Below are 72089 nucleotides of genomic sequence, written 5' to 3'. Positions count from 1 at the left end.
CCCCAAATAGTGCTGCTGGCAGCGGGCAGGCAACTGCCTGTCGGGCAGCCGCTGCCCATTGTGGCGCCACCGGCCACCCGCTGGTTTCCCAACTGGGACATGGTGGTTTTCCCCGTTTGATGTTTTCCTGGGCACCGTGGTGTCCCATCAAACCCCGTTTGTCGTGCCTGAGTCTAGTTTGATGTTTCAGGTACTGTTCGAAGGATAAAAGAGTCTTGTGTATTGCATGCTAGTTGAAATGGTAACCCGTTGGCCTAGGTGAACGATGTATGAACCCCTTAGGCTTATTCCTAGTATGTGGTTGACCATGCATAAGTTCTATTTATACATTTTCCCCCTCTCTATATGCTAATGTGGGTTGCATGTGCTTGCTATGAGTTATGTGTAACACCCCGCAATTTTTAAACATTTAAAACTTATATAATAAAGTTGAATTCTCATTAAATCCCAAAATCAAACATAAGAGTGCGGGGTGCTATGCCACATCTGAGTTGGAGAACTCAGATGCACAGGCTAACTAACTAAAATCCTCAATACAAATGTCAATGCATAATAATGGCACGCAGGCCGAAAGGAAACTAACTAATCTATGCTTCAGGTCTCTAGCGCGCTCCGGGTCTACTCATCGGTGCCTGAAAGCCAAATATATCTGTTTAGCGAATGATGCTGGTAACCCACTCCAACGCGTTGAAATACAGTATAGACAGATATATATAGATATATGAAAACCATTTTGAAGCAGGAAGGTATATACTTAAGAGACTCTAGCTTTAAAACCAGGAATAGACTCAGCAATTAGGGGCAAGCATAATAATCAATGATAACAGTTAAGTAGAGACAACCATTGTAAAGAATATGCATCTAAGGTCACAGATCACTTTCAAATCAATCATATCATCATCCAATCATTATTTGTATCATACAATCACACTTTGGTGGCGCCACGGGACCAATCGCATGCCCCGAACATGAGGGTTAGTGCGTATAGCACTAACACGGCCCCGCAGCACCCTACCTCATACTGCAGCATGAAGGGAGTTAATCGCAACCAACCCTATAGACCGCTGACGAACTCAGCGGCGGACCCCAGTCCTACACACCGCTGACGCGCTTAATCGGTGGACTGTGATCCTCTTTACAAGGGGGGACTACGATCCTACACACCGTTGACGGGCACCGTCGGTGGATCGTAGCGGATCAAGCCCTACACACCGCTATGGGACTCAGTCGGTGGGCGATGATCCTCGGAGACTATGATCCTAAACACCGCTGGCCCATCACTCGGTGGATCGCAGCCAGCCGTAGCCCTACACACCACCTGATTGCTCATTCGGTGGACTACAGCCTTCCTCGGGCTTATTGGCCCTACACCCCGCCTGGCGCGTCCAGGTCGGTGGGTCATAGCACACGAGGCCCATGTGGACCGCAGCCCAAGAAGTGAATCACTGACCGCTGCCAGAAGAATGAACCGTAGTCATAAGTACCCAAACAGTGGACCGCAGCCCTATATAATATTTATATACTTGAGCGATCGTAACCGGCCTGGTTAACAGTTGGGATGATTCTCAACCCATCCAACTGCCCGTATAGCCAATTTGATCGCAACCAAATTGGGGAATCATGCATCACATAACACATAATAACACATTGGGAAGGGGGAGGCACATAAATAAGCTTACGTGTGATCATTCACATACTAATAATAGTCCTAAGGGGTTCATACGACTTCCACCTAGGTCAACGGGTTACCGATTCAACTAGCATGCAATTCCTAAGACTCTTTTATCCTACGAACGGTACCCGAAACATCAAACTAGACTCAAGTACGACAAACGGGGTCCGTTGGGACACCACGGGGAATGGGGGACATAAAACGGGGAAGCCAAAGACCCGGGGTGGGTGACAAACCAGTGGGTAGCCGGTGGGTGGGGGCCTCCCGCCGGCGAATTCCCACCCAATACATCCCAGACAGCTGCCTGCCGTCTGCCCGCTGCCTGGCAGTCACACTTTCGGCAGCGGGTAGGAGGCGGGTACCCCTACCCCCACCTACTCCCCACTGACTCTTTTATCAAATACACGTCCCGGGATCCTTTGTGGAACCCGAAACCATGCTTAGACACTTTTAAACGCAATTAAGGACACCACATAGGCATTTAATGGATCGAAAGCAAGATTCATATTGAACCTATCCTAACATGACTTCTAGACACGAACAACGCCCAAACATGCAAATTCCCACCCAAATGTAAATCAAGGACATCACAATACCAATTCCCAATCCAACCTAGGGCTCTAATCCCACCCAAATAATCAAAATTATATTTTATTTTCATTATCAAGAACCATCAAGATTTATCAAGAATCATCACCTAAATGTCAAGAACCTCTTTTAACATCAAGATCATCAATATCCCTCATAAAATCATCACATCAATCAATCAAGATTATATCACAAATATCATAAGGAAATTCATCGAGACACAGGTATAGAGAAGGAGCCGAAGAAGAAGATCATAGCAAGGAAAATAGGTTTTGTTGAGACATGGGTTACCTCTTAGCCTTAATTAATTTCCTTGGCTATGAAGGGTCTTTCTTTAAGATTTCTTCTTTCTTGATTTCTCCTACGGGAATTCTTGGGAATTCTTGTGTGGTGAAAGTTATTGTGGTTTGAGTTCTAGGTGCCTCCTATGTCCCTATTTATATATCTAGGAGTCCCAATTAGGGTCTAAGTGGTATCGATTTGCTAATTCTATTTCCTATAGGAGTAAGGGATTGGCTTTAGTGATAAGGGACCATGGACTATGGTGGACCCCCTTTTAGCTAATTAATGGATTTTAACCCCCTTTTTGAGCTAAGTAATTAATTAATTAATTTGGGTTTAGGGGTCGTAACACGGGGTGTTTCACTCTCCCCCCCCCCTTGCAAGAGGCATCGTCGCCGAAGCCGGTGCGTGGATCCATTCTTTCACCCCTGGACGTCGCGTATTTGGCCTCCTGATTAGGAAATGTGGCCCCGCGCATTGTCTCTGGTGGGGTAGATTGGATTTCTGGTGAAGTGGTGATTGGAAAGTTCGGGTCTACCTTGGTTCCCTGCTCCTGAGCTAGATGCCCCGCGAGTGCCCAGTATGGTCTCGATTGCTGCTGTAACACCCCGAAATTTTTAAACTTCTAACCAAGCATATACAGTTTGCTAGCATATATCATATAGTCACATTCTCAAAACCCTCATAACATCAATCCATCCACATCTCATCACATAAGCACACTTCGATGGCGCCACAGGACCAATCGCATGCCCATACATGAGGGTCAGCGCATATAGCTCTGACACGGCCCCGCAGCACCCTGCCCCGTATCGCAACACGGAGGGGTCGATCGCGACCGACCGATGAACCGCAGCTCATCATAATGTTTGATCGCAACCAAACTGTGGACCGCAGGCCAAGACTAGTCATCTGACTGCAGCCAGGAAATATGAACCGCAGCTCATGAAGAAACGTTTGATTGCAACCAAACGGTGGACCGCAGCCCAAGAGTGTAAATCTGACCGCAGCCAGCTTCTGAACCGCAGCTCAGGAATAACCAATCCGATCGCAACCGAATTGGGGTATCATGCAAACATAACACATAGCAAGCACATGCAACCCACATTAACACATTGGGAAGGGGGAGAAAACGTATAACAAAACCTATGCGTGATCCTTCACATACTAAGAATAATCTTAAGGGGTTCATACTTCTTTCACCTAGGTCAACGGGATACCAATTCAACTAGCATGCAATATATAAGACTCATACAACCTACGAACGGTACCCGAAATATCAAACTAGACGTAGGCACGATAGACGGAGTCCGTTGGGACGCCACGGGGATCGGGGGAACATCAAACGGGGAAGCCGGAATCCCGAATTGGGATATTTTCCAGCGGGTAGCCGGTGGGTGAGGGGTCACCCGCCGGCGACGTGATTCCGGGCAGCGGGTGCCCGGCGGGCAGTCTGCCGGCGACGCCAAAGCTGGCCGCGGGTAGGTGGCGGGTCCCCTACCCCCACCTACCCCACTGACTCTTTCATCACAAAAACGCCCTGGGAACCTTTGTGGAACCCGAAACCATGCTTAGACACTTTTTAACACAATCGATAACAACACGTAGAGAATTAACGGATCAAAAGCAAGAAATATATGGCACATATCCTATCATGCTTTTCTAAACATAATTAACACCCAAACATGCGAATTCCCACCCAATACATCAAGAATAACTCCATACGAGTTTCGCGATACAACCTAGGGCTCTAGACATAATCAATTTAACAAGAACGTAATTCATCTTTTAACATCAAGAACAATCAAGAATAACACATAATCATCAAGAATCTATGTTTCATCCAGAATCACACAATCATCAAGAATCTCTTTTCATTATCAAGATTATCAAGTTCACCCATGAAATCATAACACCAATCATCCAGATCAATATAACGAATCATCACTACACAAGAATATGGGGAAAGCCTAAGGGGGGAATCATAGCTATGAAAATAGGTTTTGTTGAGACATGGGTTACCTCTTAGCCTTAATTAATTCCTTGGCTATGAAGGGTCTTTCTTTAAGCTTTCTTCTTTCTTGATTTCTCTTAAGGGAATTCTTGGAACTTCTTGTGTGGTGAGAGATTATTGTGGTGAAAGATCTAGGTGCCTCCTATATCCCTATTTATATATTTAAGACTCCTAATTAGGGCCTGAATGGTATGAGTTTACTAATCCTATTCCTTATAGGACTAAGGGCTTGTTTTAGGGATAAGGGTCCATGGTCCATAGTGGACCATATTAATTAATTAAAGAGAATCCTAATCGTAGTCTAAATAGTAAAAGGCCTACTCCCTTTATTCCTAATAGATAACTAGGTCTAGGATTCCTAATTAGAATCTGAATAGTAAAAGGTTTACTTTCTTTCTTCCTAATAGGCTTAAGACTCTAATTTAGGCAAGGGTCCACGGTTCATGGTGGACCTTATTAATTAATTAAAGGGAAACCTAACCGAATTAAATCATATTTAATTATTATTACCGGGATTAATTAAATAGTTAATCCGGGTTTGAAGGCCGTAACACGGGGTGTTACAGCTGCCACCCTCTGATCTAAAGCGCGTGTTGCGTGGATTAGGGACGAGATCCCTTCGTCCATGATTTGGTTTTGCCGGGTGAGCTGTGCGAGGATGCGCTCGTTGACGGATTCTTCATTTTGGCCCCTTGGGTTTCCTCCTGTTCGTGCGGGTGCCGGTGGGTTAGGCTCGCTATCCTCTTCTTGTTCCTCATTTCCCTCTAGTCCCCCACAATCTTGCATCGCCCCTTTAAGCTTTTTGTTGGAGATGTCCAATCGATCAACCAATTCTCTTCGCTCCTCCTCGGGTTTAAGGCAAATCTCCTCGAGGGTGATGTACTGTCCCCCTTCGTTGTAGTAGATATCACTGCGACAGAGGTTCTGGGCATTGAAAACCATGCCGCTTGCGGGCTTGACCTCTGTGTGGCTCAGGTCCACTCCCTTCTTCTCCATGATCCAACTCAGGATCATCCCGTAAGGTAGACTAAGCCGGTTGCTAGTCTTGTAGAACTCCATGTGCTTCAACATAAGGGCCGGTAAATTGAACTTGATTCTGTGCTTTAGTAGGTAAGCAAAAGTACACTCCAAACTTCCTACATCCTTGCTCTTGTTATTTGTAGGCAACAGGCTATCAGTTACAATCATGACTAGTATCTTTTGTTCCGCGGTTAGCCATTTCCGGTTTGGCCAAGTGGCCGAGGTGAAGCCTTCTTCCTTTCCAAGTAGGTACCCGAGGTAGTCCTTGTACCCCGTGTGTTGGGTACCAATCCACCCCTTCCGGTCGTAGTCTGACACACCCGTGGTGGTCAGTGTTAAGAACTTGGCCAACCGGCCTTCGGAAAGTATGATTTCCTTGCCTCGGACCTTAGCGGTGATTTCCAGTTTATCACCTCGCTTGACGGCCACCAAATGATGATAGAACTCTTTCACCAATTCGGGGTATGTATCCCCTTTAATGGTGAGATACGTATCCAAGAGCCCTTGGAAGTTAAGCACATCGACCAACTCTGGAGAGAATTGGTCGGGTTCGAGGGCTTTACCTCCTATTACGGTGTAGTCGGCGTTGCTCCATTCCGGGGTGCGGATTCCGATGGGCTTTTTCGGAATTTTTAGTTTTCTTGTAGGTGGCATTTTCCGGCGGATTTCCGGCGAGCTCTGGCGAGATTCCGGCGGGGGTTCTGGCGGTGCAGGTTCTTCGACGACCACGGTTTCTGGTGGGCTTGGCTTTGGCGAGGTGGCGGTGGACCAAGGTGGGGCTCGGGTTGTGTGGCAGTGGCGGCGTGTGGCAACGGGAGGTGTTCGGGTGGCCGACGGGCGGCGGTGGCGCTGCGGGCTGCCTCCGAGGCGGCGACGGTGGGCACTGCCTGGCGGACGCTGGTGGCTCGGCTGGTGACGGCGGCTGGCGGGGTGGCTTGTCGTGGTGATGGGGTGGTGTTGTGTGGCGGTGGGGTTAGTGGGAGAGGAAGACAGAGAGAGAGAGTGTGGAAGAAGATTAAGGAGAAGGGTTTTTGATTTGGGGATTTTGGGGGGTTTTAGGTATTTGTAGGGGTTTAAGAAGGGAGTGTTCCCTTGAGGTGTCAAGAAACACTCCTAGCCTAGTGTTTAAGGTTTTAACTTGTAAGTGGGAGGTCCAAGGTTCCATTCCTGTTGATAGCATTGGTTTTCCTTGTTGTGTAATCCTTGTCTTTTTTGTTCTTTTGTCTTCTAGTGGTAGAAGAGTTGGTTGGTCCTTCTTGATGTGGATAGTCTAGTTTCTTTCCCTTATGCTAAGATTATTTTGATTTAGCTCTTTATTTATAATAATTCCAAAGTAATTAGCCTAAACAAGCAATTCTACTATGAGGGTGGTTACAATGGTTTGTCAGTTATCCTAAACAGAACTCATCTTCTTGGTTTTCTTCTGGCGGGTTTGCGTGATCTTCGTCTCCTGGGACCGTGTTTTCTTCGTCGAGGTTGCCCTCGCCATCAAGTTCAGCTTGCGTGCGGCTCATGACGAACACTTTTCCGGAGGCACCGTAATTTCCTTAATTGTTCGTGCCTCCGCGTTAGCCCATGGCCATAGGGCGTGAGCTCGAGGGTTGAGTGCAGTGTAAGGACTTGTGCCCTTCCTTTCCACAGTTGAAGCATCGTAAGGGGTTTCCCATGCAGTCCTTGCCTCTATGGTTTTTGTTGCATTTTGGGCAAGGGAAGCTCCATGTATTAGCTTCGTTGTTTCCTGGGGGTGGCCTCTGTCCAGCGGGATTGCTCGGCCTTACGTTAGCATCGTTTCTTGTTCTTTTCATAGGTGGCACCCACCTCCTGTGTTCCTTTTTCGAATCTGTTCCTGAACCCCACGCTGTAGTAGTTGGATTCGATAGAGATTGACGGCACTGGAGTAGGCCTCGTTGAGGGTCTGGGGTCCGCTTACTACTAGTGCTTTTCGGGCTTCGAAGTTGAGGCCTGATACAAATCTCTCTATTTTGGTTGTCTCTGTGGGGACTAGTTCTGGCGCGAAGCGCGCTAGTTCGAGAAATCGTTTACAGTATTCCATGACGGTAGTCGTTCCTTATTTTAGGTGAAGGAACTCTTTGTGTGTAGATACTCTTACGTGGGCTGGGTAGAATTGTTCTCGCAGTCGTGTTTTCAGGTTTTCCCAGTTGACCCTGGTTCTTGCTTGTAAGTGGGTCCCTCGTGGATCCACCAAAGGTCTGCCTCGTGTCCGAAGTAAAATGAGGCTACCTCTACACGACATTTTTCTGGGCATTCTACCAACCCCAGAATCTTGTCGAAGGTCCGAATCCATTCTTCAAGGATGGCGGGATCTTCTTCTCCCGAGAAGGTGGGTGGTCGATGATTTGAAACTTGTCGGGCGACTTCTGAGTTTGTGTTTGGTGGAGGTGGTGGTGGTTGGTTGTTGCGGAGAGCTACGTCGCTTAGTGCTTGGGCGACTTGGGTTAGTTGCTGTAGGGTTTGAGCCAGGGGGTTGTGTGTAGCGGGTTCTGGAGTCCTTGATTGTCTTCTGGTTGGTGCCATGATGCTGATCTATAGAGCCAATGTTTATAGTAATATTGGGTTAGAGTGTTGTACCCTTACCTTGATGTGATAAGCGAAGGGGAGTTCTTTAAATTAATGAGGGATAAAGTGAGGGGAGGTTATGTGATGATAGGTAGGCTCACAATCTCGCCGCGCGTCCTAAGATTCCTAATTCCTATGTTCTTAAATACCTAGAGTTCAAGCCTAAAGTCCTAGAGTCTGGTCTTAAGAGTCTTATCCTAGGGTCAAACTTAGGCTCTGATACCAACTGTAACACCCCAAAATTTTTAAACTTTTAAAACTTATATAATAAAGTTGAATTCTCATTAAATCCCAAAATCAAACATAAGAGTGCGGGGTGCTATGCCACATCTGAGCTGGAGAACTTAGATGCACAGGCTAACTAACTAAAATCCTCAATACAAATGTCAATGCATAATCATGGCACGCATGCCGAAAGGAAACTAACTAATCTATGCTTCGGATCTCTAGCGCGCTCTGGGTCTACTCATCGGTGCCTGAAAGCCAAATATATCTGTTCAGCGAATGATGCTGGTAACCCACTCCAACGCGTTGAAATCCAGTATAGATAGATAGATATATGAAAATCATTTTGAAGCAGGAAGATATATACTTAAGAGACTCTAGCTTTAAAACCAGGAATAGACTCAGCAATTAGGGGCAAGCATAATAATCAATGATAACAGTTAAGTAGAGACAACCATTGTAAAGAATATGCAACTAAGGTCACAGATCACTTTCAAATCAATCATATCGTCATCCAATCATTATTCCTATCATACAATCACACTTTGGTGGCGCCACAGGACCAATCGCATGCCCTGAACATGAGGGTTAGTGCATATAGCACTAACACGGCCCCGCAGCACCCTACCTCATACCGCAGCATGAAGGGAGTTGATCGCAACCAACCCTATAGAACGCTGACGAACTCAGCGGCGAACCCCAGTCCTACACACCGCTGACGCGCTCAGTCGGTGGACTGTCATCCTCTTTACAAGGGGGGACTACGATCCTACACACCGTTGACGGGCACAGTCGGTGGATCGTAGCGGATCAAGCCCTACACACCGCTGAGGGACTCAGTTGGTGGGCGATGATCCTCGGAGACTATAACCCTACACACCGCTGGCCCATCACTCGGTGGATCGTAGCCAACCGTAGCCCTACACACCGCCAAATTGCTAATTCGGTGGACTACAGCCTTCCTCGGGATTATTGGCCCTACATACCGCCTGGCGCGTCCAGGTCGGTGGGTCATAGCACTCGAGGCCCATGTGGACCGCAGCCCAAGAAGTGAATCACTAACAGCAGCCAGGAGATTTAACCTCAGCTCATAAGTTCCCAAACAGTGGACCGCAGCCCTATATAATATTTTATACCTGACCGATCGCAACCGTCCTGGTTAACAGTTGGGATGGTTCTCAACCCATCCAACTGCCCATATAGCCAATTTGATCGCAACCAAATTGGGGAATCATGCATCACATAACACATAATAGCACATTGGGAAGGGGGAGGCACAAAAATAAGCTTTCGTGTGATCATTCAAATACTAAGAATAGTCCTAAGGGGTTCATACGACTTCCACCTAGGTCAACGGGTTACCGATTCAACTAGCATGCAATTCCTAAGACTCTTTTATCCTACGAACGGTACCTGAAACATCAAACTAGACTCAAGTACGACAAACGGGGTCCGTTGGGACACCACAGGGAATGGGGAACATCAAACGGGGAAGCCAAAGACCCGGGGTGGGTGACAAACCAGCGGGAAGCCGGTTGGTGGAGGGTCACCCGTCGGCTGCCCGCCGGCGACAACTTCTGGGCAGCGGGTGACCGGCGGGCAGACGGCTGCCCGCTGCCTGGCGGTATCACCTTGGGCAGCGGGTAGGTGGCGGGTACCCCTACCCCCACCTACCCCCCACTGATTGTTTTATCAAATACGCGTCCCGGGATCCTTTGTGGAACCCGAAACCATGCTTAGACACTTTTAAACGCAATTAACGACACCACATAGGCATTTAATGGATCGAAAGCAAGAATCATATTGAACATATCCTAACATGACTTCTAGACACGAACAACGCACGAACATGCAAATTACCACCCAAATGTAAATCAAGGACATCACAATACCAATTCACAATCCAACTTAGGGCTCTAATCCCACCCAAATCATCAAAATTATATTTTCTTTTCATTATCAAGAACCATCAAGATTTGTCAAGAATCATCACCTAAATGTCAAGAACATCTTTTAACATCAAGATCATCAAGATCCCTATTAAAATCATCACATCAATCAATCAAGATTATATCACAAATATCATAAGGAAATTCATCAAGACACAAGTATAGAGAAGGAGCCGAAGAAGAAGATCATAGCAAGGAAAATAGGTTTTGCTGAGACATGGGTTACCTCTTAGCCTTAATTAATTTCCTTGGCTATGAAGGGTCTTTCTTTAAGATTTCTTCTTTCTTGATTTCTCCTACGGGAATTCTTGGGAATTCTTGTGTGGTGAAAGTTATTGTGGTGTGAGTGTTAGGTGCCTCCTATGTCCCTATTTATATATCTAGGAGTCGCAATTAGGGACTATGTGGTATGGATTTGCTAATTCTATTTCCTATAGGACTAAGGGATTGGCTTTAGGGATAAGGGCCCATGGACTATGGTGGACCCCCTTTTAGATAATTAATGGATTTTAACCCCCTTTTTGGGCTGAGTAATTAATTAATTAATTTGGGTTTAAGGGTCGTAACACGGGGTGTTACATTATGTGTGCATGATACCCCAATTGGTTGCGATCAATTGGCTATACGGGCAGTTGGATGGGTTGAGAACCATCGGCTGTTAACCAGGCCGGTTGTGATCGGTCAGGTATACAAATATATATAGGGCTGCGGTCCACTGTTTGGTTGCGATCAAACATTATAAATGAGATGCGGTTCATAATCTGGTTGCGATAAAAAATACACACTCTTTGGGCTGCGGTCCACCGTTTGGTTGCGATTAAACGTTATGATCAGCGGCGGTTCATCGGTTGGTTGCGATCAACCCCTTCGTGTTGCGGTACGAGGCATGGTGCTTCGGGGCCGTGTTAGCGCTATATGCGCTGACCTTCATGTATGGGCATGCGATTGGTCCTGCGGCACCACCAAAGTGTGCTTATGTGTTAAGATAATGATTGAATACTGATATGTTGATGTGCGACCTTAGGGTGTATGCTAGTATCTTTATATGCGTGATTATAACTAATAAATGTGCTTGTCATTACTTGTTGAGTCTATTCTCGGTTTTAAACTAATAAATGTGCTGAATAGATATATTTGGCTTTCAGGCACAAATGAGTAGCTCCGGATCGCGCTAGAGGACCGAGGCTTAGTTAGCTAGCTTCCCTTTTGGCTTGCGTGCCATGATAATGTATTGACCTTGTTTTGAGGATGTTTAGATAGTATATGTAACACCCCTGATTTTCAAGACATTTAAAACTTAATAATAAAGGTAGCATCTCATTAAATCCCTAAACGTAACATAAGTGTACGGGGTGCTATGCCACACCTGGGCTAGAGAACCCAGGTGCACAGGCTGTCTAACTACTATCCTCTGAAATATAAATGCATAATATGGCATGTAGGCCGAGAGGGAAACTATACTACTTCTACGCTCCAGTTCAAGCGCGCTCCAGTGCTCTAATCCTCTGTGCCTGAAAGCCAAATATATCTGTTCAGCGAGAGATGCTGGTAACCCACTCCAACGCGTTGAAATACAATACATATAGAGATATATATAGATATACGAAAACCATTTTGAGCATGAAGATATATCCTACGAACTCTAGCTTTAAAACCGGGAATGACTCGACAGATAAGGCCCGACACAAGCAACAGTTATAACGAGCATATACAGTTCACAACAGATAAGGCAGATAAGGCAAAGCATAACAATAATCACAACCCAACATAAACAATCCCCAACATAAATCCCACAGTCACATTCCCCCAAGGCACTCATAATCACAACTCATCCATATCACAACACATAGCACACTTTGTTGGCGCCACAGGACCAATCGCATGCCCATACATGAGGGTCAGCGCATATAGCTCTGACACGGCCCCGCAGCACCCTGCCCCGTATCGCAACACGGAGGGGTCGATCGCAACCGACCGATGAACCGCAGCTCATCATAATGTTTGATCGCAACCAAACAGTGGACCGCAACCCAAGAGAGTGTGTTATCTGACTGTAGCCAGGAATTCCCATCTGACTACAGCCAGCCTCTGAACCGCAGCTCAGGAAAGATGTCACCTGATTGCAGCCAGGAATTCCCATCTGACTACAACCAGCTTCTGGACCGCAGCCCAGGATACCGTCATCCGACTACAGCCAGGAATTCCCATCTGACTATAGCCGGCTTCTGAACCGCAGCTCAGGATCACCAATCCGATCGCAACCGAATTGGGGTAACACGCACACATAACACATAGCAAGCACATGCAACCCACATTACACATTGGGAAGGGGGATAAAGCGTATGATAACCTTATGCGTGATCCATCACGTACTAAGAATAGTCCTAAGGGGGTCATACTTCTTCCACCTAGGTCAACGGGATACCGATTCAACTAGCATGCAATATAATAGACTCATAAACCTACGAACGGTACCCGGAATATCAAACTAGACATAGGCATGACAAACGGGGTCCGTTGGGACACCACGGGGATCGGGGAAACATCAAACGGGGAAGCCTGGGTCCCGAGGGGGGGGGAGGTTCCAGCGGGTAGCCGGTGGGTGGGGGTCCACCCGCCGGCTGCCCGCCGGTTGTCACTGTTCCGGGCAGCGGGTCGCCGGCGGGCAGCTGCCCGCCCGCCTGCTGCCCGCTGCCGGAACAGTGTTCTCGGCCGTGGGTAGGTGGCGGGTCCCCTACCCCCCACTGACTCTTTCATCAAGTTTTCGTCCCGGTAACCGTTGTGGAACCCGAAACCATGCTTAGACACTTTTCAACGTAATTAACGACAACACATAGACAATTAACGGATCAATACGATAAACGAACGGCACATAACCTATCATGCTTTTCTAATCATAATCCACACCCAAACATGTGATTTCCCCACCCGATAACCCAAGAATAATAACATACGATACAACCTAGGGTTCTAATTATTTTTATATCAATCAAGAATGCGATTCATCTTCTAATTGCAAGATTCGGTAAGAATAACACATAAACATCGAGGATGCCAATTAATCACCAAGAACATCATAATCATCAAGAACAACACATAATCATCAAAATCCCAATTAATCATCAAGAACATCATAATTATCAAGAAACTCCCAATATCAAGATTATCAAGATTCCCCATGGAATCATCAAATCAACATCAATAATAATTACCATAATTTCGCCATTCACAATAATATGGGGGAAACCCTAAGGGGAAATCATAGCTATGAAAATAGGTTTTGTTGAGACATGGGTTACCTCTTAGCCTTAATTAATTCCTTGGCTATGAAGGATCTTTCTTTAAGCTTTCTTGCTTTCTTGATTTCTTCTAAGGGGATTCTTGGAGCTCTCCTAGGGTGATGGGCGTTTATGCGTGTGGGGGTTCTGGGTGTTTGCTAAGTTCTTTATTTGTATATTTAAGACTCCTAATTAGGGCCTGAATGGTATGGGTTTACTAATCCTATTCCTTATAGGATTCAGGGACTCTCTTTAGGGATAAGGGTCCATATTAATTAGAGCGGATCCTAATCACAATCTGAATAGTAAAAGGTTTACTATCTTTATTCCTAATAGACTTAAGCCTCTAATTTAGGCAAGGGTCTACGGTTCATGGTGGACCCCATTAATTAATTAAAGGGGAACTTAACTTAATTAATCATATTTAATTATTATTAGCGGGATTAATTGAATAATTAATCCAAGATTAAAGGTCGTAACACGGGGTGTTACACTCTCCCCCCCTTACAAGGGGCTTCGTCCCCGAAGCCCGGTGTCATAGTCCACCCTTTCACCCTTAGACATCTCGTAGTTCGGCCTCCTGGGTAGGAGTGTGGCCCTACGTTTGTCTTAGTTTGGGGTAGGATGTACTTTTGGTGGCGTTGTGATAGAGAAGTTATGGGTGTACCTCGGTTTCCTGCGCTGGAACTGGGCGCCCCACGAGTGCCCAAGGCCGCCTCGATCGCTGCCACCCTCTGATCGAGTGCGCGTGTGGTGCGAATCAAGGATGAGAACCCCTCTTCCATGATTTGATTTTGCCGGTTGAGCTGTGCGAGAATGCGCTCATTGACCGAGCTCTCATTTTGATCCCTCGGATCCCTTCCGGATCGTGGTTGCACTGTCGGGTCAGGCTCGTCATCCTCCTCCTGTTCCTCATTTTCTTCCGTGCCTCCGCAATCTTGCATGGCCCGCTTGAGCTTTTTGTTGGAGATGTCCAACCGATCAACCAATTCTCTACGTTCCACCTCGGGTTTTTGGCAAATTTCTTCGAGGGTGAGATAGTGTCCTCCCTCGGTGTAGTAGATGTCGTTGCGGCGAAGGTTTTGGGCATTGAAAACCATACCATTGGGGGTCTTGACCTCGGTGTGGCTTAGATCCACCCCCTTTTTCTCCATAATCCAACTTAGGATCATCCCGTAGGGTAGGCTAAGCCGGTTGTTCGTTTTACAGAATTCCATGTGCTTGAGCATGAGGGCCGGCAAGTTGAACTTGATTTTGTGTTTTAGGAGGTATGCAAAGGCACACTCCAAGCTCCCCACATCCTTGCTCTTATTATTGGTGGGCAAGAGGCTATCGGTTACAATCATAACCAATATCTTTTGCTCCGCCGATAGCCATTTCCGGTGTGGTCGGGTGGCCGAGGTGAACCCATCCTCTTTCCCGAGTAAGTACCCGAGATAGTCCTTGTATCCCGTAGTTTGGGTGTCAATCCACCCTTTCCGGTCATAGTCGGACACACCCGTGAGGGTCAATTTCAAGAGCTTAGCCAAACGGCCTTCGGAAAGCACAATTTCCTTGCCGCGGACTTTGGTTGTGATTTCTACCTTGTCACCCCGTTTGGTGGCTAGAAGGTGTTGATAGAATTCCTTTACCAATTCGGGGTATGTGTCCCCTTTGATGGCGAGATAAGTATCTAAAAGGCCTTGGTATTTAAGCATATCAACCAATTCCGGAGAAAATTGGCCGGGTTCCAGTGCTTTACCTCCGATCACGGTGTAATCGGCACTGTTCCACTCCGGGGTGCGGATTCCGAGAGGCTTCTTTGGCATCGCGATAGGTGGTACTTTTCCGGTGAATTTTCCGGTGAGGTTTCCGGCGAGATTTTCGGCGAGGTGGGCAGCTCCGGTGCGTTTTTCCCGCGGGTGATGAGGCGGCGTCTTCCGATTGTGGGGGAGGCGGCGGCGAGGCGGGGTTCACGACGAGGGGAAGGTGGCGTGGGAGTGGTGTTCGGGTGGAGGCGGCAGCGGGTCTCGGCTGGGCGAACCCCGGGCGGTTGGCGGGCGGTCTCCGGCGGCTCGGTCTGGACGGCGGCGAGGCGAGCGGCGAGTCCGGGGTGCGTCCGGGTGGTGGCGGCGTCGGTGGGAGATGGTGGCTGTGGTGGGGCAGTGGGGTACGCGAGAGGGAAGGGGTGTGGGGGAAGAGAGAGAGTGAGAGAAGAAGAAGAAGAAGAAGAAGAAGGTAGAAGAAGGGTTTTTGATTTGGGGATTTTGTGGGTTTAAGGGTTTTGGAGGGGTTTATTAAGAGGGTGTTCCCTTGTGGTTTCAAGAAACATTCATGGCTTAGTGGTTAAAGCTTTAACTTGTAGTTGAGAGGTCTAAGGTTCCATCCCTAATGGTAACATTAGTCATTCCTTGATGAGATGATTGTCCTTTTCCTTGTTTCGTCTTTTAGTGGGGAAGGGTTGGGTGGATGACGTAGCTTGTGTCTTACTCGCGTAGCGGGATTGGAATTTGAACCAAAAATGAATCTTTATTCATAACACTCTCTAAGTAGCTAAGCTAAGTAGACATGATGCTCCCGAAGTAATTAAACTAAATAAGTCGTCTATACGATATAGGGAAAGATTACACGGGGTGATGGTTCATCCTAGACAGAATTCGCTTCCGGGATTTTCTTCGGCGGGGTCCGTATGGTCCTCGCCTTCGGGGTTTGGGTTTTCCCCTTCTAGGTCTTCCTCATTTCCGAGGTCGGCTTGCGTTTGGCTCATGACGAATACCTTCCCGGGGGCGCCGTAACTCCTTTGATGGCTGGTGCCCCCGTGTTGACCCACGGTGGTGGGGCATGGTCTTTGGGGTTGAGTGCACTGGAAGGCCTTGTGCCCTTCCTCTCCGCAATTGAAGCATCGCCAGGGGTTGCCCGCGCAATCCTTGCCCCTGTGGCTTTTGTTGCATCTCGGGCAAGGGAAGCCTCTTGGATTAGCTTCGTTGTTTCCCAGGGGCGGTCTTTGGTTGGTCGGGTTGTTCGACCTTGTGCCGGTGTCGTTTCTCGTTCTTTTCACCGGTGGTGCCCCACTACCAGTGTTTCTCCTTCGCATTTGTTCCTGAACTCCGCGTTGGAGTAATTGGATTCGATAGAGATTCGCGGCACTGGAGTAAGCCTCGTTGAGGGTTCGAGGTCTGCTTACCACTAGCGCCTTTCGAGCTTCGAAGTTGAGGCCTGACACGAATCTCTCTATCTTGGTCACCTCGGTGGGGACTAGCTCTGGCGCGAAGCGTGCCAGCTCGAGGAATCGTTTATGGTATTCTATGACGGTGGCCGTTCCTTGTTTTAGATGAAGGAACTCCTCATACATGGATGCTTTTACGTGGGTTGGATAGAATCTCTCTCGTAGTCGTGTCTTGAGGTTCTCCCAATTGAATCCTGGTTCTTGTTGATAAGTGGGTCCCTCGTGGATCCACCAGAGATCGGCCTCGTGTCCGAAGTAGAACGAGGCTATCTCTACGCGGTGTTCCTCCGGGCATTCTACTACCCCAAAAATCTTATCAAGGGTTCGGATCCATTCTTCCAGGACTGCGGGATCCTCTTCTCCTGAAAACGTGGGTGGTCGGTGATTTGAAACTTGTCGGGCGACGTCTGAGTTTGCGTTTGATGGAGGTGGCGGGGGCCTGGTGTTGCGAAGGGCCGCGTCGCTTAATGCCTGCGCGACTTGTGTTTGTTGCTGTAGGGTTTGGGTCAAGGGGTCGCTGGTGGCGGGTTCCGGAGTCCTTGATTGTCTCCTGTTCGGCGCCATGCTATCGTCTTCCTGGTCGGTGTTTATAAGAGTGTGAAGTTGGAGTTCGACGCACTTCTTATGAAGTGATAAATGGGGGAGGGTTTTAGAATGAGCAAAGGCAACGTGTAGGGAAGTTATGTGTGGGTCTCACAATCTCAGTGCGCGTCCTAAGGTTCCTGAGTCCTATGTTCCTAGGTGCTTAGAGTTCAAGCCTAACGTCCTAAAGTCCGGTCTTAAGAGTCTTTCCTAGGGTCAAACTTAGGCTCTGATACCAACTGTAACACCCCTGATTTTCAAGACATTTAAAACTTAATAATAAAGGTAGCATCTCATTAAATCCCTAAACGTAACATAAGTGTACGGGGTGCTATGCCACACCTGGGCTAGAGAACCCAGGTGCACAGGCTGTCTAACTACTATCCTCTGAAATATAAATGCATAATATGGCACGCAGGCCGAGAGGGAAACTATACTACTTCTACGCTCCAGTTCTAGCGCGCTCCAGTGCTCTAATCATCTGTGCCTGAAAGCCAAATATATCTGTTCAGCGAGAGATGCTGGTAACCCACTCCAACGCGTTGAAATACAATACATATAGAGATATATATAGATATACGAAAACCATTTTGAGCATGAAGATATATCCTACGAACTCTAGCTTTTAAAACCGGGAATGACTCGACAGATAAGGCCAGACACAAGCAACAGTTATAACAGTCATATGCAGTTCGCAATAGATAAGGCAGATAATGCAAGGCATAAACAATGATCACCACCCATCATAATCAATCCCCAACATAAATCCCACAGTCACATTTCTCCAAGACACTCATAATCACAGCTCATCCATATCACAACACATAGCACACTTTGTTGGCGCCACAGGACCAATCGCATGCCCATACATGAGGGTCAGCGCATATAGCTCTGACACGGCCCCGCAGCACCCTGCCCCGTATCGCAACACGGAGGGGTCGATCGCAACCGACCGATGAACCGCAGCTCATCATAATGTTTGATCGCAACCAAACAGTGGACCGCAGCCCAAGAGAGTGTGTTATCTGACTATAGCCAGGAATTCCCATCTGACTACAGCCAGCCTCTGAACCGCAGCTCAGGAAAGATGTCACCTGATTGCAGCCAGGAATTCCCATCTGACTACAACCAGCTTCTGGACCGCAGCCCAGGATACCGTCATCCGACTACAGCCAGGAATTCCCATCTGACTATAGCCGGCTTCTGAACCGCAGCTCAGGATCACCAATCCGATCGCAACCGAATTGGGGTAACACGCACACATAACACATAGCAAGCACATGCAACCCACATTACACATTGGGAAGGGGGATAAAGCGTATGATAACCTTATGCGTGATCCATCACGTACTAAGAATAGTCCTAAGGGGGTCATACTTCTTCCACCTAGGTCAACGGGATACCGATTCAACTAGCATGCAATATAATAGACTCATAAACCTACGAACGGTACCCGGAATATCAAACTAGACATAGGCACGACAAACGGGGTCCGTTGGGACACCACGGGGATCGGGGAAACATCAAACGGGGAAGCCGGGGTCCCGAGGGGGGGGAGGTTCCAGCGGGTAGCCGGTGGGTGGGGGTCCACCCGCCGGCTGCCCGCCGGCTATCACTGTTCCGGGCAGCGGGTCGCCGGCGGGCAGCTGCCCGCCCGCCTGCTGCCCGCTGCCGGAACAGTGTTCTCGGCCGTGGGTAGGTGGCGGGTCCCCTACCCCCCACTGACTCTTTCATCAAGTTTTCGTCCCAGGAACCGTTGTGGAACCCAAAACCATGCTTAGACACTTTTCAACGTAATTAACGACAACACATAGACAATTAACGGATCAATACGATAAACGAACGACACATAACCTATCATGCTTTTCTAATCATAATCCACACCCAAACATGTGATTTCCCCACCCGATAACCCAAGAATAAAATCATACGATACAACCTAGGGTTCTAATTATTTTTATATCAATCAAGAATGCGATTCATCTTTTAATTGCAAGATTCGGTAAGAATAACACATAAACATCAAGGATGCCAATTAATCACCAAGAACATCATAATCATCAAGAACAACACATAATCATCAAAATCTCAATTAATCATCAAGAACATCATAATTATCAAGAAACTCCCAATATCAAGATTATCAAGATTCCCCATGGAATCATCAAATCAACATCAATAATAATTACCATAATTTCGCCCTTCACAATAATATGGGGGAAACCCTAAGGGGAAATCATAGCTATGAAAATAGGTTTTGTTGAGACATGGGTTACCTCTTAGCCTTAATTAATTCCTTGGCTATGAAGGATCTTTCTTTAAGCTTTCTTGCTTTCTTGATTTCTTCTAAGGGGATTCTTGGAGCTCTCCTGGGGTGATGGGCGTTTATGCGTGTGGGGGTTCTGGGTGTCTCCTAAGTTCTTTATTTATGTATTTAAGACTCCTAATTAGGGCCTGAATGGTATGGGTTTACTAATCCTATTCCTTATAGGATTCAGGGACTCGCTTTAGGGATAAGGGTCCATATTAATTAGAGCGGATCCTAATCACAATCTGAATAGTAAAAGGTTTACTATCTTTATTCCTAATAGACTTAAGCCTCTAATTTAGGCAAGGGTCTACGGTTCATGGTGGACCCCATTAATTAATTAAAGGGGAACTTAACTTAATTAATCATATTTAATTATTATTAGCGGGATTAATTGAATAATTAATCCAAGATTAAAGGTCGTAACACGGGGTGTTACAGTATAGCCTGTGCATCTGAGTTCTCCATCTCAGATGTGGCATAGCACCCCAAACTCCAATGTTTAGTATGCTCTGTTTTGGGATATAATGATAGTATTACCTTTATTTCATAAGTATTCAAAGATTTAAATTTTAGGGGTGGTACATCTTTGCCCTTACTAAAGTTGGAAGAATAAGGAGACAAGGGAACAACTCATAAGGCATAGGGTACAACTCTTTGACTTGGATTGTCTAGTCCAGTTTATAGTCCTCCGCTATTTAATTTTCAGGATTTTAGGAATAAATTGTCAAATCAGTTTGGATTAATTATCTAATTAATCCTTAAATAATGTTTGGATTTACGGGGTGTCAGAAGCCCCTTCTTCCTCAGGGGCAGCTGTTCCTTTGAGTCCAGCCCCGCTAACAATGGTGGCGGCTCTTCCCTGCAGTGTTCAACGACCTAAGGGTAGCTTTGAGTCCGTGGACCCTCCGACGCCTACTCCGTCATTGATGACGGAGGTAGATTTCGAGATGGCTCGCTTTCTACTGGGCCCATCGGCCGACGTTCTTCCTCCGGGGAACCGCTACATTTTTTACTCGCCGGAGGGTTATGTGGGCATTTATCTGCACTCGGTGGACTTTGGCTTCCGAGTGCCACCCCATCATTTTCTCTCCTTATTCTTCCTCTATTATAACCTGCTCCCTAGTTAGCTGGTCCCCAACTCCCACCTCTTTTTGGTCTGTTTCATAGTCCTTTGTCGATGGTGGCTCTATGAGCCTTGTATAGAATTATTTCGGTGTCTGTACACCGTGAACAAGGTCGGCCCCCACTCTCGGGGCTTTGTGCAAATATCCCATCGTCTGGGGTGCGTACTATTCGGGGGTCTTCCAGATTCTGTGAAGGACTGGAAACCCTTCTTCTTCTTCGTTCGCCCTTCTTTTCCTCTACCTCCTTTTACATTTCCGACCATATGGCTGGCCACCCTCTTTAAATCCTGCCGCCAGCGAGCTATCTTCACCAAAGAGGCGACCCGGGGTGCCAAGTGTCTGAAGAGGATGGGGTCTTGCTGTGCCCAACGATGGCCGCGTCTTCGAGCTATGACGAAGTGGGGTCTTTTACCTGCTGGGGCGGCCACCACAGGTAGTCTTTTATCAGACCCCTTCCCCTGCCTTTTCTTTGGGTAGACCACTGACCCTTTGATTCTTGGTTTGTGCACAGGACTTGACGACTCTGCGTCCGACTCTTCCGCGGAGATCGACATCTAAGCTGAACCCATGGGCGACCGTGCTGAAAAGATGAAGCGCCGGATGGCTCAACGCTCAACCGACACCCCTTCTGCGTCGACCGCGCTTCCTCCTCTGGCGCCACGCAATACTCCATCGGGAACTGTGGTCGATCTATCGACCTCGCCCATGGCTTCCCCGTCTCGTCTTTCGTTGGCTTCGACGGAGAGCCCAAACTCGAAACGACCTTGGGATCCGTCCGAAGTTCCTCCACCCAAGAAGATCCGAGTGGGCCTGGAGCTGAATGCCGACACCCAGATATGGCAGGGTGACTTCTCAGTTCAAACCTGCGCAGAAAACGTGATCCTTCCCAAGGATTTTGAATCGGCTGCCAAGCTGAAAGACGAGTTCATACTGGAGGCTTCTCTGCTTCAGTCTTACCAGGTGAGTATTCGAACTTTCCTCTCACTCGCACTTTACACTAGTTCATTTTCCTTATTTCCTTTGAGTTATGGCTAACGCTATTCTTTCCTATTTAGAACCTTGCTTTCTAGCTGCAGCTGAGGAAACGGATGCGAGCTATGAAGGCTGGGACTAGAAGCCTCAACTCTCGCCTGCTTCAATCACACGAGGCCCACAAAGAAGAGCAGGCGGCCTTTGCCAAGGAGAGGGAGGTTCTTCTGGCCGAGCTCCTCAGGGTGACCCGTCTGTGGGAAGAGGAGCAGAAGAAAGTGGCGACCGCTGTTGCTAGCTACAAGGGGTCGGCTGCATTTGAAGCGGACGTGACGGCGGCGATGGAAGGCCGACTGGAGGAGCTGGCAAAGAAATAGCTGGCCACCCCCGAGGGAGACGACTACCTACTCGATTAAGGTGAGCGCGACTTCCGCCTCGGCTACTGGCCGGGAAGCGCAACGTGAGGTATATGCCGACTTGCTAGCCCGCGATCCCTCATTTACTCCCGAAGGTTGGGATCTGAAGCCAATTGTGGCACCGCTTCCAGCACCAGAGGATGCTGTCGTTTTCTCCTCAAGCTCCACCAAGTTTGCCGACTGCGACTGATACGGCTTTGCCAGCCGACGTTCTTCTAGGTCCGATGGTTTCTCCGGTCGGGGACGCGCTTCCTCAGCCAGAAGAGTCTTTGTTGTAACACCCCAGATTTTCAAGATATTTAAAACTTATGTAACAAGGATAACATCTCATTAAATCCCAAAGTATAACATAAGCGTACAGGGTGCTATGCCACACCTGGGCTAGAGAACCCAGGTGCACAGGCTATCTAATTAATATCCTCTGAAATATAAATGCATAACATGGCACGCAGGCCGAAAGGGAAACTACTCTACTTCTACGTTCCAGTCTAGCGCGCTCCAGTGCTCTAATCCTCTGTGCCTGAAAGCCAAATATATCTGTTCAGCGAGAAATGCTGGTAACCCACTCCAACGCGTTGAAATACAATACATATAGATATATATATATATATATATATATATATATATATATATATGTATATATATATAGATATACGATAACCATTTTGAACATGAAGATATATCCTACGAACTCCAGCTTTTGAAACCGGGAATGACTCGACAGATAAGGCTAGACACAAACAACAGTTATAACAAGCGTATACAATCCACAACAGGCAAGACAGATAAAGCTGAGCACAATTAATAGTCATAACCCAACATAAACAATCCCCAGCATAAATCCCATAGTCACATCCCCCAAGATACTCATAATCACAACTCATCCATATCTCATCACATAGCACACTTTGTTGGCGCCACAGGACCAATCGCATGCCCATACATGAGGGTCAGCGCATATAGCTCTGACACGGCCCCGCAGCACCTAGCCCCGTATCGCAACACGGAGGGGTCGATCGCAACCGACCGATGAACCGCAGCACATCATAGTTTGATCGCAACCAAACAGTGGACCGGAGCCCAAGAGTATGTCATCTGACCGCAGCCAGGAAAGTGTGAACCGCAGCTCATGTAGAAACGTTTGATCGCAACCGAACGGTGGACCGCAGCCCGGGAGTGTAAATCTGACCGCAGCCAGCTTCTGAACCGCAGCTCAGGAATAACCAATCCGATCGCAACCGAATTGGGGTATCATGCACACATAACACATAGCAAGCACATGCAACCCACATTAACACATTGGGAAGGGGGAGAAAGCGTATAACGAAACCAATGCGTGATCCATCACATACTAAGAATGGTCCTAAGAGGTTCATACTTCTTCCACCTAGGTCAACGGGATACCAATTCAACTAACATGCAATGTATAAGACTCATTAACCTACGAACGGTACCCGAAACGTCAAACTTGACACGGCACGATGAACGGAGTCCGTTGGGACACCACGGGGATCGGGGAAACATCAAACGGGGAAGCCGGGGTCCCGAATGGGGGAGATTTCCAGCGGGTAGCCGGTGGGTGGGGGGGCCACCCGCCTGTAAACACTATTCCGGGCAGCGGGTAGCTGCCCGCCCGCCGGCTGCCCGCTGCCGGAGATGCCCCTTCCGGCTGCGGGTAAGTGGCGGGTCCCCTACCCCCCACTGACTCTTTATACACAAAATGCCCCGGGAACCATTGTGGAACCCGAAACCATGCTTAGACACTTTACAACGCAATTAACGATCAACACGTAGACAATTAACGGATCCAATACGAGAAACGTACGGCACATAACCTATCATGCTTTTCTAAACATAATTGACACCCAAACATGCGATTTCCCCACCCGATACAACAAGAATAATATTATACGATACAACCTAGGGTTCTAATCACTTTTATACCAACAAGAATACGATTCGTCTTCTAATTACAAGATTCGGTACAAATAACACATAAGCATCAAGAACGCCATACAATTATCAAGAACAACATATAATCATCAAGAACTCCACGTAATCGTTAAGAACACCATAATTATCAAGAATCTCCCGATATCAAGATCACCCATGGAATTATCTCATCAATCATCAATAATAACATCACAAATCATCAATACACAATAATATGGGGAAATCCTACGGGGGAAATCATAGCTATGAAAATAGGTTTTGTTGAGACATGGGTTACCTCTTAGCTTTATTTAATTCCTTGGCTATGAAGGGTCTTTCTTTAAGCTTTCTTGCTTTCTTGATTTCGTCTAAGGGGATTCTTGGAGCTCTTTTGGGGTGGTGGGGCATTATTCTTGTGGGAGTTCTAGGTGCCTTCTAGGTTCCCTATTTATATATCTAGGGGTCTTATTTAGGGTCTAATCCTTTTAGGACTAGGGGTTGGGTTTAGGGATGAGGTCCCATGGATTATGGTGGGCCTTTTTCCCTAATTAATTATTATAATTTATTCTTTCTCTTGGGCTATGGGTTAATTAATTAATTGGTTTTAGGGGCCGTTACACGGGGTGTTACACTCTCCCCCCCCCCCCCACTTACGAGGGGCTTCGTCCCCGAAGCCCGATGCGTTAATCCATTCTTTCACCCCCTAGGCGTTCCGCATCTTGGCCTCCCGGTTAGGAATGTGGCCCCACGTTTTGTCTTAGTTGGGGTAGACTGGATTTCTGGTGGTGTTGTGATAGAAAGGTTATGGGTCTACCTCGGTCTCCTGCTCCTGAGCTGGACGTCCCGCGAGTGCCCAAGGTGGCCTCGATTGCTGCCACCCTCTGATCTAGTGCGCGTGTCGTATGGATCATGGATGAGAACCCTTCCTCCATGATTTGGTTTTGCCGGTTGAGCTGTGCGAGTATGCGTTCATTGATTGAGCCCTCGTTTTGCTCCCTTGGGTTCCCTCCTGATCGTGGTTGCACCGACGGGTTGGGTTTGTCATCCTCCTCCTGGTCCTCATTTCCCTCCAGGATTCCGCAATCTTGCATTGCTCGTTTGAGCTTCTTGTTGGAAATGTCTAATTGGTCGACCAATTCTCTTTGTTCATCCTCGGGTTTTTGGCAAATTTCTTCGAGGGTGAGGTAATGTCCTCCCTCGGTGTAGTAGATATCATTGCGGCGTAGGTTCTGGGCGTTAAAGACCATGCCATTTGCGGTCTTGACCTCGGTGTGGCTTAGGTCCACCCCCTTTTTTCTCCATGATCCAACTTAGGATCATCTCGTAGGGTAGGCTAAGCCGGTTGCTTGATTTGCAAAACTCCATGTGTTTTAGCATGAGGGCCGGCAGGTTGAACTTGATTTTGTGTTTCAAGAAGTAAGCAAAGGTGCACTCCAAGCTCCCCACATCCTTGCTCTTGTTATTGGTGGGCAAGAGGCTATCGGTTACAATCATAACCAATATCTTTTGCTCCGCCGATAGCCACTTTCGGTTTGGTCGAGTGGCCGAAGTGAACCCGTCCTCCTTTCCGAGTAGGTACCCGAGGTAGTCCTTGTACCCCGTGGTTTGGGTATCAATCCAGCCCTTCCGGTCGTAGTTGGACACACCCGTGGTGGTCAATTTCAAGAGCTTGACCAAACGGCCTTCGGAAAGCATAATTTCCTTGCCACGGACCTTGGTGGTGATTTCTACTTTGTCACCCCGTTTGGTGGCCACAAGGTGTTGGTAGAATTCTTTCACCAAGTCGGGGTATGTATCCCCTTTGATGGCGAGGTAAGTATCTAAGAGCCCTTGATGTTTGAGCATATCAACCAATTCCGGAGAGAATTGGTCGGGTTCAAGTGTTTTACCTCCGATTACGGTGTAATCGGCATTGCTCCACTCCGGGGTGCGGATTCCGAGGGGTTTCTTCGGCATCGCGATAGGTGGCGCTTTTCCGGCGAGTTTTCAGGCGGGTCTCTGGCGGAATTCTCCGGCGGTGATTTGAGCTGCTGCGAGGTGGCGACGGTGGGGCGGAGCTCGACGGCAGCTCGGCGAGGCGGTGGAGGTCTTCGGTGGCGTAGAGCGTCGATGGCAGTGGGCGGAGTTCGGGTGGATGGTGGGCGGCGTCTTTGGTGTTGCGGGTGATCTCCGGCGGAGCAGTTTGGACGGCGGTGCGGCGGCGCGAGGTCGTCGGGGAGTGGCCGGGTGGCGACGGCGTCCGGTTGGTGGTGACGTGAGTGGTCGGCGGTTTTCCGGGTAGGGGGTGGTGGTGCGCGTGAGATGGGGAAAAAGGGAAGGAATGGGGAAGGAGAGGAGGAGGAAGAAGAAGAAGGAGAAGGGTTTTTTTGATTTGGGGGTTTTGTGGATTTTAGGGATTTGGAGGGGTTTAACAAGGGGGTGTTCCCTTGTGGTTTTAAGAAACACTCATGGGTTAGTGGTTAGGGATTTAACTTATAGAGGAGAGGTCCAAGGTTCCATTCGTAATGGTAACATTAAATATTTATTGATGGTGTGGTCCTTGTCTTTTTCCTTATTTTGTCCTTTAGTGGGGGAAGGGTTGGGTTGGTGATATAGTTTGTGGTTTCGTCTTTATAAGTAGGATCGAATTTTAATCGAATCTTTTATTTATAAAATTCCGAAGTAATCGCTAAATAAGTAATTTTTTTACTATGAAGGTGATTACAAGGAATTGCCGGTTTATCCTAGACAGAATTCGTCTTCTTGATTTTCTCTTGCGGGGTTTGTGTGATCCTCGTCTTCTGGGGTTAGGTTCCCCTCCTTGAGGTTGCTCTCGTTCCCGAAGTCAGCTTACCACTAGTGCTTTTCGGGCTTCGAAGTTGAGGCCCGAGACGAATCTTTCTATCTTGGTTACTTCGGTGGGGACTAGCTCCGGTGCGAAGCGCGCCAGTTCGAGGAATCGCTTGTGGTATTCCATGACGGTGGCTGTCCCTTGTTTCAAATGGAGGAACTCTTCGTACATGGATGCTTTCACGTGTGTTGGGTAGAATCGTTCTCGTAGTCGTGTTTTGAGGTTCTCCTAGTTGAACCCCGGTTCTTGTTGGTAAGCGGGACCCTCGTGGATCCACCAACGATTGGCCTCGTGTCCGAAGTAGAACGAGGCTATCTCTACGCGACGTTCTTCTGGGCATTCCACTAACCCGAGTATCTTGTCGAGGGCCCGGATCCATTCCTCCAGGATCACGGAGTCTTCTTCTCCTGAAAACGTGGGCGGTCGATGGTTTGAAACTTGTCGGGCGACGTCTGAGTTTGTGTTTGATGGAGGAGGCGGGGGCCTGTTGTTGCGAAGAGCTACGTCGCTTAGTGCCTGGGCGACTTGCGTTAGTTATTGCAGTGTTTGGGTCAGGGGGTCATGTGTGGTGGGTTCCGGAGTCCTCGATTGTCTTCTGTTGGGTGCCATGCTGTCGTTTTTCTGAGTCAATGTTTTATAAGAACATTAAATTAGAGCTTGGCGTCTTTCTTTGACGTGATAAACGGAGGAAGGTTTTCTTTAGACAAGGAAGGAATGAAGTGAGGGGGTTTATGTGTGGGTTTCACAATCTCACCGCGCGTCCTAAAATTCCCGCGTCCTATGTTCCTAAATACCTAGAGTTCAAGCCTAATGTCCTAAAGTCCGGTTTTAAGAGTCTTATCCTAGGGTCAAACTTAGGCTCTGATACCAACTGTAACACCCCATATTTTCAAGATATTTAAAACTTATGTAACAAGGATAACATCTCATTAAATCCCAAAGTATAACATAAGCGTACGGGGTGCTATGCCACACCTGGGCTAGAGAACCCAGGTGCACAGGCTATCTAACTAATATCCTCCGAAATATAAATGCATAACATGGCACGCTGGCCGAAAGGGAAACTACTCTACTTCTACGTTCCAGTCTAGCGCGCTCCAGTGCTCTAATCCTCTGTGCATGAAAGCTAAATATATCTGTTCAGCGAGAAATGCTAGTAACCCACTCCAACGCGTTGAAATACAATACACACACACACACACACACACACACACACACACACACACACACACATATATATATATATATATATATATATATATATATATATATATATATATATATATATATATATATATACGAAAATCATTTTGAACATGAAGATATATCCTACGAACTCTAGCTTTTGAAACCGGGAATGACTCGAGAGATAAGGCTAGACACAAGCAACAGTTATAACAAGCGTATACAATCCACAACAGGCAAGACAGATAAAGCTGAGCACAATTAATAGTCATAACCCAACATAAACAATCCCCAGCATAAATCCCATAGTCACATCCCCTAAGATACTCTTTATCACAACTCATTCATATCTCATCACATAGCACACTTTGTTGGCGCCACAGGACCAATCGCATGCCCATACATGAGGGTCAGCGCATATAGCTCTGACATGGCCCCGCAGCACCCTGCCTCGTATCGCAACACGGAGGAGTCGATCGCAACCGACCGATGAACCGCAGCTCATCATACTTTGATCGCAACCAAACAGTGGACCGCAGCCCAAGAGTATGTCATCTGACCGCAGCTAGGAAAGTATGAACCGCAGCTCATGTATAAACATTTGATCGCAACCAAACGGTGGACCGCAGCCCGGGAGTGTAAATCTGACCGTAGCCAGCTTCTGAACCGCAGCTCAGGAATAACCAATCCGATCGCAACCGAATTGGGGTATCATGCACACATAACACATAGCAAGCACATGCAACCCACATTAACACATTGGGAAGGGGGAGAAAGCGTATAACGAAACCTATGCGTGATCCTTCACATACTAAGAATGGTCCTAAGAGGTTCATACTTCTTCCACCTAGGTCAACGGGATACCAATTCAACTAGCATGCAATGTATAAGACTCATTAACCTACGAACGGTACCCGAAACGTCAAACTAGACACGGCACGATGAACGGAGTCCGTTGGGACACCACGGGGATCGGGGAAACATCAAACGGGGAAGCCGGGGTCCCGAATGGGGGAGATTTCCAGCGGGTAGCCGGTGGGTGGGGGGACCGCCCGCCGGTAAACACTGTTCCGAGCAGCGGGTCGCCGGCGGGCAGCAGGTCGCCGGCGGGCAGCTGCCCGCCCGCCGGCTGCCCGCTGCCGGAGACGCCCCTTCCGACCGCGGGTAGGTGGCGGGTCACCTACCCCCCACTGACTCTTTATACACAAAACGCCCCGGGAACCATTGTGGAACTCGAAACCATGCTTAGACACTTTACAACGCAATTAACGATCAACACGTAGACAATTAACGGATCAAATACGAGAAACGTACGGCACATAACCTATCATGCTTTTCTAAACATAATTGACACCCAAACATGCGATTTCCCCACCCGATACACCAAGAATAATATTATACGATACAACCTAGGGTTCTAATCACTTTTTTACCAACAAGAATACGATTCGTCTTCTAATTACAAGATTCGGTACAAATAACTCATAAGCATCAAGAACGCCATAAAATTATCAAGAACAACATATAATCATCAAGAACTCCACATAATCGTTAAGAACACCATAATTATCAAGAATCTCCCGATATCAAGATCACCCATGGAATTATCCCATCAATCATCAATAATAACATCACAAATCATCAATACACAATAATATGGGGAAATCCTACGGGGGAAATCATAGCTATGAAAATAGGTTTTGTTGAGACATGGGTTACCTCTTAGCCTTAATTAATTCCTTGGCTATGAAGGGTATTTCTTTAAGCTTTCTTGCTTTCTTGATTTCTTCTAAGGGGATTCTTGGAGCTCTTTTGAGGTGGTGGGGCATTATTCTTGTGGGAGTTCTAGGTGCCTTCTAGGTTCCCTATTTATATATCTAGGGGTCTTATTTAGGATCTAATCCTTTTAGGACTAGGGGTTGGGTTTAGGGATGAGGGCCCATGGACTATGGTGTGCCTTTTTCCCTAATTAATTATTATAATTTATTCTTTCTCTTGGGCTATGGGTTAATTAATTAATTGGTTTTAGGGGCCGTAACACGGGGTGTTACATTTGTCCACTCTCCCTGCTGGACCAACGGCGGGCGAGCGGGTTAAAGGTTTTGAGGAGGTTGCGGCGACTTCCCCCGTAGCTTAAGATTTCTCTTGCTGAACCCTTTAATGAAAGCCATCTTTTTACCGTTCGTCTCTCATAAAATATCCTGTGCATTCTTCAACATCAACACGACTCTAAAGGTTTAGACTTTGGTCCTTTCTTTCTTGCCGAGTCCCTCGGTCGAGGCGACTCCTTAGGATTTTTCTCTTAGAAATGTCTAAGGGTCAGTGCCCTTGGTTCCTTTTTCTTTTCTTGCCGAGTCCCTCAATCGAGGTGACTCCTTAGGTTTTTTCTCATAGAAACGTCTAAGGGTCAATGCCCTTGGTTTCTCTCTCCTTTCTTGCCTAGTCCCTCAGTCGAGGCGACTCCTTAGGTTTTTTCTCTTAGAAACGTCTAAGGGTCAGTGCCCTTGATTTCTCTCTTTTCTTGCCGAGTCCCTCAGTCGAGATGACTCCTTAGGCATTTCCTCTTAGAAACGTCTAAGGGCCAGTGCCCTTGGTTTCTCTCTCTAATTTTGCCGAGTCTCTCAGTCGAGGCGACTCCTTAGGCTTTTCATCTTAGAAACGTCTAAGGGTCAGTGCCCTTGGTTTCTTTCTCTTTTCTTGCCGAATACTTCATTCAAGGCGACTCCTTAGGCTTTTTTCTCTTAGAAACGTTTTAAGGGTCAGTTCCCTTGGTTTCTTTGTCTTTTCTTGCCGACTCCCCAAGTCGAGGCGACTCCTTAGGCTTTTCCTCTTAGAAACGTCTAAGGGTCAGTGCCCTTGGTTTCTCTCTTTTCTTGCCGAGTCCCTTAGTCGAGGCGACCCCTTAGGCTTTTCCTCTTTGAAACGTCTAAGGGTGAGTGCCCTTGGTTTCTCTCTCTTCTTGCCGAATCCCTCAGTCGAGGCGACTCCTTAGGTTTTTCTTAAATTTTTAAACATGAGCGGCCTTCGACGCTAGGAGCGAAAAAGATGTTTATTTAGAGTCACGTTCAAGAAGTACAACTGGGGCTGACCTTTTACTGGTAATATTTCTTCAAGTGGAGTACATTCCAGGCCTGATCGACGAGCTTCCATTCCAGGGTTTCCAGCTTGTAGGTGCCGGCTTGAACCACGGCCGCTATCTTGTAAGGTCCTTCCAACTTGTGTAACACCCCAATTTTTCAATTCTAAATTTCCTTTGCAATAATACTTTTTCTCAATTAAAAGATCATTAATACTCTAGCGGAAGCATTTACTAACCAAAAAGAAACTGGGTGATACCGCCACGCTCAGGTATTTCTCTTATACTCAAACGCTAAGGCTAAGATACAACACTAAATAAATGATCCAAATTCAACTTAATACATAAACTGCAAATAACTTTACAATCATTTAATCTCAAATCTTCAATGAGTCTATTCTTAATTCCTTCTTAGCTTGAATTCATCTTGAATTCCTATCCATGTTCACATGTGAAAATTATTTGACACAAAAAGATAGAGAATAGATAAAAATTACAATAAGCTAAGTAAGTTCCATTTCACCCCGTAAAATAATAGGCTCGGATTTCATATAAATTTCAAATTAAAATACTTATATATTCTTATACTTTTGCAAACCATATATGTATAGATATGTGTATACTTTTGTACAATTAACATAGTAGAGACTTCCCTGGTATTACTTAGTAAATAATCATTTTCCAAAACATTCCACGTCATTTTTCCAAAATGTATCATATTTATCAAGGAGGAGTAGATACCAAGTGTAGAGTCTTTAAGCTCTCAACTTAACCACCAAGAGGCATCAGAAGCCAATCATGAATATAATTTAGAATTCCAATGTGAGTTCTACCGGCTCACTCCGGTTTCCATATCTAAGACAAATTTCAAATTTGTGAGTTCTTCCGACTCACTCCGATATAATAAATATATTTTTGTGAGTTCTCTCGGCTCACTCCGGTAGAATGACCAAACTCCAGTCGGTAGGTTGTGAGTTTTCCGGCTCACACCAGCACCAAATATCACCATCCTCCAAAATTAAGATATGTACGTATATACTTTCATGCCAAAAAATTTCTTTTCCAAACTTTAGTTGGTAATAATATGAACGTGGAATAATAATAAGATTTCACCACATACATAAATGGTGTAGTTTGTCAAAATAAATTTTTTGTAAATTGATCACATCTAATGATTTTTTAATATATAAATATAAAAAATTCCAAGCCAAGCATTTATATGACACACGGATTCGACACGTCGAAACTCATTCTCGATACTTTGAGAATCACCTCTCACACCGTTACCATTTATCGATAAATGTACTTGTGTCACGATAATATTATAATCACATAATATGACACATAATTGTGAAATCATATAATTTTTATTTATATAACATCATATCATAACCACATTCACACATTATAACAACATACATATACTTCGGGGTAAATATGAAATTTTAGTGAACATGAAATCTTACCAAATAATGATCCTGGCAAACTGCCCAACCTTCAATTCCCATCATTCTTTCTCTCCTTTTCTTCTTTATTTTATCTCTTTCTTTCTTTTCCCTTCGTCCGAATCATCTCGCTACCCCCTTCTTATAAAACTTTTATTTCTTATAATAATAACAATAAATAATGACTAATTGTATTACCTAATCTGCTACTTAATTATAATAACAATTGCTAATCACCCCTAATCTGCCATCTAATCAGTCCAATAACTGCTAATCACTCCTAATCCATCGCTAATGACCTATTTAATTATTCAATTCTTAAACTCCGCTGAAATAAAAACAAAATGACCATTTTGTAAATTAAGTAGCTTTGAAAATAAATTCTTGTTGTTACTTAAATTTGAACCCATGACCTCTCACAAGAAACTCAAAGCTCAATACATCAAGCCAAATTACATCTTTGTGGTTTATTTTGAAACAAATATATATATATATATATATATATATATATATATATATATACACGTTTTTCCTAAAATTATATTGTTGCTTAAAAATACCGGGTGTCACAACTTGACTGCGAACTTTCCTCCCTCGGTGGGCCGGCAGGCCTGTTGATCACGTAGAACAAGGTCACCTACTTGGAATGCCCGAGGTCAGATGCGTTTATCACGATACTGTTTGACGGCCTGTTGATAGTCCACAATACGAGCGTGCGCCGTCTCCCTTCGTTCTTCTATGAAGCTTTTCTCAATCCTTAAGCTCTCCTCATTTCCTTCGTATGTGTAGTAGCTAATTATGTAGGTGGGCTCGACGACCTCTACAGGCACTTTTGCTTCAAAACCATAAGCCAGCGAGAACGGTCTCTCGCCAGTGGCTTGCCTTTGGGTGGTTCGATAAGCCCACAATACCCGATCTAATTCGTCTCCCCAATTTCCTCCTACGTCCTCCAGTTTCTTGCGAATGCCGTCCACAATGGTGCGATTCACGTTCTCGACCTGTCCATTGGCCTGAGGATAGGCGACCAACACCTTGATGTGTCGAATGCTATGCCGCTGACAAAACTCCGTGAAGGGCCGGCAATCGAACTGTCGCCCGTTGTCACTGACCAAATGTTCGGGCAAACCAAAGCGGCAGATAACCTTTTTCAATAGAAAACGTGGACACTGATACTCGGTGATGGTGACCAATGGCTCAGCTTCCACCCATTTGGTGAAGTAGTCGATGGCCACCACGCAAAACTTAAAGCGTCCGGGTGCGAGCGGTAAAGGGCCTAATAGGTCGATTCCCTATTTAGCGAATGGAATGGCAGTAATGACTGGGTAAAGAAGGTGGCAGGCGGAGTATCCTTCCGAACAAAAGCTTGGCACACGATACACTTAGCTATCCAGCTGATGTAGTCTCTCATCATGGTGGGCCAGTAATAACCTTGGATGACCAACTTCCGAGCGAGAGTGTGGGTACCTTGGTGAGCGGCGCATATTCCCCGGTGGGCCTCATCCATTAGCCTATCTGCTTTGGGCTTTAGCAGACATTTGAGGAGGGGTCCACCGAACGATCTCTTGTATAATCGTCCATCGACGATTTCGAAAGAAGAGGCTTTCCTGCGGACTCGAGTAGCGACCGCCGGGTCGTCAGGCAGCTTTCCGTTTTCCTTGTATTGTAGAATATATTCGATCCAGAACATCTCGGGGTTATCAGTACGATGCCAATTCAGCACTATTACCTGCAGGATTTCCTTTCCCGGTTTCTCAATGCTTGGTCAATGCAGCTATTCCTTTTGACAGATCCTCAAGAGGTGATTCGGTACTCCTTCCAAGGCTATCTTTGACAAGATGTTGGCTTCTTTGTTTTCAGTTCGCGGGATGTGCCCGATCTCATACGCCGCGAATCCTTACAGCAATTCCTCGGTTTTCTCATTTTACTGTATCAGTCGTGCGCTCTTAGCTTCACAGGTTCCTGAAACTTGCCCGACCATGAGGCGCGAATCGGTTTTGATACGTAAGCGGTCGGCTCCTAGGGCTTAGGCTAATCGAATGCCCCCTAGCACGGCTTCGTACTCCGCCTCGTTATTGGACACCTGGAACCGATAGCTCAAGGCATAGTATAGCCGAAAACACTCCGGGGTGATTAACATAACTTCACCGCCACAATGCTGGCTGCTTGCGGCTCCATCGGCGTGTAATTCCCACCACTCTCCTGTGCTTTCTTCTGAGGCTAGGGTTCTGCCGCCTTTTCCTCCTACCGTATACTCAACTATGATGTCGCCCAATGCCTGCTCCTTAATTGATGGTCGGGGTTGATATTCGATCCCATACTGGGTCAATTCCACCGCCCACATGACCAGTCGCCCGTAGGACATGGGATTACGCAGCACGCTGCCCAAGGGTTCAATTGTTAGTGTAACACCCCGTGTTACAGCCCATAAACCAATTAATTAATTACCCAGCAAGAAAGATTAAAATCTCATTAACTAGGAAAGGCCCACCATAAGCCCATGAACCCTATCCCTAAATCCAACTCCTTAGTCCTATAAGGAATAGGATTAGTGAACCCATGGCACTTAGACCATAATTAGGACTCTTAATTATATAAATAGGGACATAGAAGGCACCTAGAACTCGCACCACAAATAATCCCTCACCACACAAGAAAGTTCCAAGAACTCCCTTAGGAGAAATCAAGAAAGGAGGAATCTTAAAGAAAGACCCTTCATAGCCAAGGAAATTAATTAAGGCTAAGAGGTAACCCATGTCTCAACAAAACCTATTTTCTTCGCTATAATCTCCTGCCTTGGCCTCCCTCTATATTCTTGTGTCTTGATTGAATTCTTCTATGATAATTATGTTATGTTCTTGGTGATTGATAAGATGATTTATATGCTTTCTTGATAATCTTGATAGTCTTAATGTTGAGAAGAAGTTCTTGATTATGATGTGATGATTCTTGACGAATCTTGATATTTTCTTGATGTTAAAGATTAAACATGTTCTTGATGATTTGGGTGGGATTAGAGCCCTAGGTTGGATTGGGAATTTGTATTATGATGTTCTCGATTTGTATTTGGGAGGGAATTCGCATGTTCGGGTGTTGTTTACATTTAGGAGTCATAATAGGATAAGTCCTACATGATTCTTACTTTTGATCCGTTAATTGCTTACGTATTGTCGTTACTTGCGTTTAAAAGTTTCTAAGCATGGTTTCGGGTTCCACAAAGGTCCCCAGGATGAATATTTGAGAAAAGAGTCAGTGGGGGGTAGGTGGGGGTGGGGGAACCCACCACCTACCCGCTGCCCAGAAGGGCGCTGCCCGGCAGCGGGCAGCCAACGGGCAGCCGGCTACCCGCCGGCTACCCGCTGCCCGGAACAGCGCCCACCGGCGGGTGACCCCCACCCACCGGCTGATTAGAACCCTAGGTTGATTTAAAAATTGTGTCCTTGTTAATTTAAAAATGATTAGAACCCTAGGTTGTATCGTATGGAATTATTCTTGGTATATTGGGTGGGAATTCGCATGATTGGGTGTTGATTATGTTTAGAAAAGCATGATAGGTTACGTGCCATATGTTTTCTCGATCTTTGACCCGTTAATTGTCTACGTGTGTTATCAATTGCGTTTGAAAGTGTTTAAGCATGGTTTCAGGTTCCACAAAGGTTCCCGGGGCGTTTTTGGTGAAAAAGAGTCAGTGGGGGGTAGGGGACCCGCCACCTACCCTCGGCCTTCTTGGGCAACGCCGGCAGCGGGCAGCCGGCGGGCGGGCAGCTGCCCGGATTAGTATCGCCGGCGGGCTGCCGGCAGGTGATTCCTCACCCACCGGCTACCCGCTGGTTTGGACCCCACCGTGGGATTTTGGCTTCCCCGTTTGATGTTCCCCCGACCCCCGTGGTGTCCAACGGACTCCGTCTATCGTGCCTATGTCTAGTTTGATATTTCGGGTGCCGTTCGTAGGTTGTATGAGTCTTATATATTGCATGCTAGTTGAATTGGTATCCCGTTGACCTAGGTGAAGGAAGTATGAACCCCATAGGATTATGTGTGCATGATACCACAATTCGGTTGCGATCGGATTGGTTATTCCTGAGCTGCGGTTTAGAAGCTGGCTGCGGTCAGATTAACACTATTGGGCTGCAGTCCACCGTTTGGTTGCGATCAAACGTTTCTACATGAGCTGCGGTTCATATTTCCTGGCTGCGGTCAGATGACATACTCTTGGGCTGCGGTCCACTGTTTGGTTGCGATCAAACTATGATGAGCTGCGGTTCATCGGTCGGTTACGATCGACCCCTCCGTGTTGCGATACGGGGCAGGGTGCTGCGGGGCCGTGTCAGAGCTATATGCGCTGACCCTCATGTATGGGCATGCGATTGGTCCTGTGGCGCCAACAAAGTGTGCTATGTGATGAGATATGGAGGAGTTGTTGTTATGAGTGCCTTGGGGATGTGACTATGGGATTCATATTGGGAATCGTATATGTTGGGTTATGATTATTAATTGTGCTTATCTTGTCTGTCTTGCCTGTTGTAAGCTGTATATGCTTGGTATAACTGCTGTCTGTGCTTAGCCCTATCTGTTGAGTCGATCCCTGTTTTAAAAGCTAGAGTCTCGTAGGATATATCTTCATGCTTCAAAATGGTTTTCGTATCTCTATATGTAATGTATTTCAACGCGTTGGAGTGGGTTACCAGCATCTCTCGCTGAACATATATATTTGGCTTTCAGGCACTGATGAGTAGACACCAGAGCGCGCTAGAGATTCGAGGCATAGTGTAGATAGTTTCCCTTTCGGCCTGCGTGCCATTTACATTATTACGGATTTTAGTTAGTTAGCCTGTGCATCTGAGTTCTCCAGCTCAGGTGTGGCATAGCACCCCGTACCTTTATGTTTAACAATGCTCTATTTGGGATTTAATAAGAGAATACCTTTATTATATAAGTCTTTAAAAGTTTTAAAATTTCGGGGTGTTACAGTTGGTATCAGAGCCTAAGTTTGACCCTAGGGTAAGACTCTTAAAACCGGACTTTAGGACATTAGGCTTGAACTCTAGGTACTTAGGAACATAGGATTCAGGAATCTTAGGACGTGCGGTGAGATTGTGAAACCTACACATAACCTCCCCTCACCTTATCCCTCTCTAACTTAAAATAACTTCCCCCTACGCTTACCACACCAAGGTAAGGGTGCAGTACACTGACTCATCGATACAATAAATATTGACCTTGAAAACCAGCAGCATGGCGCCAACAAGAAGACAGTCAAGGATCCCACACTCCTCGAAGAATGAACCCGAACCTTCAACAAAGTCCTCAGGTTAGTGGAATACCCAGAGGAACGCCGCGTAGGGATAGCCTCATTCCACTTCAAGACACGAGGCTGATCTTTGATAAATCCACGAAGAACCCACTTATGGGCAACAACCAGGGGTTCAACTAGGAGTGCCTAGGGGCACGGCTATAGGGACGATTCCACCCCGCACCTGTAAGGGCAACCATGTACGAGGAAAATCCTCCACCTAAAACAAGGGATGACCACCATCATGGAATACCACAAACGATCCCTCCAGCTGGCTCGTTTCGCGCCTGAATTAGATCCTATAGAGACAACCAAGATAAAGAAGTCTGTGACAGACCACAACTACGAAACCCAGAAGGCCCTAATTGTAAGCAAACCCCGCACACCCAACGAAGCCTACACCAGTAATGCCAACTTCGACCAAACGGGGAATTTAGGAACAAACCCGAAGGAAGGAGTAACGGAAGTGGGAGACCGCCCCCTCTAGCATGAGCGAACCCTTCCGGAACTGGTTAAGAATGGGCGCAACTATCCCAGCCCGGAGACCGGGAACGCCAATTAAATGCAAGAAAGAAAAGTAGTACATAAACAACGTCTTTTCTCAATCGTTAGCACGAATTGTCAAAAAGGACTCGATATGACAAGAAGAGGCAACAGATGCATGGATAAGGGTCTTACCATGTCAACAGATGCATGAATTGTCAACAGATGTCAAAAAGGACTCGATATCATACAACTAGAGCCTCCCGGCGATAAGGGTCTTACCTGGGAACAAGGACCTTGATGGTTTTATGACACCGTAAGAAGTACATGTAACACACAAAATCGCCAAAACACCATGCGACGTCAAAGGCAGTCAATCAATGAATTCCAAGGAAGAGAAATGCATCACCAAGCACTTGGTCACCAAAGGACTGAACAAAGAACGAGCGACAAGCCGAACTCCAAGAAAAAACCAAGAAGGCTTATCATTAATCAAGCAAGGCAAAGACAAAGTTGGCTTATAACCAACCACCCGGTGAAGGTGACGAGGTTGCTAATTGGAAACCGGACCCGACCTACTGAGCAAAAAGAACATGCGAGAGTCTTGACTCATCTATAAACTCGTACATAAGGATCAATAAAAGTATACGATGGGCCACCCTATGTATTCAAGTCCCTTCTATTGTGCACATGGACATGGGGCTTGTCGGGACTTGAATCTGTGCATTCTTGGGATTTTCCCCGAAGGAATTCACTCTTCCTAGTCACCTTCCCGCGGGTCCCCAACGGGACCTTGACGGGTCCCCAACAGGAGCTTGGCAGGCGGACGACCGCCCACCTCGCGCCCACTGGTACAATGTGCTGATTTCTTAACTGCTCACGTTATTGATTCATGGCGCACTTGTGTGCCTCGATTGATAAACGCGAGTCTTGGGTAAAGAACCATGGGTCGCCCAAACATGGTGTCATCAGTAAAAGACCTTGACACGCAAGACACCATCGGAAAAGCACAACCAATTGCATTACATGTGGGGTTGAAGTTGGACTCTACGATGCAACCGACTAGGGATGATTGGCATAAAGGATTGTGCAAACCAAGGAGGCGAGTTGGGAACTCGTGCTAAGGACTCACAAAGACCTTAAAAGTCAAAATGCTAAGGATGGACCGGGACTCCTTCAAACCATGATATCGTTCAAGCAAATCAGAGGACTCCTTACAAGTTGTATGGAATCAAGAACTACGTAGTCCGCGGTGCTAGGCAAAATGTAAAAAGCACATTTGTGCCAAGATCTCAAGGGTCATTAAGGACCCACAAGGAAATGAGATGACTCGTAAAGTAACCAAGTCATTCCACAACGAGGTTAGGTAACCAACTGCGCTTCAAAAAGAAAAAGAGCATGCAAGGACACCCTCACCATTAAAAGTAACACAAAAAGGCACAACTAGTCGAACCTCGGGGAAGACATGAAGTCTTACTAAGAATTTCATTCACTAAAGAGGAGATGAAATTCAATAAGAAGGGAAAATCAACCCAAAGTTTACCGACTCCCAAGAAACATTGGGAAGAATTTGGGAAGTGCGCCCTAAGAGATTGGCTTGGTTGACCAAACTTGGTCAAGACCTTGGACGCATTAAAGAAGTAAGTGTTAAATCATCACGGGAGATTCCCTCAAGATAGGGGAGAAGGATGAAACCTTAGCCTGGGAAGCAGGGTCTAACAAGGATCTTAAAGTCAAGCAATTGCCAACACCAAGGAAGAAGGATCATCAGTTCATAATACGTCGTGATCAAAGCATCAAACCAGAATAGTCACTTGAAGATCGAGAACCCTTAACCCATCCTAGCCGAATTCCCTTCCCTCCATCGGAAAATCGGCCCCCTCCTTATTTCAAAACCCTTTCTACCCTTCAACCACACTCTTGATCCCCTATTTTAACGATTCCATACAAGGTGGCAACCTCACACCCTAAGTTGCAACCTTGAAAACTTTGATCCTAATTCCTAAATTCACTTTGTCCTCAGGTTTGAAACCCACTCTCTTAGCCCTTTAAACCTAATCGTTCCCAAAAACCCAGCACACATAAACATACAATTATACAGTTTCCCCGTAGAATGCTTTCGCTATAGGACCACCGTACTACTTTGGACTCGTTACCCCCACAATGACTTCCAAGCTTCGGGGACGAAGCTTCTCGTAAGGGGGGGAGCGTGTAACACCCCGTGTTACGGCCTTCAATCCCGGATTAATTATTTAATTAATCCCGTTAATAATAATTAAATATGATTTAATTCGATTAGGTTTCCTTTAATTAATTAATAAGGTCCACCATGAACCGTGGACCCTTGCCTAAATTAGAGCCCTAAGCCTATTAGGAATAAAGAAAGTAAACCCTTTACTATTCAGATTCTAATTAGGAATCCTAGACCTAGTTATCTATTAGGAATAAAGGAAGTAGGCCTTTTACTATTCAGACTACGATTAGGATTCCCTTTAATTAATTAATATGGTCCACTATGGACCATGGACCCTTATCCCTAAAATAAGCCCTTAGTTCTATAAGGAATAGAATTAGTAAACCCATACCATTCAGACCCTAATTAGGAGTCTTAAATATATAAATAGGGATATAGGAGGCACCTAGATCTTTCACCACCATAATCTCTCACAACACAAGAAGTTCCAAGAATCCCCTTAGGAGAAATCAAGAAAGAAGAAGGCTTAAAGAAAGACCCTTCATAGCCAAGGAATTAATTAAGGCTAAGAGGTAACCCATGTCTCAACAAAACCTATTTTCATAGCTATGATTTCCCCCGTAGGATTTCCCCATATTATACTGTATTGATGATTTGTGATATTATTATTGATGATTGATGGGATAATTCCATGGGTGATCTTGATGATAAAAGGTTCTTGATAATTATGGTGTTCTTGATGATTATATGACGTTCTTGATGATTATATGATGATCTTGATGATCGTAGGATGTTCTTGATGTTTATATGATATTCTTACCGAATCTTGATATTGAAAGATGAATTGTGTCCTTGTTGATTTAAAAATGATTAGAACCCTAGGTTGTATCGTATGGAATTATTCTTGGTATATTGGGTGGGAATTCGCATGATTGGGTGTTGATTATGTTTAGAAAAGCATGATAGGTTATGTGCCATATGTTTTCTCGATCTTTGACCCGTTAATTGTCTACGTGTGTTATCAAATGCGTTTGAAAGTGTCTAAGCATGGTTTCGGGTTCCACAAAGGTTCCCGGGGCGTTTTTGGTGAAAAAGAGTCAGTGGGGGGTAGGTGGGGGTAGGGGACCCGCCACCTACCCGCGGCCTTCTTAGGCAACGCCGGCAGGCGGGCAGCTGCCCGCCGGGCACCCGCTGCCCGGATTAGCTACCGCCGGCGGGTGATTCCTCACCCACCGGCTACCCGCTGGTTTGGACCCCACCGTGGGATTTTGGCTTCCCCGTTTGATGTTCCCCTGACCCCCGTGGTGTCCCAACGGGCTCCGTCTATCGTGCCTATGTCTAGTTTGATATTTCGGGTGCCGTTCGTAGGTTGTATGAGTCTTATATATTACATGCTAGTTGAATTGGTATCCCGTTGACCTAGGTGAAAGAAGTATGAACCCCTTAGGATTATTCTTAGTATGTGAAGGATCACGCATAGGTTTTGATTATACGTTTTCTCCCCCTTCCCAATGTGTTAATGTGGGTTGCATGTGCTTGCTATGTGTTATGTGTGCATGATACCCCAATTCGGTTGCGATCGGATTGGTTATTCCTGAGCTGTGGTTCAGAAGCTGGCTGCGGTCAGATTTACACTCTTGGGCTGCAGTCCACCGTTTGGTTGCGATCAAACGTTTCTACATGAGCTGCGGTTCATATTTCCTGGCTGCGGTCAGATGACATACTCTTGGGCTGCGGTCCACTGTTTGGTTGCGATCAAACTATGATGAGGTGCGGTTCATCGGTCGGTTGCGATCGACCCCTCCGTGTTGCGATACGGGGCAGGGTGCTGCGGGACCGTGTAAGAGCTATATGCGCTGACCCTCATGTATGGGCATGCGATTGGTCCTGTGGTGCCAACAAAGTGTGCTATGTGATGAGACATGGAGGAGTTGTTGTTATGAGTGCCTTGGGGTTGTGACTTTGGGATTCATATTGGGAATCGTATATGTTAGGTTATGATTATTAATTGTGCTGATCTTGTCTATCTTGCCTGTTGTAAACTGTATATGCTTGGTATAACTGCTGTCTGTGCTTAGCCCTATCTGTTGAGTCGATCCCTGTTTTAAAAGCTAGAGTCTCGTAGGATATATCTTCATGCTTCAAAATGGTTTTCGTATATCTATATATATCTCTATATGTAATGTATTTCTACGCGTTGGAGTGGGTTACCAGCATCTCTCGCTGAACAGATATATTTGGCTTTCAGGCACTGATGAGTAGACACCGGAGCGCACTAGAGATTCGAGGCATAGTGTAGATAGTTTCCCTTTTGGCCTGCGTGCCATTTACATTATTACGGATTTTAATTAGTTAGCCTGTGCATCTGAGTTCTCCAGCTCAGTTGTGGCATAGCACCCCGTACCTTTATGTTTAACATTGCTCTGTTTGGGATTTAATAAGAGAATACCTTTATTATATAAGTCTTTAAAAGTTTTAAAATTTCGGGGTGTTACGAGTAGATAGTTCCCTTTCGGCCTGCCTGCCATGTTATGCATTTACTTTGTTAAGAATATTAGTTAGTTGGCATGTGCACCTGAGTTCTCTAGCTCAGGTGTGGCATAGCACCCCGTACTCTTTATGTTACGTTTTGAATTAATGAGATTTCTCCTTTATTTTATAAGTTTTAAATGTCCTGAAAATCTGGGGTGTTACAGTTGGTATCAGAGCCTAAGTTGACCCTAGGATAAGACTCTTAAAATCGTACTTTAAGACATTAAGCTTGAACTCTAGATATTTAAGAACATAGGATCCAAGAATCTTAGGACGCGCGGTGAGATTGTGAAACCTACACATAACCTCTCCTCCCTTACCTGAAGAAAACTTTCCCCCGCTTATCACGTCAAAGAAGGACACCAAGCCCCAATTTAACATTCTTATAAACGTTGACTCAGGAAGATGACAGCATGGCACCCAAAAGAAGACAATCAAGGACTCCAGAACCCGCCGCACACGACCCCCTAACCCAAACACTAAAACAACTAACACAAGTCGCCCAAGCACTAAGCGACGTGGCTCTCCGCAACAACAGGCCCCCACCACCTCCATCGAACGCAAACGCAGACTTCGCCCGACAAGTCTCTAACCATTGACCACCCACGTTCTCAGGAGAAGAGGATCCCGTAATCCTGGAGGAATGGATCCGAACCCTCGACAAAATTCTCGGGTTAGTAGAATGCCCAGAAGAACGCCGTGTGGAGATAGCCTTGTTCTACTTCGGACACGAGGTCGATCTTTGGTGGATCCACGAGGGTCCCACTTACCAACAAGAACCGGGGTTCAACTGGGAACAACTCAAAACGCGACTACGAGAGCGATTCTATCCAACACACGTAAGAGCATCCATGTACGAAGAGTTTCGCCACCTGAAACAAGGGACAGCTACCGTTATGGAATACCACAAACGATTCCTTGAACTAGTACGCTTCGCACCAGAACTTGTCCCCACCGAGGTAACCAAAATAGAGAGATTCGTATCGGGCCTCAACTTTGAAGCCCGAAAAGCACTAGTGGTAAGCAGACCTCGGACTCTCAACGAGGCTTACTCTAGTGTCGCTAATCTCTACCGAATCCAACTACTCCAACGCGGGGTTCAGGAACAAATACGAAAGAGGAACCCCGGAGGAGGGGCAACACCAGTAAAGAGAACAAGAAACGATGCCAACACAAGACTAAGTAACCTGACCAACCAAAGGCCACCTCTGGGGAACAACGACGCTAGCGCCAGAAGCTTTCCTTGCCCGAAATGCAACAAGAACCATAGAGGCAAGGATTGCATGGGCAATCCCTTGCGATGCTTCAACTGTGGAGAGGAAGGACACAAGGCCTTCCTTTGCACCCAACCCGAAAGACCACGCACTACCACCATGGGACAACATGGGGGCACCGCTCATCGAGGAAACTACGACGCTCCCGGAAAAATATTCGTCATGAGCCGCACTCAAGCCGACCTCGGGAACGAGAGCAATCTTGAGGAAGGAAACCTAACCCCAGAAGACGAGGACCACGCAAACCCCGTGGGAGAAAACCAAGAAGACGAATTCTGTCTAGGTTAGGTTAGCAATTTCTTGTAATCACCTTCGTGGTAGAACTACTTATTTAGCTCAATTACTTCGGAGATATTATAAATAAATGATCGGTTCGGGTCCTAGAACTATACAAACTAGCCAAGTCTCACCACTAGAAGACAAAAGAAGGAAAAAAACAAGGGCCCCATCATTAAAAGGCCTAGTGTTACTAATGAGAATTGAGCTCTTAACCTTCCACTTAAGTGACCGAGACTCTAACCACTAGCCCATAAGTGTTTCTTGAAACCTCAAGGGAACACTCCCTTGTTAAAGCCCCTACAAATCCCTAAAACCCACAAAATCCCCAAATCAAAAACCCTTCTTTTTCTTCCCTTTCTCCTTCTTCTTCCCCACTCCCTCCCCTACTCTCTCTCACGCTCCTCGCCGCACCCCACCGAAGAAACCCCCCAGCCACTCGACGCCGCCACCAGCCTAACGCCGTCGCCTGCCAACCACTTCCCGCCAGTCCCACGCCGCTACACCAGCAGCGCCCCGCCACCTTCGCCGGGCGGTCGCCCAGCCACCGCCCGCTGCCACGCACCGCCCAACCCCACTCAAAACCCATCACCGCCCCTCGCCGAGCCACCACCTCCCCTCGCCAAGCCACCGTCGGAGCGCAGTTCACCGCTGCTCACCTTGGCCGCAAGGAAAAACGCGCCGCCGGAAAATACGCCAGAGCCCCGCCGGAAAAGCCGCCGGAGAAGTCACACCACCGGAGCACTCGCCGGAAAACGCCACTTGAAAGAAAAAGGAAATGCCGAAAAAGCCCCTCGGAACCCGCACCCCGGAATGGAGTAACGCCGATTACACCGTAATCGGAGGTAAAGCCCTTGAACCCGACCAATTTTCTCCGGAATTGGTTGATATGCTTAAACACCAAGGTCTCCTGGATACGTATCTCACCATCAAGGGGGATACGTACCCCGAATTGGTGAAGGAATTCTATCAACATCTTGTAGCCACCAAACGGGGTGACAAACTAGAAATCACCACCAAGGTCCGCGGCAAGGAAATTGTGCTTTCCGAAGGCCGTCTGGCCAAGCTCTTGAAATTGACCACCATGGGTGTGTCTAACTACGACCGGAAGGGATGGATGGATACCCAAAACACGGGGTACAAGGACTATCTCGGGTACCTACTCGGGAGAGAGGACGAGTTCACCTCGGCCACGCGACCAAACTGAAAAGTGGCTATCGGCGGAGCAAAAGATATTGGTTATGATTGTGACCGATAATAAGAGCAAGGACGTAGGGAGCTTAGAGTGCACCTTTGTCTATCTCCTGAAACATAAAATCAAGTTCAACCTGCCAGCACTCATGCTAAAACACATGGAGTTTTGCAAGACAAACAACCGACTTAGCCTACGATACGGGATGATCCTAAGTTGGATCATGGAGAAAAAGGGGGTGGACCTAAGCCACACCGAGGTCAAGACCAGAAATGGAATCGTCTTTAACGCCCAGAACCTACGCCGTAATGATATCTACTGCACCGAGGGAGGACATTACCTCACCCTCGAAGAAATTTGCCAAAAACCCGAGGATGAACGAAGAGAATTGGTCGACCAATTAGACATCTCCAACAAGAAGCTCAAACGGGCAATGCAAGATTGCGGATTTCTGGAGGGAAATGAGGACCAGGAGGAGGATGACGAACCCAACCCGTCGGTGCAACCACGATCAGGAGGGAACCCAAGGGAGCAAAACGAGGGCTCAATCAATGAACGCATACTCGCACAGCTCAACCGGCAAAACCAAATCATGGAGGAAGGGTTCTCATCCTTGATCCGTACGACACGCGCACTAGATCAAAGGGTGGCAGCAATCGAGGCCACCTTGGGCACTCGCGGGGCGTCCAGCTCAGGAGCAGGACACCGAGATAGACCTAAAACCCTTCTATCACAACACCACCAGAAATCCAGTCTACCCCAGCTAGGGCAAAACGTGGGGCCACATTCCTAACCGGGAGGCCAAGATGCGGGATGCCTAGGGGTGAAAGAATGGATTAACACACCAGGCTTCGGGGACGAAGCCCCTCGTAAGGGGGGGGGGGGGGGGAGAGTTTAACACCCCGTGTTACGATCCCTAAAACCAATTAATCATTTAACCAATTACCCAAAAGAAAGAATTAAAATCACAATAATTAATTAGGAAAGGCCCACCATAGTCCATGGGCCCTTATCCCTAAACCCAATCCTTAGTCCCAAAAGGAATAGAATTAGCAAGCCTATAATATTAGTTCCTAATTAGGACTCCTAAATATATATATATAGGGGACTTAAGAGGCACCTAGAACCACCACCACAATAACGTCTCACCACCCAAAGAGCTCCAAGAATTCCCTTAGAAGAAATCAAGAAAGCAAGAAAGCTTAAAGAAAGACCCTTTATAGCCAAGGAATTAATTAAGGCTAAGAGGTAACCCATGTCTCAACAAAACCTATTTTCATAGCTATGATTCCCCTCTTAGGATTTCCCCATATTATTGTGTATTGATGATTTGTGATATTATTATTGGTGGGATGATTCCATGGCTGATCTTGATGATGGGAGGTTTTTTTTTAATTATGGTGTTCTTGATGATTATATGACGTTCTTGATGATTATATGGTGTTCTTGATGTTCTTAATGATTATATGATGTTCTTGGTATTTATATGATATTCCTACCGAATCTTGATGAATTGTGTTCTTGTTGATTTAAATATAATTAGAAACCTTGGTTATATCGTGGGATTCGTATGGTATTATTCTTGGTATATTGGGTGGGAATTCGCATGATTGGGTGTTGATTATGTTTAGAAAAGCATGATAGGTTATGTGACGTTTGTTTCTTGATTTTGATCCATTAATTGTCTACGTGTGCTATCAATTGCGTTTGAAAGTGTCTGAGCATGGTTTCGGGTTCCACAAAGGTTCCTGGGGCGTTTTTGGGGAAAAAGAGTCAGTGGGGGGAAGGTGGGGGTAGGGGACCCGCCACCTACCTGCGGCCTAGTCGGGCAACGCCGGCAGCGGGCAGCCGGCGGGCGGGCAGCTGCCCGCCGGGCACTCGCTGCCCGGAATAGTAAAACGCCGGCGGGTGACCCCTCACCCACCGGCTACCCGCTGGTTTGTACCCCTCTTCGGGATCCCGGCTTCCCCGTTTGATGTTCCCCCGACCCCCGTGGTGTCCCAACGGACTCCGTCTATCGTGCCTATGTCTAGTTGGATTTTCGGGTACCGTTCGTAGGTCGCATGAGTCTTATATATTGCATGCTAGTTGAATTGGTATCCCGTTGACCTAGGTGAAAGAAGTATGAACCCCTTAGGAATATTCTTAGTATGTGAAGGATTACGCATAGGTTTTGTTATACGTTTTCTCCCCCTTCCCAATGTGTTAGTGTGGGTTGCATGTGCTTGCTTTGTGTTATGTGTGCATGTTACCCCGATTTGGTTGAGATCAATCGGGAATAAATATTATATAGGACAAAGGTCCACTATACGTGCAGTTGAATGGGTTGAGAACCATCCCAACTGTTAACCAGGTTGGTAAAGACCGGTCAGGTATATAATTATTATATAGAGCTGCGGTTCATCGGTCGGTTGCGATCGACCCTGTAACACCCCTGATTTTCAAGACATTTAAAACTTAATAATAAAGGTAGCATCTCATTAAATTCCAAAACGTAACATAAGTGTACGGGGTGCTATGCCACACCTGGGCTAGAGAACCCAGGTGCACAGGCTGTCTAACTACTTTCCTCTAAAATATAAATGCATAATATGGCACGCAGGCCGAGAGGGAAACTATACTACTTCTACGCTCCAGTTCTAGCGCGCTCCAGTGCTCTAATCCTCTATGCCTGAAAGCCAAATATATCTGTTCAGCGAGAGATGCTGGTAACCCACTCCAACGCGTTGAAATACAATACATATAGCAATATATATATATAGATATACAAAACCATTTTGAGCATGAGAATATATCATACGAACTCTAGCCTTAAAACCGGGAATGACTCGACAGATAAGGCCAGACGCCAGCAACAGTTATAACGAGCATATGCAGTTCACAACAGATAAGGCAGATAAGGCAAAGCATAACAATAATCATAACCCAACATGAACAATCCCCAATATAAATCCCATAGTCACATTCCCCAAGGCACTCATAATCACAACTCGTCCATATCACAACACATAACACACTTCGTTGGCGCCACAGGACCAATCGCATGCCCATACATGAGGGTCAGCGCATATAGCTCTGACACGGCCCCGTAGCACCCTGCCCCGTATCGCAACGCGGAGGGGTAGATCGCAACCGACCGATGAACCGCAGCTCATCATAGTGTTTGATCGCAACCAAACAGTGGACCGCAGCTCAAGAGTGTGTGTTACCTGACTGTAGCCAGGAATTCCCATCTGACTACAGCCAGCCTCTGAACCGCAGCTCAGGAAGATGTCACCTGAGTGCAGCCAGGAATTCCCGTCTGACTACAACCAGCTTCTGGACCGCAGCCCAGGATACCGTCATCCGACTATAGCCAGGAATTCCCATCTGACTGTAGCCGGCTTCTGAACCGCAGCTCAGGATAACCAATCCGATCGCAGCCGAATTGGGGTAACACGCACACATAACACGTAGCAAGCACATGCAACCCACATTACACATTGGGAAGGGGAATAAAGCGTATAACAACCTTATGCGTGATCCTTCACATACTAAGAATAGTCCTAAGGGGTTCATACTTCTTCCACCTAGGTCAACGGGATACCAATTCAACTAGCATGCAATATAATAGACTCATAAACCTACGAACAGTACCCGAAATATCAAACTAGACATAGGCACGACAAACGGGGTCCGTTGGGACACCACGGGGATCGGGGAAACATCAAACGGGGAAGCCGGGGTCCCGAGGGGGGAAAATTCCAGCGGGTAGCCGGTGGGTGGTGGGCCACCCGCCGGAGTCACTGTTACGGGCAGCGGGTCGCCGGCGGGCAGCTGCCCGCCCGCCTGCTGCCCGCTGCCGGAACAGTGTTCTCGGCCGTGGGTAGGTGGCGGGTCCCCTACCCCCCACCTACCCCCCACTGACTCTTTCATCAAGTTTTCGTCCCGGGAACCGTTGTGGAACCCGAAACCATGCTTAGACACTTTTCAACGTAATTAACGACAACACATAGACAATTAACGGATCAAATACGATAAACGAACGGCACATAACCTATCATGCTTTTCTAATCCTAATCCACACCCAAACATGTGATTTCCCCACCCGATAACCCAAGAATAATAACATACGATACAACCTAGGGTTCTAATTATTTTTATATCAACAAGAATGCGATTCATCTTCTAATTGCAAGATTCGGTAAGAATAACACATAAACATTGAGGATGCCAATTAATCACCAAGAACATCATAATCATCAAGAACAACACATAATCATCAAAATCCCAATTAATCATCAAGAACATCATAATTATCAAGAAACTCCCAATATCGAGATTATCAAGATTCCCCATGGAATCATCAAATCAACATCAATAATAATTACCATAATTTCGCCATTCACAATAATATGGGGGAAACCCTAAGGGGAAATCATAGCTATGAAAATAGGTTTTGTTGAGACATGGGTTACCTCTTAGCCTTAATTAATTCCTTGGCTATGAAGGATCTTTCTTTAAGCTTTCTTGCTTTCTTGATTTCTTCTAAGGGGATTCTTGGAGCTCTCCTGGGGTGATGGGCGTTTATGCGTGTGGGCGTTCTGGGTGTCTCCTAAGTTCTTTATTTATATATTTAAGACTCCTAATTAGGGCCTGAATGGTATGGGTTTACTAATCCTATTCCTTATAGGATTCAGGGACTCGCTTTAGGGATAAGGGTCCATATTAATTAGAGCGGATCCTAATCACAATCTGAATAGTAAAAGGTTTACTATCTTTATTCCTAATAGACTTAAGCCTCTAATTTAGGCAAGGGTCTACGGTTCATGGTGGACCCCATTAATTAAAGGGGAACTTAACTTAATTAATCATATTTAATTATTATTAGTGGGATTAATTAAATAATTAATCCAAGATTAAAGGTCGTAACACGGGGTGTTACACTCTCCCCCCTTACAAGGGGCTTCGTCCCCGAAGCCCGGTGTCATAGTCCACCCTTTCACCCTTAGACATCTCGTAGTTCGGCCTCCTGGGTAGGAGTGTGGCCCTACGTTTGTCTTAGTTTGGGGTAGGCTGTACTTTTGGTGGCGTTGTGATAGAGAAGTTATGGGTGTACCTCGGTTTCCTGCGCTGGAACTGGGCGCCCCACGAGTGCCCAAGGCGGCCTCGATCGCTGCCACCCTCTGATCGAGTGCGCGTGTGGTGCGAATCAAGGATGAGAACCCTTCTTCCATGATTTGGTTTTGCCGGTTGAGCTGTGCGAGAATGCGCTCATTGACCGAGCTCTCGTTTTGATCCCTCGGATCCCTTCCGGATCGTGGTTGCACTGTCGGGTCGGGCTCGTTATCCTCCTCCTGTTCCTCATTTTCTTCCGTGCCTCCGCAATCTTGCATGGCCCGCTTGAGCTTTTTGTTGGAGATGTCCAACCGATCAACCAATTCTCTACGTTCCACCTCGGGTTTTTGGCAAATTTCTTCGAGGGTGAGATAGTGTCCTCCCTCGGTGTAGTAGATGTCGTTGCGGCGAAGGTTTTGGGCATTGAAAACCATACCATTGGGGGTCTTGACCTCGGTGTGGCTTAGATCCACCCCCTTTTTCTCCATAATCCAACTTAGGATCATCCCGTAGGGTAGGCTAAGCCGGTTGTTCGTTTTACAGAATTCCATGTGCTTGAGCATGAGGGCCGGCAAGTTGAACTTGATTTTGTGTTTTAGGAGGTATGCAAAGGCACACTCCAAGCTCCCCACATCCTTGCTCTTATTATTGGTGGGCAAGAGGCTATCGGTTACAATCATAACCAATATCTTTTGCTCCGCCGATAGCCATTTCCGGTGTGGTCGGGTGGCCGAGGTGAACCCATCCTCTTTCCCGAGTAAGTACCCGAGATAGTCCTTGTATCCCGTAGTTTGGGTGTCAATCCACCCTTTCCGGTCATAGTCGGACACACCCGTGAGGGTCAATTTCAAGAGCTTAGCCAAACGGCCTTCGGAAAGCACAATTTCCTTGCCGCGGACTTTGGTGGTGATTTCTACCTTGTCACCCCCGTTTGGTGGCTAGAAGGTGTTGATAGAATTCCTTTACCAATTCGGGGTATGTGTCCCCTTTGATGGCGAGATAAGTATCTAAAAGGCCTTGGTATTTAAGCATATCAACCAATTTCGGAGAAAATTGGTCGGGTTCAAGTGCTTTACCTCCGATCACGGTGTAATCGGCACTGTTCCACTCCGGGGTGCGGATTCCGAGAGGCTTCTTTGGCATCGCGATAGGTGGTACTTTTCCGGTGAATTTTTCCGGCGAGATTTCCGGCGAGGTGGGCAGCTCCGGTGCGTTTTTCCGGCGGGTGATGAGACGGCGTCTTCCGATTGCGGGGGAGGCGGCGGCGAGGCGGGGTTCACGACGAGGGGAAGGTGGCGTGGGAGTGGCGTTCGGGTGGAGGCGGCAGCGGGTCTCGGCTGGGCGAACCCCGGGCGGTTGGCGGCGGTCTCCGGCGGCTCGGTCTGAACGGCGGCGAGGCGAGTAGCGAGGCCGGGGTGCGTCCGGGCGGTGGCGGCGTCGGTGGGAGATGGTGGCTGTGGTGGGGCAGTGGGGTACGCGAGAGGGAGGGGGTGTGGGGGAAGAGAGAGAGAGAGAAGAAGAAGAAGAAGAAGAAGAAGAAGGTAGAAGAAGGGTTTTTGATTTGGGGATTTTGTGGGTTTAAGGGTTTTGGAGGGGTTTATTAAGAGGGTGTTCCCTTGTGGTTTCAAGAAACATTCATGGCTTAGTGGTTAAAGCTTTAACTTGTAGTTGAGAGGTCTAAGGTTCCATCTCTAATGGTAACATTAGTCATTCCTTGATGAGATGATTTTTGTCCTTTTCCTTGTTTCGTCTTTTAGCGGGGAAGGGTTGAGTGGATGACGTAGCTTGTGTCTTACTCGCGTAGCGGGATTGGAATTTGAACCAAAAATGAATCTTTATTCATAACACTCTCTAAGTAGCTAAGCTAAGTAGACATGATGTTCCCGAAGTAATTAAACTAAATAAGTCGTCTATACGATATAGGGAAAGATTACACGGGGTGATGGTTCATCCTAGACAGAATTCGCTTCCGGGATTTTCTTCGGCGGGGTCCGTATGGTCCTTGCCTTCGGGGTTTGGGTTTTCCCCTTCTAGGTCTTCCTCGTTTCCGAGGTCGGCTTGCGTTTGGCTCATGACGAATACCTTCCCGGGGGCGCCGTAACTCCTTTGATGGCTGGTGCCCCCGTGTCGACCCACGGTGGTGGGGCGTGGTCTTTGGGGTTGAGTGCACTGGAAGGCCTTGTGCCCTTCCTCTCCGCAATTGAAGCATCGCCAGGGGTTGCCCGCACAATCCTTGCCCCTGTGGCTTTTGTTGCATCTCGGGCAAGGGAAGCCTCTTGGACTAGCTTCGTTGTTTCCCAGGGGCGGTCTTTGGTTGGTCGGGTTGTTCGACCTTGTGCCGGTGTCGTTTCTCGTTCTTTTCACCGGCGGTGCCCCACTACCAGTGTTTCTCCTTCGCATTTGTTCCTGAACTCCGCGTTGGAGTAATTGGATTCGATAGAGATTCGCGGCACTGGAGTAAGCCTCGTTGAGGGTTCGAGGTTTGCTTACCACTAGCGCCTTTCGAGCTTCGAAGTTGAGGCCTGACACGAATCTCTCTATCTTGGTCACCTCGGTGGGGACTAGCTCTGGCGCGAAGCGTGCCAGCTCGAGGAATCGTTTATGGTATTCTATGACGGTGGCCGTTCCTTGTTTTAGATGAAGGAACTCCTCATACATGGATGCTTTCATGTGGGTTGGATAGAATCTCTCTCGTAGTCGTGTCTTGAGGTTCTCCCAATTGAATCCTGGTTCTTGTTGATAAGTGGGTCCCTCGTGGATCCACCAGAGATCGGCCTCGTGTTCGAAGTAGAACGAGGCTATCTCTACGCGGCGTTCCTCCGGGCATTCTACTACCCCAAAAATCTTATCAAGGGTTCGGATCCATTCTTCCAGGACTGCGGGATCCTCTTCTCCTAAAAACGTGGGTGGTCGGTGATTTGAAACTTGTTGGGCGACGTCTGAGTTTGCGTTTGATGGAGGTGGCGGGGGCCTGGTGTTGCGAAGGGCCGCGTCGCTTAACGCCTGCGCGACTTGTGTTAGTTGCTGTAGGGTTTGGGTCAAGGGGTCGCTGGTGGCGGGTTCCGGAGTCCTTGATTGTCTCCTGTTCGGCGCCATGCTATCGTCTTCCTGGTCGGTGTTTATAAGAGTGTGAAGTTAGAGTTTGACGCACTTCTTATGAAGTGATAAATGGGGGAGGGTTTCAGAATGAGCAAAGGCAACGTGTAGGGAAGTTATGTGTGGGTCTCACAATCTCACCGCGCGTCCTAAGATTCCTGAGTCCTATGTTCCTAAATATCTAGAGTTCAAGCTTAATGTCCTAAAGTCCGGTCTTAAGAGTCTTTCCTAGGGTCAAACTTAGGCTCTGATACCAACTGTAACACCCCTGATTTTCAAGACATTTAAAACTTAATAATAAAGGTAGCATCTCATTAAATCCCAAAACGTAACATAAGTGTACGGGGTGCTATGCCACACCTGGGCTAGAGAACCCAGGTGCACAGGCTGTCTAACTACTATCCTCTGAAATATAAATGCATAATATGGCACGCAGGCCGAGAGGGAAACTATACTACTTCTACGCTCCAGTTCTAGCGCGCTCCAGTGCTCTAATCCTCTGTGCCTGAAAGCCAAATATATCTGTTCAGCGAGAGATGCTGGTAACCCACTCCAACGCGTTGAAATACAATACATATAGCAATATATATATATATAGATATACAAAACCATTTTGAGCATGAGAATATATCCTACGAACTCTAGCTTTAAAACCGGGAATGACTCGACAGATAAGGCCAGACGCCAGCAACAGTTATAACGAGCATATGCAGTTCACAACAGATAAGGCAGATAAGGCAAAGCATAACAATAATCATAACCCAACATGAACAATCCCCAATATAAATCCCATAGTCACATTCCCCAAGGCACTCATAATCACAACTCGTCCATATCACAACACATAACACACTTCGTTGGCGCCACAGGACCAATCGCATGCCCATACATGAGGGTCAGCGCATATAGCTCTGACACGGCCCCGCAGCACCCTGCCCCGTATCGCAACACGGAGGGGTCGATCGCAACCGACCGATGAACCGCAGCTCATCATAGTGTTTGATCGCAACCAAACAGTGGACCGCAGCCCAAGAGTGTGTGTTACCTGATTGTAGCCAGGAATTCCCATCTGACTACAGCCAGCCTCTGAACCGCAGCTCAAGAAAGATGTCACCTGATTACAGCCAGGAATTCCCGTCTGACTACAACTAGCTTCTAGACCGCAGCCCAGGATACCGTCATCCGACTATAGCCAGGAATTCCCATCTGACTGTAGCCGGCTTCTGAACCGCAGCTCAGGATAACCAATCCGATCGCAGCCGAATTGGGGTAACACGCACACATAACACGTAGCAAGCACATGCAACCCACATTACACATTGGGAAGGGGAATAAAGCGTATAACAACCTTATGCGTGATCCTTCACATACTAAGAATAGTCCTAAGGGGTTCATACTTCTTCCACCTAGGTTAACGGGATACCAATTCAACTAGCATGCAATATAATAGACTCATAAACCTACGAACGGTACCCGAAATATCAAACTAGACATAGGCACGACAAACGGGGTCCGTTGGGACACCACGGGGATCGGGGAAACATCAAACGGGGAAGCCGGGGTCCCGAGGGGGGAAAATTCCAGCGGGTAGCCGGTGGGTGGTGGGCCACCCGCCGGAGTCACTGTTACGGGCAGCGGGTCGCCGGCGGGCAGCTGCCCGCCCGCCTGCTGCCCGCTGCCGGAACAGTGTTCTCGGCCGTGGGTAGGTGGCGGGTCCCCTACCCCCCACCTACCCCCCACTGACTCTTTCATCAAGTTTTCGTCCCGGGAACCGTTGTGGAACCCGAAACCATGCTTAGACACTTTTCAACGTAATTAACGACAACACATAGACAATTAACGGATCAAATACGATAAACGAACGGCACATAACCTATCATGCTTTTCTAATCCTAATCCACACCCAAACATGTGATTTCCCCACCCGATAACCCAAGAATAATAACATACGATACAACCTAGGGTTCTAATTATTTTTATATCAACAAGAATGCGATTCATCTTCTAATTGCAAGATTCGGTAAGAATAACACATAAACATTGAGGATGCCAATTAATCACCAAGAACATCATAATCATCAAGAACAACACATAATCATCAAAATCCCAATTAATCATCAAGAACATCATAATTATCAAGAAACTCCCAATATCGAGATTATCAAGATTCCCCATGGAATCATCAAATCAACATCAATAATAATTACCATAATTTCGCCATTCACAATAATATGGGGGAAACCCTAAGGGGAAATCATAGCTATGAAAATAGGTTTTGTTGAGACATGGGTTACCTCTTAGCCTTAATTAATTCCTTGGCTATGAAGGATCTTTCTTTAAGCTTTCTTGCTTTCTTGATTTCTTCTAAGGGGATTCTTGGAGCTCTCCTGGGGTGATGGGCGTTTATGCGTGTGGGCGTTCTGGGTGTCTCCTAAGTTCTTTATTTATATATTTAAGACTCCTAATTAGGGCCTGAATGGTATGGGTTTACTAATCCTATTCCTTATAGGATTCAGGGACTCGCTTTAGGGATAAGGGTCCATATTAATTTGAGCGGATCCTAATCACAATCTGAATAGTAAAAGGTTTACTATCTTTATTCCTAATAGACTTAAGCCTCTAATTTAGGCAAGGGTCTACGGTTCATGGTGGACCCCATTAATTAAAGGGGAACTTAACTTAATTAATCATATTTAATTATTATTAGCGGGATTAATTAAATAATTAATCCAAGATTAAAGGTCGTAACACGGGGTGTTACAGACCCCTCCGTATTGTGAGACGGGGCAGGGTGCTGCGGGGCCGTGTCAGAGCTATATGCGCTGACCCTCATGTATGGGCATGCGATTGGTCCTGTGGCGCCAACAAGGTGTGCTATATGATGAGATAAGAAGGATTGATGTTGTGACTGTTATGGAAACATGACCATAGGATTCTTGCTAGTAAACTATACATGTTTAATTGTGATTATTGGTTGCGTTTATTTACAACTGTGCCCTATGTCGAGAATCGTATATACTTGGTTATGACTGCAAATTGTGTGTACCCCTATTTGTCGAGTCGGTCCCCTGATTTGACAGCTAGAGTCTCTTAGGATATATCTTCATACTTCGAAATGTCTTTTCATATATCTATGTATCTATATATATGTATTGTATTTCAACGCGTTGGAGTGGGTTACCAGCATCTCTCGCTGAACAGATATATTTGGCTTTCAGACACAGAAGAATAAGTCACTGGAGCGCGCTAGATCTTGGAACGTAGAAGTGGATAGTTCCCTTTTGGCCTGCGTGCCATGTTATGCATTTACTTTGTTAAGGATATTAGTTAGTTGGCCTGTGCACCTGAGTTCTCTAGCTCAGGTGTGGCATAGCACCCCATACTCTTTATGTTACGTTTTGAATTAATGAGATTTCACCTTTATTTTATAAGTTTTAAATGTCCTGAAAATTTGGGGTGTTACACTATGCATTGGTACAAGGTTGGTAGTAACACAATTGGGAAATCATGTTATTGAGGCACAAATCCTATGTGGCAACAACGCAGGTACAAATGTGTTGATACCAAGACTATCTTTGACTCCTTCAGACCCAAGACTTCCATTTAAATTTCAAAGAAAGCAGCTTCTGTAACACCCCATGTTATGGCGTTTAATCCCGGATTAATTATTTAATTAATTCCTTTAATAATAATTAAATAGGATTTAATTTGGTTAGGATTTCATCTAATTAATTAATGTGATCTACCATGGATCGTGGACCCTTGCCTGAACTAGAGTCTTAAGGCTATTAGGAATAAAGAGAGTAGACCTTTTACTAGTCAGATTCTAATTAGGAATCCTAGACCTATATATCTATTAGGGATAAAGAAAGTAGGCCTTTACTATTCAGATTCTGATTAGGATTCCTGGTTCTATAAATAGGGGGTTAGAAAGCAATTAGAACCCTTACCACCCATAGTTATATTACACGAAATTATTCCCAAGAGATTCCCCACCACCAAGCCTACGGAGATCAATCGGGTGGAAATCTTAGGGAAGAACCTTAATAGCCAAGGGAGGGTTAATTAAGGCTAAGAGGTAACCCATGTATCAACAAAACCTATTTTCCTCGCTATATCTTATTCATTGGTTCCTTTGATATACGATTGTGTGCTTGAGTCTTGATAGAGCTTTGCCTAGGGTTTATATGGTGTTTATATAATAATCTTGATGTTTATGTGTTAATCTTGAAGCTTATGTGATAATCTTGATGTTCTTGATACTATGATAAATTGTATGGATGATCTGGTATTTTGATTATGTCTAGAGCCCTAGGGTAATAACGTGGAATTTGTATTATGTTATTCTTGGTATGTATGGGTGGGAATTTGCATGATCGGGTGTTGAGTCATGGCATGTTTAGCAATCGTGTTAGGAAGTATTTGGTGTGATTCCTAGTTTAATTCCGATTGATTGAATATGTGGTGTGGTCATTATGTGTTTGAATGTGTTTGGACATGGTTTCGAGTTCCACAAGGGATCCCGGAGCCATAAAGTTGCATGTGTATCATTGGGGGGTAAGTGGGGGTGTAACACCTCGTGTTACGGCCTCTAAACCAATTTATTATTTAATTACTTACCCTAAAAAGAGAATTAAATTCTATTAATTAATCAGGAAGAGCCCACCATAGACTATGGAACCTTGTCCCTAAACAAACCCACTAGTCCTATAAGAAATAGAACTAGAAAAACCATACCATTCAGACCCTAATTAGGACTCTTGGATATTTAAATAGGGGCATAGGAGGCACCTAGAATTCACACCACAATAGATATCACCACACAAGAATTCCCAAGAATCCTCTTATCACCAACGTAGGAGAAATCAAGAAGAAGAGATCTTAGAGAAAGAACCTTAATAGCCAAGGAATTTAATTAAGGCTAAGAGGTAACCCTTGTCTCAACAAAACATATTTTCTTTGCTATAATCTTCTTCTTTGGCTCCTTTTCTATGCTTGTGTCTTGATGAATCTTTTATGATGATTATAATATGATCTTGATGATTGATGAGATGATCTTATGTGTTGATCTTGATAATCTTGATGATTATAAGAGGTTCTTGATAATTGTGTATGGTTCTTGATAAATCTTGATGTTCTTGATTTTAAATATAAAGTATGATTTTATGATTTAATATGATTAGAGCCCTAGGTTAAATTGGGAATTTCGTATTGTGATGTTCTTGATATATTTGGGTGGGATTTCGCATGTTCGGGGGTTGATTATGTTTAGAAGTCATGTTAGGATATGTTCAATATGATTCTTGGTTTTGATCCATTATTTGATTCTTGGTTTTGAACCACGTTGTAACACCCCGTGTTACGGCGTTCAATCCCGAATTAACTATTTAATTAATTCCGTTAATAATAATTAAAAATGACTTAATTTGATTAGGATTCCCTTTCATTAATTAATGTGGTCCACCATGGATTGTGGACCCTTTCCTAAACTAGAGTTTTAAGCCAATTAGAAATAAAGAGGGTAAACCTTTTACTAGTCAAATTCTAATTAGGAATCCTAGACCTATATATCTATTACGAATAAAGAAAGTAGGCCTATATTATTCAGATTATGATTAGGATTCCTGATTCTATAAATAGGGGATTAGAAAGCGATTAGAAACCTTACCACCCATAGTTATACTACACGAAAATATTCCCGGGAGATTCCCCACCACCGAGCCTAGGGAGATCAAGCGGATGGAAATTTTAGGGAAGAACCTTAACAGCCAAGGGAGGATTAATTAAGGCTAAGAGGTAACCCATGTCTCAACAAAACCTATTTTCTTCGCTATAGTCGCCTTCCTTAGCCTCCTTCTATATGCTTGTGTCTGGATTAATTCCTCTATGCTATTTGTGATATATTCTTGATGATTGATAAGATGATTTATGTGTATTCTTGATAATCTTGACGATCTTGATGTTGAAAAGAGGTTCTAAATATTGATGTGATGATTCTTGATAAATCTTGATATTTCTTGATGTTAAAGATAAATTGTGATTTTGATGATTTGGGGGGGATTAGAGACTTAGGGTGGACTGGGAATTTGTGTTATAATGTTCTTGACATATATTTGGGTGGGAATTCGCTTGTTCGGGTGTTGTTTATGTTTAAAAGTCATAATAAGATGAGTTATACGTGATTCTTGCTTTTGATCCGTTAATTGCCTACGTGGTGTCGATAATTGCGTTTAAAAGTCTCTAAGCATGGTTTCGGGTTCCACAATGGATCCCGGGACGTAATTATGATAAAAGAGTCAGTGGGAGGTAATGGGGGTAGGGGAACCCGCCACCTACCCGCTGCCCAAAGATCACCGCCGGGCAGCTGCCTGCCCGCCGGCAACCCGCTGCCCGAACAGTGATCTTCGACGGGTAGCCGGCGGGTGACCCCCACCCACCGGCTACCCGCTGGTCCGTACCCACCCCGGGTCTTCGGCTCCCCCGTTTGATGTTTCCCGATCCCCCATGGTGTCCCAACGGACCTCGTTTGTCGTTCTTGAGTCTAGTTTGATATTTCGGGTGCCATTCGTAAGATAAAAGAGTCATAGGACTTGCATGCTAGTTGAATCGGTAACCCGTTGACCTAGGTGGAAGTTGTATGAACCCCGTAGGACTATTTTTAGTATGTGAATGATCACAAGTAAGTTTATTTATATGCCTTTCCCTCCCAATATGCTACTACGTGCTCCTATGTGTTATGTGATGCATGATCCCCCATTTTGGTTAAGATCAAATTGGATGTTCCCGGGCTAAGGTTCGGAAGTCGGCTGAAGGCCGAATGGATTGTTCCCGGACTATGGTTCGGAAGTTGGCTGAAGGCCGAATGGATTGTTCCTGAGCTGAGGTTCAGAAGTTGGCTAAGGCCGAATTGATTCACTTCTTGGGCTGAGGTCCACATGGGCGTCGGTGCTATGACCCACCGACCTGGACGCGCCGGGCGGTGTGTAGGGTCGTAGTCTCCGAGGATCTTCACCCACCGACTGAGTCACTCAGCGGTGTGTAGGGCTTGATCCGCTACGGTCCACCGACTGTACGCATCAACGGTGTGTAGGGTCGTAAGTCCCCCCTTGTAATGGGGATCACAGTCCACCGACTGTGCGCGTCAGCGGTGTGTAGGATTGTGGTCCGACGTTGAGTTCGTCAGCAGTTCTCAAAGGGTTGGTTGCGATCAACTCCCCTCATACCGCGGTACTGAGGTAGGGTGTTGCGGGGCCGTGTTAATGCTATAAGCATTAACCCTCTTGTTCGGGGCTTGCGATTGGTCCCGTGGTGCCATCAATAATTATGTGATATGAATGGTGTTTGGATAATGATGTGTTTGAATTGAAAAGTGATCTGTGACCTTAGATACGTATTCCTTATGATGCTCACTCTACTTAACTGTTTATCATTGATTAATGTGCCTGTCCATATCTGCTGAGTTTATTCCTGGTTTTAAAGCTAGAGTCTCTTAAGTATATATCTTCCTGCTTCAAAATGATTTTCGTATACCTATATATATCTATCTATAATGTATTTCAACGCGTTGGAGTGGGTTACCAGCAGCTCTCGCTGAACAGATATATTTGGTTTTCAGGCACAGATGAGTAGACCCCGGAGCGCACTAGAGATCCGAAACGTAGATTAGTTAGTTTTCCTTTCGGCCTGCGTGCCATGATTATGTATTGAGGATATTTAGTCAGTTTATCCTGTGCATCTGAGTTCTCCAACTCAGATGTGGCATAGCACCCCACACTCTTATGTTTAGTTTTGGGATTTAATGAGAATTTACCTTTTTTTTATAAGTTTCAAAAGTTTCAAAATTTCGGGGTGTTACACACGTGGTGTCATCGTTCGTGTTTAAAAGTGTCTAAACATGGTTTCAGGTTCCACAAAAGATCACGGGACTCAAATAATGAAAAGGAGTCAGTGGGGGGTAGGTGGGGGTAGGGGGACCCACCACTACCCGGTGCCCATTTTGGCGTCGCCAGCAGCGGGCACACGACTGCCCACCGGGCACCCGCTGCCCAGTTTCTTGCAGCCGGCGGGTGGTCCTCCACCCGCCGTCCACCCGCTGGTTTTCCCCACCTCGGGATGTTGGCTTCCCCGTTTGATGTCTCCCCGACCCTCGTGGTGTCCCAACGGGTTTCGTTTGTCGTGCCTAAGTTTAAGTTTGATGTTCCGGGTATCGTTCGTAGCATAAAAGAGTTTTTTGTATTGTATTCTAGTTGAATTGGTACCCCGTTGACCTAGGTGAAAGATGTACGAACCCCTTATGATTATTCCTAGTATGTGAATAACCACACATAAGTTTCGTTATACGTTTTCTCCCCTTTCCCAATATGTTATTGTGGATTGCATGTGCTTGCTATGTGTTATATGTGCATGACTCCCCAATATTTGTTGTGGTCAAATTGGTCTTACATGGGCTGCGGTCAACCGATTAGGCTCGCCAACGGTGTGTAGGGCTGCAGTCCACCGAAGGGGCCGTGGTCCACCAATTGGGCTTGTAACACCCCGTAATCCAAATTCAATTAAGGGATTAACTGTGTAATTAATCCTAAACAAATTGGTAATTTAATTCCTTAAATTCCTGAAAATTCAATAGTCGGGGACTAGTAATTGACTAGTCAACCCAAAAAGTCAAGGTTGTACCTTAAGCCTTGTGAGTAGTTCCCTTGTTCCCTTACACCTCTTCATTTTAGTAAGGGTATTCATGACATTTCACCTTGTGTTAGTAATGCAAGCTAACCTAGTAGACACTCCTCAGTCTTTCTCCTTACACTTTCCAAACTTGAGCTCTACCTTCTCTCTAAAAGTTAGATAGCTTTTCTTCCAAGCCAAGTTGGAGCTTTGTCAAATCTTCAAAGGTTGTCTCCAAGATTCTACATTTCATACATATGAGCATCTATGAGGGTAAGATCTATGTTCATTTTGTGTTTTTAGTGTTTTATAAGGTGTCATTTCTTAAAGATGGGATCTTTATGATCTTTTGGTGTGTTCTTGAAGTGGGTTTGGAAGGTGAGCCTTAGTAGGAGCTTGGTGAAGTGTTAAGTGAAGGTTTTTGTCTACAAGCGGTAACCCATGCTCTACAAAATCTTTTTTGCTTACCTATATGATGATTTCTTGGATTCTACATGTGATTTTGCTATGATATGTGAGTGTTTATGCATTGTCTTGTGAAAATGCATATCTAGAGCTTGTGTTTAGGGTTCATGTGTGCCATTCCTTGACTATTCCTTTGATTCAAGTCATTTTGTTGTATTTGGTGAGATTTGGCATGTTTTGGACTTGAATTTGACCTTGGTGTTGAAAATCCCTGAAAGGATTATTTTGGGAACAGGAGTGTACCCGCGGGCGGAACGGCGGGCAGTGGCCTACCCGCCGCCCCACCCGCGGGGAACATATGGCTTGTGGGTGTGTACCCGCGGGCGGAACCACGGGTGGGGGTCTACCCGCTGGGAACATGATGAGGTTGTCGGGGGATTTGTTCCCCGTGATCCTATTGACCAGGTATTTGGTCTTTTGACTTCCCGATGTTCTTTTGTGGAACTATTTGAGCGTCTTCTTGATGTTTCATATGTCTAGAACTATATGGTAGGAACCAATGTAGGTTTGGGTGTCTTGAATCGTGCTAAGTGTTCAATATTGTGTTTCGTTGAACCAAGATGAGTCTTTTGTGTTCTTCGGAACTACGTTTGGTTTACCCGTTTGATAAGCATGCTAGTTCGGTGTTTAAATGCTAGCGTGTGTGTTGTTGGGTGATATTCATCATTGTTGTTGGACTGTGATCCATTCGTTGATTGAGTATGGTTTCATATCTTCGTTGTGATCCGTTGATTGATTCCTATGACGGTGTTGTGTGTGTGGCTGTACCTGGATTACACGATTAATGGTATGGGGAATTAGTCACCAAGGTATGGTAGTGCTCCTCGTGGTGGCCATGACGTGATTATGGATTTTGTGACCTGTGTGTCGGGTTCACGTATTTATTGGGAGGCGTGTGTCGCCGTGTGTGTGATCCGTATCTTGTGTACTATGAATTGGTGGTGTTGTTGGTGGTTTGTTGGTGGGGGACGACGGTCCCAGGAGGGAAAAGGTTGGACTCAGAAGTACAGGGGTCTTGGAGGTAATGGTTGGAACTAGATATAAGGTTGGGGGTAGCCATAAGGTTAGAACCGGGCATAAGGATGGCATATCAATTCGTGATGGCTGATGTCACGATGGCTTGTGTAGCCGTTGTTGTGAGTTTCTCTTCTTGTGATGTGTGTAGTCACAAAGGCATGTGTTGCCTAGGCATGTTTTGCCATTGGTTGTGTCCTCATTCTCTTGTGTTATGCATGTCGCGTGTTAATCTACTGGGTGATGGTAGATTATACCTTGAGCCGTTCTTGTGAATCGTTGTATCTCGTGTGGTCTTGGGATGTGTTCCCTTATCTTGTTGTGAGTGCTTAGAGTCTTGTGTTGACTTCTGCTCTTGGTTTTGAACATATATATGTATATTCCGTTTCGCAAATGATTTTACATACATATATCCTATCTATGTATGATATTTCACATGTATTGGTGGGTTACCAGCATTATTCGCTGACCGGGCGTCGTCCCATATTTTATGTGTTTCTTTCAGGTGATGTATAGGCGTGAGCGCGGTCTAGAACCTGCTAGTGTAGTTCCCATGTTTGAGTTGTTATGGCCTGTGTGCCAAGGATAGACTTTAGTACATTGGTTATGCATGGATTTTAGATTATGAATCATGCAGATGTTAGCCTGTGTATTCACCTCTGGATGAGCGTGGCATAGCAGCCTCTCATTTCCAGTTTATATAATCCTTTTTCAGTCGTCCGCTGTGTTTGATGTTTTGATTTGTTATCTGCATGTTTAAGGCTTAAATTAACATGGAAATTAGGGGGTGTTACAGTTGGTATCAGAGCCTAGGTTTGAGCCTAGGTTTGAGCGTTGTTTATAGTTGTTTGCATGTTTGTTGTCTTTTTGGTAACCGTGTTGTTGTTGTAGAAGCTTTGCGATGCCTCCTCGTCCACGTGCGCGTACCCCGACGAATGAGCAGCTTGCCCAGAACCTACAGCAGTTGATGCAGACGATGCAGACTCTTAGCGAGGCGTTGCTGAACAACAACCATCCCGTGGCACGTCCTCAATCTGCTGGGCACAGGGACATGGGTCGTTTGGTGTCAGGTCACAGACCACCGAATTTCGCGGGTGATGAAGACCCGGTAGTTTTGGAGGAATGGATGAGAGTGTTCGATAACATCTTATCGGTGGTGGGTTGTCCCGAGGAGCGGAGGGTAGAACTGGAAACGTTCTATTTCTGTCATGAGGCTGATCTGTGGTGGATTCATGAAGGTTCGGCCTACCTTGAGGAGCCTGGGTTCGATTGGTCTGCGCTTAAGGATAGGATGCGCGAGAGGTTTTATCCGGCACACGTGCGAGCTGCGATGTACGAGGAATTCCTCCATCTACAACAAGGATCTCTGTCAGTGGTCGAGTACCTCAAGAAGTTTATTGAGTTAGCGCGTTTCGCTCGGATTCTTGTGCCTTCAGAGCTCACCAAGGTTGAGAAATTCGTTACTGGCTTGAATTATGAGGCACGAAAGACCTTGACCGTGAGTAGGCCGAGTTCTTTGAAGGATGCATATCTGAGTGTTGCGGATCTGTACCGTGTTCAGCAGCTTCAACAAGGGTCTTATGAGCTTGCTAGAAAGAGGACCGAGAGTGGAGGCCCTTCCAGCTTCAAGAAGCCTAAGCCAAGTTTTCAAGCTACGAATGCATCATCTCCAACCCAAGGACCCAACCGGATGGAGCAAGGAAATCAAGCCAAGGTGTTCCCTTTTTGTAGATATAGGAAGGTGCATGTGGGACAAGATTGTCATGGCCAGACGTTTAAGTGCTTTCGTTGCGGAGATAGGGGTCACAAGGTCGTCGAGTGTCCCCAGCAAGCCAATTAGAGGTTGTTGCCACCACCCTCAGGAGCCGGAGGAGCCGCAGGAGGTAGCTTGAGCCGTGGAGCAGCCGGTGCCAGGCCATCGGGGAGAGTCTTCGTGATGGGGCGTTCGCAGGCGGAGACCGAGGGCCTAGTGGAGGAGGAGCTAGTAGGTAATCCCTTTCCAGCCTACCCTTATCTTTAGAACGCATCTTGTTCCTTGTTGTCTTGTGTGTTGTCTTGTGTTTCTTCGTCGTCTACTTGAGTTGCTTTGCTATCCTTGCCATGATTTTCCCATAATAAATGATTCTTTTGGATTTAAGTGTAAGCCTTTCTTGATGAATGATTCTCTTAGTTTTATGAGCAAGCTTCGTCGTGGAATTAGTTGTTTATTCTTGAATGAGTCATGTTTGAGTTAATTCCATAACCTTTGCACTCGGATATTCTTGCAACCCTTTCTTTTTGAGAACCACCTAAATTTCTCCAAGTATTCTTTGAATTTGGGAATAGGAAATCTATAGAAAACCCTTTCTCCAAGGTGCATGTGAGAAAAAGTGATTGTCCGCGGAGCAAAGGATCTTGGTTATGCTGGTAGGATCTTGGTTATGCTGGTATCAGATTGTTTGTTGCCCAATAACAACAAAAGTCAGTTGTTGGGAAAGCTGGAGTGCACATTTGATTTCTGTCTCAAGAATTGGTCAAGTTCAATCTGCCGGCTTTGATATTGCAACATATGGTTTTCTGCCGTGATCACAACCGAAAGAGCCTACCGTATCGGATGGTGTTGAGCTGGATTCTTGTCAGAAAGGGGGTAAGTGTGGATGGTTGTATACCGAAGCCCGTGGGAAAGATGGTGTTGGATGCCACCAATCTTCGAAGTTGCAACTTGTTTCAGTTGGATGATGGTGATTACATCACTCTCGAGGAAGTTGCAAGGAAATCCCCCGAAGAAAGAGCCGAGTTGGCAGCTGAGCTTGAGATTCATGCTGGAAAGTTAAACCTCGCAGTCCAGAGTTTGGGAGGTGATGAAGAAGATGAGGGTGAAGCGGGCCATGAGGAAGAAGTGGAAGCACCGGAAGCTGCCGAGGCCGAGGAAAGTGATTCGGAAAGCGAAGAAAACCAAAGAAGGAGGGAATTGTGACACCCCAAAAATCCAAATTCAAGCCATGGATTAATTGAATAATTAATCCTATTTTATTTAGAGAATTAATTCCTAAAATCCTGATTTTTAATACTCAAGGACTAGTATTTGACTAGTCAACCTTAAAGTTGTGTTGTACCTTGAGCTTTGAGGGGAGTTCCCTTGTTCCTTACACTTTCTAAAGGTTAGTAAGGGTATTCTTGTCTTTTCACCAAGAGTTAGTATTGTAACCTAACAAAGAAGACTTCTTCATTTCATTCCTTACATTTCCTAGAAATTAGCACTACCTTCTCTCTAGAAAAGAAGTGTAGCTTATTCTCCAAGCTAAGTTGAGACCCTTGTCAAGATTCCAAGATTTGCTTCTAAGATTCAACCTTTCACCTATTTGGGCATCTAAGAGGGTAAGATCTAAGTTCATCTTGTGTTTTCGGTTCCATCTTAGTTGTCTTTTTCTTAAAGGTAGGATCTTTATGATCTTTTGGTTTAATCTTGAAGTGGGTTTGGAATGTAAGCCTTGTGGGGAGCTTGTTGTGGTGTAAAGTGAAGTCTTTTGGTCTATAAGAGGTAATCCATGCTCTACAAAACCTATTTTGCTTACCTATATGTGATTTCTTGGATTTTACTTGTGTTTTGCTATGAAATGTGAGGGTTTATGCATTTGTCTTGTGATATTGCATATCTAGAGCTTGTGTTTAGGGTTCCTTTGTGCCATTGCTTGGCATTTTCCATGGTTCAAGTCATTTTGTTGTATTGGGTGAGATTTGGCATGTTTTGGATTTGAATTTGTGCTTGGAGACAAAAATCTTCGAAGTGTGTTGTTGTGGTACAGGATTGTACCCGCGGGCGGAACGACGGGCGGGGCACCACCCGTCGCCCTACCCGCGGGTAAGAGCCTTGTGGGAGTGTGTTCCCGCGAGCGGAACCACGGGTGGGGCGCTACCCGTGGGTCCACCCGCGGGTACACAAGCGGTGTTGTGATGGGCTTTGTTCCCCGTGATTCTTTTGACTCGGTATTTGGTCCTTTGACTTCCCGATGTTCTTTTGTGGAACTATTTGAGTGTCTTCTTGATGTTTCGTATGTCTAGAACTATATGGTAGGTATCCATGTAGGACTTTGGTGTCTTGAATCGTGCTAAGAGTTCAACATTGTGTTTCGTTGGACCAAGAGGTGTCTTGTGTGTTCCTCAGAACTATCTTGAGTTTCTCCGTTGTTAAGCATGGTAGTTTATTGTCTTAATGCTAGAGTGTGTGCGGTTTGTACCTTCTGTTTGGTTGATGATAACTTGTGTTATTCATCGTTGATGTTGTTGGGCTGTGACCCATTCCTTGATTGAGTATGTTTCATACCTTCGTTGTGATCCGTTGTTTAACTCTTGTTGAGTTGTGGTGCGTGTGTGGCTTTACCTGGATTGAACGATTAGTGGTATGGGACACTAGTCACCAAGGTATTGCAGCGGTCCTCGTGGTGGCCGTGACGTGATTATGGAGTTGTGGCCTTTGTCTAAGGTTCACGTGTTTGGGGGATAACATGTGTTATCCGGGCATGTGTTGTCGTGTATGGTACCTTGTTTACTATGAATTAGTGGTCTTGTTGGTGGTTTGTTAGTGGGGGACGAAGGTCCCAAGAGGGAAAGGGTTTGACTAAGAAGTACAGGGGTCCTGGAGGTAATGGTTGGAAAGAAGAAACAAGGTTGGGGGTAGCCATAAGGTTGGAACAGGGCATAAGGAAGGCATACCAACTCGTGATGGGTGATATTGCGAGGGCTTGTGTAGCCGGTGTTGTGTATTCTTCTCTCGTGACGTGTGTAGTCACGGAGGCATGTGTTGCTTTGGCAAGTTTTGCCGTTGGGTGAGTCTTATTCCTTTGCGTTGTGGTCAACCTTTGTGGTTTGAGATGTGTTCCCGTGTTATCTTTGAGAGTGATGAGTCTTGTGTTGGCCGTTGTTCTTGGCTTTTGACTTATATACTTATGTATTCTGTTTTGAAAATGGTTTTACAACTTATATCTATCTATATATGATACTTAACGGTATTGGTGGGTTACCAGCAATTATCGCTGACCGGGCGTCGTCCCAATGTTTATCTTTGTATCTTTCAGGTGATGTTTAGACGAGCGCGATGTCTAGTGCCTGGTAGCTTAGTACCTTGATCCTTGTTTTGTGGCCTGTGCGCCAATGTAGTTTTAGATTGATGTTTTTGGGATAGATGTATACACTTGCAGATTTTTTGCCGTTGCATTTACCGTGTTTGGTAGACGTGGTGTGAAACCCCGTTCGGATTTCTTTTATCCAGTTTTCGTTTTATCTTCCGCTGTGTTAGTTTTGTTGTTTAATCTGCATCTGTTAAGGCTTTTATATAGGTCTTGTTTGGGGGGTGTTACAGTTGGTATCAGAGCCTTGGTTTTGAGCCTAGGAAGGGTTAAGTCTAGACTCTCTAAGTGGTTAAGTGTGTTTTGAGACCTCTAGGCGACCTTAAGAAGCTAAGTGTTAGGCTTAGGACTCTAGGTTGCGCGGTGAGCTGTGTGTTGCTTTCTGTTCTTGCTTGTTTGCTCTCTTTTGGGTAACCTCGTTGTCGTTGTAGAAGTTTGCGATGCCTCCTCGTCCTCGCGCTCGCACCCCGGAGACCCCGACGAACAAGCAGCTCGCTCAGAATCTCCATCAGCTGACGCAGATGATGCAGATGCTCAGTGAAGCCTTGCTGAACAACAATCAAGCTGTGTCGCCTCCTCCCCCTGCTGAGCACCGAGATGTAGGTCGTCTAGTGTCGGGACATCGGCCGCCAACCTTCGCCGGCGAAGAAGACCCGGTAGTCTTGGAAGAGTGGCTACGGGTGTTTGATAAGATCTTCACCATTGTGGGTTGCCCCGAGGAGAGAAGAGTAGAACTGGCAACGTTCTACTTCTGCCAAGAAGCTGATCTGTGGTGGGTCCACGAAGGTCCGACCTTCCTTGAAGAGCCTGGGTTTGATTGGACCGCGCTGAAGGACAGAATGCGCGAGAGGTTCTACCCAGCGCATGTGTGAGCCGCCATGTTTGATGAGTTCCTTCATCTGCAGCAAGGATCGTTATCTGTGGTCGAGTACCACAAGAAGTTCTTGGAGTTGGCGCGCTTTGCGAGGATGCTTGTTCCTACGGAGCTTACTAAGGTAGAGCGTTTCGTTGCCAGTCTGAATTATGAGGCACGAAAAGCGTTGACGGTGAGTAAGCCAAGTTCCCTTAAGGATGCGTATCTGAGTGCCGCGGATCTGTATCTCATGCAGCAGCTTCAGAGGGGTTCGTTTGAGCTAGCTAGGAAGAGGGTTGAGAGCGGAGGTTCTTACACCTTCAAGAAGCCCCGACCGAGTTTTCCAGCCAGGGCAGTGTCATCTTCTTCTCAAGGACCTATCAGGGTGGAGCATCGGGATCAAGCTAAGTCGGTTGTTTGTCGAAGATGTGGGAAGGTGCACGTAGGCCAAGGTTGCCATGGCCAAGCGTTTAGGTGTTTCTGATGCGGGGATCGTGGTCACAAAGTCGCGGAGTGTCCCCAGCTTGCCAGTCAGAGAGCGTTGGCGCCTCCCCCGAGAGCCGGAGGAGCATCGGGAGGGAGTTCTGGTCGCGGAGCAGTCGGAGCTAGGCCACCTGGAAAGGTTTTCGTGATGGCGCATTCTCAGGCTGAGTCGGAGGGCTTGATGGAGGATGAAGTGGCAGGTAACCCCTTTCTTCTAGCCTATCCTTGTTTCTTTTTCCAAAATCATCATGTTCGTTGTTGTCTTGAGTGTTACCTTGTGCCTCTTAGTTGTCTTTTGCTTGGCAATCTTTGGTATGCTTTCTCTTGATAGCAATTCTTTTGAGGCTTAGTGTAGACTCTTCTTGCTAAGTGATTCCTTTAGTTTGGTATATAAGCTTCGTTGTGAAGTTAGCAATCCATCCTTGTCAAGTTTTGGGGATTTGGGTCAATTCTACAATCTTTATACTTGGTTGTTCTTACAACAATTCCTTGTGAGCTCCCTAAATTTTCCAAGTATTCTTTGAATTTGGAAACAGCAAAATTCATACCAAAAACCTTTTCCTTGTGTAGCTTAAAAGCTAAGCTTAATGTTTAATTGTAACCTTTGAGTTTTGAACCCAAACCTAATCTTTATCAACCTAACCTCTAAACCACTTAAGCCAATTGTCTTTCTTAGAACTTAACCAATTTTAATTTCATTTAAACCACAAATTCCCACCATACCCAAATCCCAAAATTAAATAATCTTTTTCCCCAATTTCTTCCAAATCCCTAAAATCTCCAAATTACCTTTTCCCTTTCCCCTTTCTTCCCTTCCCACCCGTGAGTGTAGCCGAACACCACCCCCGTAGCTTCACCTGCAAACCGCCACCACCACCTACCCGTCGCCGAGCCACCGCCCTTCGCCGCTGTCGTTCGCCGCCGCCGGAGCTGTGCTGCTGAGAGAGGGAAGCCGAGCGAGAGAGCGAGAGAGAGCAGTGAGAGAGAGAGGAGAAAGAGGAGAAGCCTTGGGTCCTTCTTGTTGAGCTTTGGGTAATTTTCAATCATGCCTAGAAGGTCAAGTTTGGCAAGAAAAGAGGAATGGGTGGATACCCATTACCTTGTCCTTGAAGGTAAAGCTTTTGATCCGGAATCTTTTCATAGTTCTTTGTTGGATATGCTTAGGTATCAAGGTTTGTTGGATGGGTTTCTCGCCGTAAGGGCCGAGACTTACCCGAGTTTGGTGAAAGAGTTTTATCGTCACATAGTTGTGACAAAGGAGGGTGATAAGTTGGAGATCACCTCTAAGGTGAGAGGTGTGAAGGTTGTGTTATCTGAAAAGAGGTTGGCTCAGTTGTTGAGTTTGTCTGCTACCAGAGTGGCTCAGTACAGTGGTCATTCTTAGATTAGTATGG

The 72089-nt window shown here is 46.2% G+C and overlaps 1 protein-coding gene and 1 long non-coding RNA gene across 2 annotated transcripts; one reads left to right on the top strand and one right to left on the bottom strand.

The window, feature by feature from the left end:
• Positions 1 to 31464: 31464 nt before the first annotated feature.
• LOC109179619 lies at positions 31465 to 45063 on the bottom strand. The gene is made up of 3 exons (XR_002053948.1): positions 45051 to 45063; positions 32126 to 32128; positions 31465 to 31548 (listed from the first exon to the last, which is right to left on the bottom strand). It is a non-coding gene; the product is annotated as an uncharacterized LOC109179619 (long non-coding RNA).
• A 20092-nt stretch (positions 45064 to 65155) lies between these two features.
• LOC109179341 lies at positions 65156 to 66094 on the top strand. Its single transcript, XM_019328847.1, has one exon. The coding sequence runs from the start codon at positions 65156 to 65158 to the stop codon at positions 66092 to 66094; it is 939 nt and encodes a 312-aa protein (XP_019184392.1).
• The last annotated feature ends 5995 nt before the right edge of the window (positions 66095 to 72089 follow it).

This window comes from Ipomoea nil, unplaced genomic scaffold (genome assembly GCF_001879475.1).
Source record: "Ipomoea nil cultivar Tokyo-kokei standard unplaced genomic scaffold, Asagao_1.1 scaffold0179, whole genome shotgun sequence".
NCBI lineage: Eukaryota > Viridiplantae > Streptophyta > Magnoliopsida > Solanales > Convolvulaceae > Ipomoea > Ipomoea nil.
Note: the sequence above shows the minus strand (reverse complement) of the source record. Positions and strands in the feature narration are given on the sequence as shown.

Bases quoted from the DNA above. Each gene is read 5' to 3' on its own strand.
- LOC109179341 (XM_019328847.1), top strand. From the start codon at position 65,156: ATGCCTCCTCGTCCACGTGCGCGTACCCCGACGAATGAGCAGCTTGCC.